We start from the raw sequence: 62,676 nt of genomic DNA on the forward strand, positions 1-62,676 counted from the left end.
AATTAATAGCTTAAGGTTAGTCAATGGCTCAAAAAAAAAAAAAAAATGTCCTTAGATAATTTTCTCATCATTTTCCCCGGTGGATTTTGTGTCTATAATATCACCAATAATATTTGGGGGTCCCTACAGTTATTCTGTCATTTTTATTATATTAATCATACAATTTCTCATATTTTGGTCCTTGGGAAAATTATTTTCTAAAAAAAAATTAAAATATGTGTCTGATGGTCCTTTGAAAGAATATTTTTTTTACATACTAAAACCAGGAGTGTATGTTCTAGGAATTTATAATTAATAGCTTAAGGTTAGTCAATGGCTCAAAAATAAAAATGTCCTTAGAAAATTTCCTCATCTTTTCCCCTGTTTTATTTTGTGTCTAAAATATCACCAATAATATTTGGGGGTCCCTACAGTTATCCAGGCACTTTTATTATATTAATCGACAATTTCTCATATTTTGGTTCTTGAGAAAATTATTTTCTATAAAAAAATAAAAATATGTGTCTGATGGTCCTTTGAAAGAATATATTTATCTTACATCCTAAAACTCTCCACAGTACCTTTTCAATAAGGAGCTTGTCTGTCTTGTAATCCCTGAATGCCCAGGAGTTTATGATATAAGATTTTATAATTAATAGCTTAAGGTTAGTCAATGGCTCAAAAATAAAAAAATGTCCTTAGAAAATTTCGTCATCATTTCCCCTGTTTTATTGTGTGTCTAAAATATTACCAATAATATTTAGGGGTCCCTATAGTTATCCTGGCACTTTTATGATATTAACCTACAATTTCTCATGTTTTGGTCCTTGGAAAAATTATTTTCCAAAAATTCAAAAATTATATGGCTGATGATCCTTTCAGAAAAAATAATATTTTATTAGGTCCTAAAACATATCCAGTACCTTTCTAATGAAGATCTTGTCTGGTTTTTGTAATCCCTGAATGACCAGGAGTATATGGTCTAAGAATTTAGAATTGATAGCTTAAGGTTATTCAATGGCCCAAGAATTAAAAAATGTCCCTAGAAAATTTTCTCATCATTTTCTCCGGTTGATTTCGTGTCCGAAATATCACCAATAATTTTCAGGTTTCCTACAGTTATCCTGTCACTTTTATTATTTTATTTTCATTACCTAAGGTATTACAAGACACCCCAACAATATTGAGTCCCTTGCTCAATATAAAATTCCAACGGTGGCAATTACCCTCCCCAAAAAGGTCTTGGGAAAATCGAAACAGTTTTCAGTTACAAATTTCGTTGTGGATATTTGTTGAGCTCTTTCATAAAATTCTGTCCCCTCAACTTGGCTCAACATCAGGTTAAGGGGTTGGAAATTCCAATTGAAAATAAAATACTGAACCATTTGCTGAATTGGTTTTCTGTTGAGAAATATTTTTTTCCCACAAGCTGATGGTTTGTTGAGCCATAGTCTTGTAGAGAAAGAAACGATTGGCAGACAGACACATATTAATTGATGTCTTCAACCTTTATCCTTAACGCCTCTCTGCATCATCAAATAATACGAAATGTAGCCAGCTCAACAAAATGTTGTTGGGGGTTGAATATCATCATTTGTTTTTATTTTCATCATCCTCTGAAGTGTGGGAATGTTGAGCAATGTTATCCCAGGATATGTTGCCTTGTTGAGCCCAAGTGCAGAAAGGGCAGATAGACAGACAGACAGAAAAATATCAATTGGTTGATGTGTTGCGTGGCCAGGGATCCTTAACGCCAGGGCTTAAATTTATTGACGTTTTCATTGTAGGTTTTGGTTCATGCTGAGTAATTATTGTCAAGGTTTTTTTTATTTTTATTGAGCCATTGTTGAGCCATACATTAACGTGTGTCCTCAAAGTGTGGGAATATATTTAGAAAACTAGACGTTACCATGTCTTTGTTATCTTTTCAGATGTCCTTTGGAAAAGAACAGGGAAATTTATTGGAAAGAAATTGATAATTTAAGGTCAGTGAACTTGGGGTTAGAGGACATCAGAAAATTGTCACTTATTTTAAAATATCCACAATTTACGGTTTGGTGATCCTTGGATGCAATATTTTTTAAAATCTGAGATTGAAGTCAGAGTTTAAAAAATATTTCTAAAAAAAATAGGTATTCTTGGACAAAATATTTTTCAGAAAAAAATTAAAAAATTTCTCCTTTGATTCGTGATAATCTTGGCATTTGAGAATATATCCTTTCAAGGATTACCCTTGATTTATTGAATAATTTTTTTTAGAAAAAATTAAAATTTTCCTTCAATAATTCGCGATAATCTTGGTATTTGAGAACTATCCTTTTGTGGATAAACCTAAATTAATTGAGTAATTTTTTTTAAGAAAAAAATCAGAATTTTTCTTCAACGGTTCGTGATAATCTTGGTGTTTGAGAACTATCCTTTCAAGGCTTACCCTTCATTCATTGAATATTTTTTTTTAGAAAAAATCAAAATTTTTCCTTCAACAATTCGTGATAATCTTGGTACTATCCTTTCAAGGATTAACCTTCATTTATTGAATAATTCTTCATCATTACAAGAGATATTTACAACAAGTTTTTTATTTCATTTATAGAACATATCCCACGAAGCTCCGGCCAGGCTTGTCTGTGGAAAATATTGATGATAAACATTATTTTATCATGATATAATATTTTTCAGATATGCTGTAGTCTTCCTTCATCGTACGTTCAAAATATTTATTCAAAAAAGCAACAACAATCACTGGCTTCTTAAAAATCAGGTCCTCATTTATTTGTGGATGCAAATCACAATTGAAAATTCAATTTTAAAATAAATCCATTTCAAATAAATATTTCTAACTTCCAACGTTTCCTATGGCTTTTTATCGAACTCTCCCCATCACCATCAGCTGCCAATTTGAATTTATGATGGCTCACAAAATATTTATTTGAAAAAAAAAATAATTTTCCCAGGCTCGTGAGCCTCTGTGTTTTTGTGGCTGCATCCATACGCCAGGAAGTGTGCATAACCACGTTCATAACCCGAGCTCAATGTTGAGCCTAAGAAAACAACACGGCACAACAAACAAAAGACAAGGTGTTTTGCTCGCTCTCTCTCTCTCTCTCTCTGGAGTGTGGGAAACTCCTTGGGAAAGACTGTTGCTTATTTTTAAATTTTTCGTTTGTGTGTCAGACAGTTGTTCGAAGGATAACAAAAAAGGATAACAGTAAGGAATATTGACATTTGTCCTCAATTTCAAAGTGTGGGAAATGTTGAGAAAATTTTCTCATCATAGTGTCTAGGTTTGTTGAGCTGCTTTGGCCAGGCACCTATCAGCAGCAGTGTGGCATGAATAGAGTTCGAGCCAAATGACTTGTTAGCCAGTTATGGCCATCATCATCGGATAAGGGATTTATGTGAAGGGCCATGAGTTGGGCGCCAGAATAATTGTGTGGATGAAAACAGAAGAAAGGATACATTATGAGTGTGTGCCTAGGGCCACAGTAGCCAAGTTCTCTAAGAAGGTAGGAAAAAATGGTGAGAAAATTGAGCTCCGTTTCAGTTACATTTCATCCTCAAGGTGATGGCTCAACAATGGTCTATGGGGGTAGAAAATTCCAACTGAAAATGTAATAATGAGCCAATTGATGAAGTGTGGGAATGTTGAGAAATATTTTCCCACAATTTGATGACATGTTGAGCCACACCAGGCAGGGGAACATAAAATTATGGAGCAGAGAAATAATAAATAGTTTTTCGGAACTATTAACCTTAACGCCAGTCGGCTCAACAGAATTATTGTTGGGGGTTGCATATCATCATTTGTTTTTATTTTCATCATGCCCTGAAGTGTGGGAATGTTGAGCAATATTTTCCTAGGATATATTGGCCTTTTGAGCCTAAGTGTAGGCAGGAAGACAGACAGAGAAATGTCAATTGTGTGAAGTATTATCTATTTTGAGACACTTAACGCCAGCATGAAATTTATTTTTGATTTTTGGTTCATGCGGAGTCATCACTGCTTCTACGCTTATTTATGTTGAGCTATTGTTGAGCCCAGCAGTGTACTTAAATTAAAAGAAAATATTTGAAAAGGTTGTGTGTCACTGACTTTTTAATATTTCCATGTAGGTTTCAGGCTGAGCACGCAAATTGATTAGAAAATAATGAAATTGATAATTGGTGGTCAATGACTTCGGGGGACAGTGGAAGTTAAAATTGGACACACATTTTTAAATTTTCTTAAAAAAAAGAAGTTTTTAGAACAAATATTTCTTAAAATTCTGTGCTTTGAGGTGTGATGGTCCTAGGAATGTGTTATTCGAAAAAATGTCATAATGACTCCAATTGATTGCTATGTTGATCCATGGATAAAATATTCATTAAAAAGTCTACATTTGATGTTGGATCTTGAATAAAAATTCATACAAAAATCCACGTTTGATGTTGATTCCTGAAAACAATTAAAAAAAATCACTTTTGTTGCGTCTTTGGAAAAAATATTCTTTAGAAATCTACGTTTGATGGGACCTTAGAAAAAATTATTTTCAAAAATATATAAGCTTTTTTGGTCCTCGGAAAAAATATTCTAAAAATATTCTTTAAATTTTTTTTGTGTCTTTGGAAAAAAATCCTCTGCTGATTCTAGAAAAAATTCCTCATATTTGTTGGCCTTTGGAAAAAATATTTTTTAAAAAAATCCTCATCCCGTTTGTTGATGTTTGGAAGAAACATTCTTTAAAATCCTAGTTTGATGGGACTTTAGAAAAAATATTCTTTATAAAATCTGTGTTGGTTCTTGGAAAAAATATTCCTCTGTTGTCCGCGAAAAAAATTAAAGAATTATCCTCTATTGGTCCATGAAAAAATATTCTTAAATAAATCCACGTTTATTTGTCCTTGAAAAAAATATATATTTTTTTTAAATCCTTGTTTATTGGCTTCTTGGAATTTTTTTTAAGAAGTCTGAGTTTGTCGATCCTTGAATATTTTTTTTTTCAAAACCCACAGTTGTTGGTCCTTGAGAAAATATTTTTTAGAAATCCACAGTTTATTGGCTCCTTAGAAAAAATATTCTTCAAACATCTACGTTGTAATAAGTCCTTGAAAAAGATATTCTTTAAAAAATCCACGTTTGTTGGTCTTTAAAAAAAATATTCTTTAAGATCCACCTTAGAAAAAATAAGATTTAAATTGGTCTTTGGAAAAAATATTCCTTAAAAAATATAAATTTGTTGCGTCCTTGGAAAAAAATATTCCATTGATGGTCCTGGAAAAAAATTCATTAAAGAATCCATCTCTGTAAGTCTTTGAAAAAAAAGTTCTTTCAAAAATCCAAGTTTGTCGGTCCTTGATTTTTTTTTTAAATTCTCGTTTTTTGGCTCTGTAAAGAAAACATTATTTAAGAAGACCAAGTGTGTTTATCCCTACAAAAAATATTTCTTATAAATCCACAGTTGTTGGTCCTTTAAAAAAATATTTTTTAAAAAATCTTCGTTTATTGGCTCCTTGGAAAAATATTCTTCAAAAAACCACGTTGTAATAAGTACTTGGAAAAAATATTCTTTAAAAAATCCACGTTGGTTGGTCTTTGGAAAAAATACTTTTTAGAAATCCACCTTGGGGAAAATATTCTTTAAAAAATAATCAAATTATCGAAAAAATTCAACAACTTGTAATTTTTTAGAAGAGATTTTGAATTTGATTTCAAATCTTGGGAAAAATACGAAATGGACCCGCCGTTTCATGAGGGTGAAAGAGTGTGAAGAAAATGTGAAGTAATTATGGAAATCTGTGGGATTTTCTAAAATGAATTTTAAAATATTAATTTTCAGGACTTTCAGCGAGAATCGTGGAATTATTTTTTTTTTCTTTCAAAGGACAAACAAACGTGGATTTTTTAAATATTATTTTTTCCAAGGACCAACAGACGTGGATTTTTTAAATATTATTTTTTCCAAGGACCAACAAACGTGGATTTTTTAAATATTATTTTTTCCAAGGACCAACAGACGTGGATTTTTTAAATATTTTTTTTCCAAGGACCAACAAACGTCGATTTTTTAAATATTATTTTTTCCAAGGACCGACAAACGTGGATTTTTTAAATATTATTTTTTCCACGTTGGTTGGTCTTTGGAAAAAATATTTTTTAGAAATCCACCTTAGAAAAAATATTCTTTAAAAAATAATCAAATTATCGAAAAAATATTCTAAAAATATTCTTTGAAAAATATAAGTTTGTTGCGTCTTTGGAAAAAATATTTCACTATTGGCCCTGGAAAATAATTCTTTAAAGAATTCTCCTCTGTAAGTCGTTGGAAAAGTATTCTTTCAAAAATCCACGTTTGTCCGTTCCTTGAATTTTTTTTTAATTCCCGATTTTTGACTCTGTGAAGAAAATATTATTTAAGTATCCAAGTGTGTTGATCTTTAAAAAAATATTTTTTATAAATCCATAGTTGTTGGTTCTTGAAAAAAAAAATAGTTTTTAAAAAAACTTTTGATTGGCCCATTGGAGATAATGTTCTTCAAAAATCCATCTTGAAATAAGTACTTGGAAAAAAATATTCTTTAAAAAAAATCCACCATAGAAAATATAAAATTTAAATTGGTCCTTGAAAAAATATTCTAAAAAGATTATTTAAAAAAATATATATACATTTGTTGCATCTTGGAAAAAAATAGTCCTTTGTTGGTCTTCGAAAAAAAAAAATATTTATAGAATCTTCCTCTGTTTTTTTAAAAATCCACGTTTCTTGGTCCTTGGAAAATATTTAAAATCCCCGTTTATTAGCTTCTTAAAAAATATTTTTTAAGTAATCCCAATTTGTTGATCTTTGAAAATATTCTTTAAAAATCCACGTTTGTTAGTCCTTGGAAAAAATATTCTTTAGAAATCCACATTTGTTGGGGCCTTAGAACAAATATTCTTTAAAAAATCTTAGTTAGTTCTTGGGAAAAATATTCTAAAAATATTCTTTAAAAAATCATCGTTTGATATGAGTTCTTGGAAAAAATAATGCTCTGTTGGCCCAAAAAAAATATTCTTTTAAGGAACTTGATTTCTTGGTCCTTGGAAAAATGGGCTTTCGAAAATTCCCATCTGTCGGATCCTTGAAAAAAAATATATATTTTTAAATCATTGTTTATTGCTATTTACAAAATCTCTACAGAACTGAAGTCTTAGTGCAGGCTTTAAAATTGCACTTAAGCCTTTAATTAACAATAGTATCCCCAAAAAAATTTTCCCACACTTTGAAAAACACGAAAGAAAAATACCTCCTAAGGAAATCTGTTTTCTAGCAACTTTTTACAGGCGAGGCAACATGTTTTCTCAAGCCTTTCGAATCTCCCTCCTAAATCAATTGCATTTGAAACAACATTTCACTACACAATATGCGCCCCAACAAATCGCCTCTCCCTCACCATTCGAACACACAAAAATAAACAGAATTATTTTCTCACTTGAAATTCCGTGACATCCATTTTGGAGCAGCCGTTGTGATTTGGATTTGGTTTAATGGAGTGCCATGGATATTTATGTTGGGTTAAGCCACACGAATATATCACTACCAAGGGGGGTGGTTCGGGGGGAGATTTTATTTACTCAGCCACTGTGTGACAAGTGGGTTGTTTATTCAACAACTTGTAATTTTTTAGAAGAAATCTTGAATGAGATTTTAAATCTGGGAAAAAATACCAATAATGGACACGCCGTTTCATGGGGGTGAAAGGGTGTGAAGGAAATGTGGAGTATTAATGGAATTTTGTGGGATTTTCTCCAGTGAATTTTTAAATAATTATTTTTGGGGATTAAGGGTGTGATAAAGGAGGATTTAAAAAAATGCAAAAACCCAAAAAACGTTGATTTTTTACAATACATATTTTCCCAAGAACTAACAAACGTGGATTTTCTAAAAATATTTTCCGAAGACCTAAATAAGGACCGAAAAATGAATTTTTGAGTGAAAAACTGTTCCAAGGACCCGACAAACGTGGATTTTTTAAATAATATTTTTTCCAAGGACCAACATCAAACGTGGATTTTTAAAGAATATTATTTCCAAGGACCAACATCAAACGTAGTTTTTTAAAGACTATTTTTTTGATAGACCTAAAAAGTGAATTTTTGAAAGACTATTTTTTTTAAGACCAAAAAAAGTGAATTTTTGAAAGAGTATTTTTTTAAAGACCAAAAAAGTGAATTTTTGAAAGAATATTTTTCCATGTACCCCGCAGACTTGGTTCTCTCAAAATTTTTTACAAACTTGAATTTCTTAAATAATTTTTTTCCATGGAGCCAATAAACGAGGATTTTTCAAAAAATATTTTTTAGGATCAACAAACCTGTATTGTTTAAAGGCAGTTTCTCCAAAGATCAACAAACTTGGATTTCTTAAATAATATTTTTTTCAAAGAACCGAAAAAAGAGAATTAAAAAAATGTTTCCAAGGATCAAAAAATGTGGATTATTAAAGAATATTTTTCCGATGACTCCACATACGTGGATTTGTGAAATATTTTTCTTCAAAGACCCGAAAAACGTGGATTTTTGAAAAAAAAAATTCCATTGATCAGCAAACTTGGATTTCTTAAATAATATTTTCCTCACAGAGCCAAAAACGAGAATTTAAAAAAAAAATCCAAGGATCGACTAAAGTGGATTTTTGAAAGAATTTTTTTTCCAAAGAATCACAGAGGAGGATTCTTTAAAGAATTTTTTTCCAGGACCAACAGTGGAATATTTTTTTCCAAGGAGGCAACAAACTTATAATTTGTAAAGAATATTTTTTCCAAGGACCAATTTAAATATTATTTTTTCTGAGGTGGATTTCTAAAAAATATTTTTTCCAAGACCAACCAACTTGGATTTTTTAAAGAATATTTTTTCCAAGGACTTATTACAAGGTGGATGTTTAAAAATTTATTTTCTCTAGGAAGCCAATAAACGAGGATTTTTTAAAAAACATTTTTAAGGAACAAGAACTGTGGATTTTTTAAAAAAAATATTTTTTCAAGGATCAACAAACTTGGACTTCTTAGATAATATTTTCTTTACAGAGCCAAAAAACGAGAATTAACAAAAATTCGAGGACCCGTTTGTCGGGGATTTTTGAAATAATACTTTTCCAATGACTTACAGAGGAGGATTCTTTAAAGATTTTTTTTGAGGACCAACAGAGGAAAATTTTTCCAAAGACGCAACAAACTTATATTTTTTAAGGAATATTTTTTCCAAGGACCAATTTAAATCTCATTTTTTAAGGTGGATTTCTAACAAATATTTTTTCCAAAGACCAACAAACGTGGATTTTTTAAAGAATATTTTTTCATGGACTTATTACAACGTGGATGTTTGAAAAATATTTTCTTTAAGGAGCCAATAAACGAGGATTTTTTAAAAAGAACCGTGGATTTAAAAAAAATATTTTCTCAAGGATCAACAAACTTGGATTTCTTAAATAATATTTTCTTCACAGAGCCAATAACGAGAATTTAAAAAAAAATCCAAGGACCGACTAAGGTGGATTTTTGAAAGATTTTTTTCAAAAGACTCACAGAGGAGGATTCTTTAAAGAATTTTTTTCCAGGACCAACAGCGGAATATTTTTTCCAAGGAGGCAACAAACTTATATTTTTTCCAAGGACCAATTTAAGTCTAAGGTGGATTTTTAAAAAATATTTTTTTCAAAGACCAACCATCGTGGATTTTTAAAGAATATTTTTTCCAAGGACTTACATTACAGCGTGGATGTTTAAAAAATATTTTCTCTAAGGAGCCAATAAATGAGGATTTTTTAAAAAATATTTTTTAAGGAACAAGAACTGTGGATTTTTATAAAAAATATTTTTTCAAGGACCAACACACATGGACTTCTTAAATAATTTTTGTTTCAAAAAGCCAATAAGCAAGGATTTAAAAATATATATTTTTTCCAGGACCAACAACTGTGTATTTGTTTAAAAATATTTTTCCAAGGACCAATAGAGGAAGATTCTTTAAATAAATTTTTTCGAGGACCAACAGAGGAATGTTTTTTTTTCAAGAACCAACATAGATTTTTTAAAGAATATTTTTTCTATGGTCCAATCAAACGAGGATTTTTAAAGAATATTTCTACCAAATACCAACAAACGAGACGAGTATTTAAAAAAAAAAAATATTTTTTTAAAGACCTACGAAAAATGAGGATTTGTTTTTTTTTTTTTCGAAAATCAACAGAGGAATATTTTTTCCAAAGACACATGAAACGTAGATCCTTAACAGAATATTTTTAGAATAATTTTTCCGAGGACCAACAAAGTTTATATTCTTTAGAAAAATATTTTTTTCGAAGGTCCCATCAATCGTAGATTTCTAAAGAATATTTTTTTTCAAGGACTTAATAAAAGTAGATTTTTTGAAGAATAGTTTTCAGAAGTCAACATCGATGGTGGGTTTTCGAATGAATATTTTAATCTAAGAACCAAAATCGAACGTAGACTCTTGAATGAATATTTTATGCATGGACCAACATAGGAAGCAAGTTGGATACGTTATGACATATTTTCCGAACAACACATTCCTGGGACCATCACACCTCAAAGCATGGAATTTTAAGAAATATTTGTTCAAAAAACTTCTTTTTTTTTAAGAAAATTTAAAGATGTGTGGCCAATTTTAACTTCCAATGTCCCCCGAGGTCATTGACCACCAATTATCAATTTCAATATTTTCTAATCAATTTCCTTGCTCAACCTGAAACGTACACGAAAATATTAAAAAAGTCAGAAAAATATCCCCTTTTTTGAATAATTTTTTTTTTCAATTTAAGTACACTGCTGGGCTCAACAATAGCTCAACATAAATAAACGAAGAAGCAGTGATGACTCCGCATGAACCAAAAATCAAAAATAAATGTAATGCTGGCGCTAAGTGTTTCAAAATCTATAATTCTTCAAGCAATTGATATTTTTCTGTCTGTCTGCCTGCCTGCCTGTCTATACTCAGGCTCAATAGGCCAACATATCCTGTGAAACTATTGCTCAACATTCCCACACTTCAGAGAATGATGAAAATATAAACAAATGATGATATCCAACCCCCACAACATTTTTGTTGAGCCGATTGGCGTTAAGGTTAATATTTCCAAAAATAATTTAATATTTCTGTGCTCCCTAATTTTATGTTCCTCTGTCTGGTGTGGCTCAACATATCATCAGATTGTGGGGAAATATTTCTCAACATTCCCACACTTCATCGGCTGGCTCATTATTACATTTACAATTGGAATTTTCTACCCCCATAGACCATTGTTGAGCCATCACCTTGAGGATGAAGTGTAACTGAAATGGAGCTCAATTTTCTCACCAATTTTTTCCTACCTTCCTAGAGAACTTGGCTACTGTGGCTCTAGGTACACACTCATAATGTATCCTTTCTTCTGTTGTCTTTTCAAATTCACACAATTATCCTGGCGCTGACGTCATTGCCTTTTACATAAATCACTTATCCGATGATGATGGCCATAACTGGCTAACAAGTCATTTGGTTCGCACTCTATTCATTCCACACTGCTGCTGATAGGTGTTTGGCGAAAGCAGCTCAACAAACCTAGACACTATGCTGAGAAAATTTTCTCAACATTTCCCACACTTTGAAATTGAGGACAAATGTGATAAGAAGTTGTCTCTAACATATTTTACAGTTATCCTTTTTTGTTATCCTTCGAACAACTGTCTGACACACACACAAAAAATTTGAAAATAAGCAACAGTCTTTGCCAAGGAGTTTCCCACACTCCAGAGAGAGAGCGAGCAAAACACCTTGTCTTTTGTTTGTTGTACCGTGTTATTGTTGCCTCAGGCTCAACATTGAGCTCGGGTTATGAACGTGGTTATGCACACTTCATGGCGCATGGATGCAGCCACAAAAACACAGCGGCTCACGAGCCTGGGAAAATATTTGTTTTTTTACAAATAAAAATTTTGTGAGCCATCATAAATTCAAATTGGCAGGTGATGGTGTTTGGGGGGAGTTCGATGAAAAGCCATAGGAGACGTTGGGAGTTAGAAATATTTATTTTAAAATTGATTTATTTTAAAATAGAATTTTTAAGTGTTATTTGAGTCTGCAAATAAATGACGGCTTGATTTTTAAGAAATGTCAGTGATTTTTTTCTTCATTTTTTAATAAATATTTTGAACGTACGATGAAGGAAGACTACAGCATATCTGAAAAATATTATATCATAATAAAATAATGTTAATCAACAATATTTCCCACAGACAAGCCTGGCCGGGGCTTCGTGGGATAGGTTCTATAAATGAAATAACAAACTTGTTGTAAATATCTCTTGTAATGATGAGGAATTATTTAATAAATGAAGGGTAAACCTTGAAAGGACAGTTCTCAAATACCAAGATTATCACGAATTATTGAAGGAAATATTTGATTTTTTCTAAATAAAATTATTCAATAAATGAAGGGTAAGCCTTTAAAGGAAAGTTCCAAATGCAAAGATTATCACGAATTATTGAAGAAAAATTTTGATTTTTTCTAAAAAAAAAAAAATATTCAATAAATAAAGGTTAGTCTTTAAAGAATAGTTCTCAAATACCAAGAAAAAATTTGATTTTTTTCTAAAAAAATATTCAATAAATTAAGGGTAATCCTTGAAAGGATAGGTTCCCAAATACCAATATTATCACGAATCAAAGGAGAATTTTTTTAATTTTTTTCTGTAAAATATTTTGTCCCAGAATACCTAATTTTTTTTAGAAATATTTTATAATCTCTGGCAACAATCGCAGATTTTAAAAAATATTTCATCCCAGGATCACCAAAGCGCAATTTGAAAATATTTTAATATAAGTCACAATTTTCTGATGTCCTACAACCCCAAGTTCACTGACCTTAAATTATCAATTTCTTTTCAATAAATTTCCCTGTTCTTTTCCAAAGAACACCTGAAAAGATTACAAAGACATGGTAACGTCTAGTTTTCTAAATATATTCCCACACTTTGAGGACACACGTTAATGTATGGCTCCACAATGGCTCAACAAAAATAAGAAAACCGAGACAATAATTGCTCAGCATGAACCAAAACCTACAATGAAAACGTCAATAAATTTAAGCCCTGGCGTTAAGGATGCCTAGCCACGCAACACATCAACCAATTGATATTTTTCTGTCCGTCTGTCTGTCTATCTGCCCTACACTCGGACTCAACAAGGCATTATATTCTGGGATAACATTGCTCAACATTCCCACACTTCAGAGGCTGATGAAAATAAAAACAAATGATGATATCCAACCCCCAAACAGCATTTTGTTGAGCTGGCTACATTTCGTATTATTTGATAATGAAGAGAGGCGTTAAGGATAAAGGTTGAAGACATCAATTAATATTTGTCTGTCTGCCTATCGTTTCATTCTCCACAAGACTATGGCTCAACAAACTATCAGCTTGTGGGAAAAAATATTTCTCAGAAGAAACTCACTTCAGCAAATGGCTCATTTTTTTATTTTCAATTGGAATTTCCAACCCCCTAACCTGATGTTGAGCCAAGTTGAGGGACAGACTGTTATGAAGGAGCTCAACAAATATCCACAACGTAATTTGTAACTGAAAACTGTTTCGATTTTCCCAAGACCTTTTTGGGGAGGGTAATTGCCACCGTTGGAATTTTATATTGAGCAAGGGACTCAATATTGTTGGGGTGTCTTGTAATACCTTAGGTAATGAAAATAAAATAATAAAAGTGACAGGATAACTGTAGGAAACCTGAAAATTATTGGTGATATTTCGGACACGAAATCAACCGGAGAAAATGATGAGAAAATTTTCTAGGGACATTTTTTAATTCTTGGGCCATTGAATAACCTTAAGCTATCAATTCTAAATTCTTAGACCATATACTCCTGGTCATTCAGGAAATACAAAACAGACAAGCTCCTTATTGTAAAGGTACTGTAAAGGGTTTCAGGATGTAAAATATATAAATTTTTTTCGAAGGACAATCGCACACATAATTTTTGAATTTTTAGAAAATAATTTTCACAAGGCCCAAAATATGAGAAATTGTAGATTAAAAAAGTGACAGGATAACTGTAGGGACCCCCAAATATTATTGGTGATATTTTAGACACAAAATCAAACTGGGAAAATGATGAGAACATTTTCTAAAGACATTTTTTTGATTTCTGAGCCATTGACTAACTTTTAGCTATTGATTATAAATTCTTAGACCATACACTCCTGGTCATTCAGAGATTACAAAAACCAGACAAGATCTTTATTGGAAAAAATATATTCTTTCAAAGGACCATCAGACACATATTTTTAATTTTTTTTAGAAAATAATTTTCACAAGGCCCAAAATATGAGAAATTGTAGATTAATATAATAAAAGAGCCAGGATAGCTGTAGGGACCCCCAAATATTATTGGTGATATTCTAGACACAAAATCAAACGGGGAAAATGTTGAGGAAATTTTCTAAGGCCATTTGTTATTTTTGAGCCATTGACTAACAATTCTAAATTCTTAGACCATATACTTCTAGTCATTCAGGTATTACAAAAACCAGACAAGATGTTTTTTGATGTTTTAGGATGTAAGAAAAATATATTCTTTCAAATGACCATCAGACACATAATTTTTGAATTTTTTAGAAAATAATTTTCCCAAGGACCAAAATATGAAAAATTGTAGATTAATATAATAAAAGTGATACGACAACTTTAGGGACCCTTGACATTATTGGGGATATTTTAGACACAAAATCAAACGGGGAAAATATTGAGGAAATTTTCTAAGGCCATTTTTTTGATTTCTGAGCCATTGACTAACTTTTAGCTATTGATTATAAATTCTGAGGTCAGGCATTCCTGGATTACAAAAACTAGGCAAGATCTTTATTGGAAGGATACTTTGATGTGTTTTGAGGATGTAAAAAATATATTTTCTCAAATGCCCATCAGACACATATTTTTAATTTTTTTTTAGAAAATATTTTCCCCAAGGACCAAAATATTAGAAATTGTAGATTAATATAATAAAAGAGCCAGGATAGCTGTAGGGACCCCCAAATATTATTGGTGATATTTCAGACACAAAATCAAACTGGGAAAATGATGAGAAAATCTTCTAAAAACATTTTTTTGATTTCCGAGCCATTGAAAACCTTAAACTATTAATTATTAATTCTTAGACCCCACTCTCCTGGTCATTCTGAGACTACAAAACAGACAAGATCTTTATTGGAAAAGTACTCTAATTTTTTTTTTTTTTTTTTTGGTTGTAAAAAATATATTCTTGCAAAATACCATCAGACACAAAATGTTTGAATTTTTTAGAAAATAATTTTTCCAAGGACCAAGATATGAGAAATTTGTAGATTTATATAATAAAAGTGACAGGATAACTGCAGGGACACCCAAATATTATTGGTGATATTTTAGACACAAAATCAACCGGGGAAAATGTTGAGAACATTTTCTAAAGACCTTTATTTATTGATTTTTTTTGAGCCATGGACTAACCTTAAACTATTAATTATTACTTCCTAGGATAACTGTAGGGACCCCGAATATTGTTGTTGATATTCTAGACACAAAATCAAATGGGGAAATTTTGAGAAATTTTTCTAATTAAGAAAATGATTTCTGAGCCATTGACTAACCTTAAACCGGTAACCATAAATTCTTAGACCATACACATCTTGCCATAAATGGACTACAATAAAAAAAGACAAAATCGTTATTGGAAAGGTATTGTGACCTGTTTTAGGATGTAACAAATATTTTGTTTTTATTTATTTATTTTTTTTTTTTTGAAGGACGATCTGGCTCATAGTCTTTGATTTTTTAGAAAATAATTTTCCCAAGGACCAATATATCGGAAATTGTAAATTAAAAAAAAAAAACATCAGTCTTGTATTGCCCATAAAAGCTAGATTTGAGTAGCTTAAAAATATTACATCAAGAACTATTCAGGATATAATTATGGGACTTTAAAACATATTTTGAACTGGACTTTCAGAGCTATAATCAAGACGAGTTACAGGTAACTGACTGGGATTATTACAGCCATAAAAATATACTTTTTTTTTAATTTTTTATTATTTCCAACTCGCAGCAAATTCTGCAGTTTTTATCAGTCGTCCCCGAAATTCTCTCCCCAACAATCATCTGCCAATTTGCATTTTGAATGCCTCACAAAATTTTTATTTTTAAAAAATATATTTTCCCAGGCTCGTGAGTCGCAGTTTTTTTGTGTGGCTGCATCCATGCGCCAGGAAGTGTGCATAACCACGTTCATAATCCGAGCTCAATGTTGAGCCTGAGGAAACGGCACGGCACAACAAACAAATGACAAGGTGTTTTGCTCGCTCTCTCTGGAGTGTGGGGAAACTCCTTGGCAAAGACTGTTGCTTATTTTCAAATTTTTTCGTGTGTGTGCCAGACAGTTGTTCGAAGGATAACAAAAAAGGATAACTGTAAGGTTCATTAGGTTATCACATTTGTCCTCAATTTCGTAGTGTGGGAAATGTTGAGAAAATTTTCTCAGCATAGTGTCTAGGTTTGTTGAGCTGCTTTGGCCCAGCATCTATCAGCAGCAGTGTGGAAAATATAGAGTTCGAGCCAAATGACTTGTTAGCCTGTTATGGTCATCATAATCAGATAAGTGATTTTTGTAAAGGGCAATGACTTGAGCGCCAGGATAATTGTGTGGCTGTAAAATGAAAACAGAGGAAAGGACACATTGTTTATACCTTGAACCACTGGCAACAGTAGCTAAGTTATCTAAGAAGGTAGGAAAAAATGGTGAGAAAATTGAGCTCCATTTCAGTTACATTTCATGCTCAAGGTGATGCCTCAACAATGGTCTATGGGGGTAGAAAATTCCAATTGTAAATGTAATAATGAGCCAGTCGATTAAGTGTGGAATGTGAGAAATATTTTCCCACAGTATGATCATATGTTGAGCCACACCAGACAGAGGAACATAACATTATAGAGCAATGAAATATTAAATTGTTTTTGGAAATATTCACCTTAACGCCAGTCGGCTCAACAAAAATATTGTGGGGGATGGATATCATCATTTGTTTTTATTTTCATCATACCTTGAAGTGTGGGAATGTTGAGCAGTAGATTCACCGGATATGTTAGCCTATTGAGCCTGAGTATAGACAGGCAGGCAGACAGACAGAAAAATGTCAATTGCTTGAAGAATTATAGATTTTGAAACACTTAGCGCCAGCATGAAATTTATTTTTGATTTTTGGTCCATGAGGAGTCATCACAGCTTCTACGTATATTTATGCTGAGCTATTGTTGAGCTCACCAGTGCACTTAAATTGAGAGAAAATATTTCAATATTGGATATTTTTCTGACTTTTTTATGTTTTATATGTGTTTCAAGGTGAGCACGGGAATTGATTAGAAAATAATGAATTGATAATTGGTGGTCAATGACCAGGGGGTGGGGGGGTTTGGTGTACGATGGAAGTTAAAATTTTCCCCTTATTTTTAAATTTCCTTTAAAAAGATTTTTGGGAACAAATGCGTCTCTAAATTCCATTCTTTGGGGTCGAATGGTCCCAGGAAAATGTTCTTCAAAAATAAGTCATAGCGTATCCAACTTGATTGCTATGTTGGTCCATGGATAAAATATTCATTCAAAAACATACGTTCGTTTTTAGTATTTGGATTAAAATATTCATTCGAAAACCCCACAACGATGTTCCTGAAAACTATTCTTGAAAACCTACTTTTGTTGTGTCCTTGAAAAATATATTCTTTAAAAATCTACGTTTAATGGCACCATAAAAAAAATGTTTTTCAAAAAAAGTTTAGCTTCGCTGGTCCATGGATAAAATATTCATTCAAAAGCCCACATTCGATTTTGGTCTTTGGATTAAAATATTCATTCGAAAACCTCACATCGATGTTCCTGAAAAGTATTCTTTAAAACTCTATTTTTGTTGTGTCCTTGGAAAATATATTCGTTGAACATCTACGTTTGATGGGGCCATAAAAAAATGTTTTTAAAAAAAAATTTTAGCTTCGCTGGTACCCGGAAAAATATTCTTTAAAAGATTTTTTGTGTCTTTGGAAAACAATTCCTCTGCTGGTTCTCGAAAAAATCCTCATTTTTGTTGGTCTCTGGAAAAATATTTTTTTAAAATCCTCGTCTCGTTTGTTGATATTTGGAAGAAATATTCTTTACAAATCCTCGTTTGATGGGACCTTAGAAAAAATTTTCTTTAAAAAATATGTGTTGATTTTTGAAAAAGTATTCCTCCGTTGGTCCTCGGAAATAATTAATTAAATTAAATAAATTAATTAATTAATTAAAATTAATCTAAGTTTGTTGTGTCTTTGGATAAATACTCTTCTGTTGCTGCTCGAGAAACAGTTTCTCACATATGTTGATCCTTGGAAAAAATATTCTTTAAAGAATCCACATTTGTTGAGTCCTTGGAAAAATATTCTTTAGAAATACACATTTGATAAAAAGAAGTTGAAGTTGGCCTTAGAACAATTTTTTCTAAAAGTATTCTTTAAAAAATCTATGTTTGGTCCTGGAAAAAATATTCTTTAAAGTATCTTCTTGGATTTTCTTTAAATTCTCGTTTATTTACTCCATGGAAAAATATTATTTAAGAAATCCACGTTTGTTGATTCTTGGAAAAATATTCTTTCAAAAATCCACGTTTGTTGGTCCTTGGAAAAATATCCTTTAACAAATCCACTTTTATTAGGTCCTCGGACAAAATATTCTTTAAAAATCCATATTTGTTAATCCTTGGAAAAAAAATAACTTATTTCGGCCCCTTGGAAAAAATATTTTTTTAAAATATCTTCCTTTATTGGTTCCATGAAAAAAATGTTTGACAAAACCTCGTTTGTTGGTCCTGGCAAAAAATATTCTTTAGCAAATCCATGTTTGTTGGGTCCTTGGACAAAATATTCTTCAAAAATGCACATTTGTTGGTCCTTGGAAAAAATATTTTTTTAAACTACCTTATTTCGGCCCCTTTGAAAAATGTTTTTTTTTTAAACTTCGTTTATTGGTTCCTTGAAAAAATTTTTTTTGACAAATCGTCGATTTTGGGTTCTTGGACAAAATTTTACTTTCAAAAATAATTTTTCATTTGAAAAAATGTTCTTTAAAAAATCCACGTTTGTTGGTCCTAGGAAAAAATCCAAGTTAGTGGATCCTTAGAAAAGTTTTCTTTAAAAATCCAAATTTTTTGACCCTTGGAATTCTATTTTAAATTCTCTCTTTTTCGATCCGTTAGAAAAAAATATTATTTAAGGAATCCAAGTTCTTTGATCCTTGGAATAATATTCTTTCAAAAATCCACGTTTGTCGTGTCCTTAGAACAATTTTTTTCGACAAATTCTCAGTTTTGGGGTCCTCGGAAAAATATTCTTTCAAAAATCCACATTTGTTGGTCCTGGGAAAAATACCCTTTAACAAATCCTCGTTTTTGGGTCCTTTGACAAAATTTTACTTTCAAAAATTCGTTTTTTGGTCCTTTGAAAAAATGCTCTTTAAAAAATCTATGTTTATTGGTCCCGGGAAAAAAATCCAAATTACTGGATCTTTGGAAGAGTGTTCTTTAAAAATCCACATTTATTGACCCTTGGCAAATTGTTTTTTAATTGTCTTTTTTTCGGTTCCTTGGAAAAATATTATTTAATAAATCCAAGTTCTTTGATCTTTGGAAAAAAATTATTTTAGGTCCCTCAATTGTTGGTCCTTGGAAAAAATATTTTTTAAAGAAAATTTCCTTTTTTCGGCCCCTTGGAAAAATATTCTTTTACAAAAATCTTCGTTTATTGGCTCCTTTAAAAAAATATTTGACAAATCTACGTTTGTGGATTCCTTGGCAAAAATATTCTTTAAAAAATTCACTATAAAAAATTATCTTCAGCTCCCCTGGTGAGGGGTTTTTTCGTATAGAAAAAAATTTCCTCAGGTCCCCCCAGGAGGGTTTTATCCCGTATAGAAAAAAAATCTTCTCAGCTTTCCTAAGGATGGGAGTTTTTTGTATAGAAAAAAATTCTTCTCAGCTTCCCTGAGGATGGGGGTTTTCGTATAGAAAAAATTCTCCTCAAGTCAACTGAGCAGGGTATTTTTTCGTATAGAAAAAATTCTCCTCAGCTTACCTGAGGGTTGTTTTTTTCCCTGTAGAAAAAATCTCAGGTCCTCTGAGGATGATTTTGAGGAGAGTTTTTCTCGTAAAAAAAAATCTCTCAGGTCCCCTGAGAAGGGTTTTTTCCTATATAGAAAAAAATATTCACAGCTTTCCTAAGGATGGGGTTTTTTGTATAGATTCTCCTCAAGTCAACTGAGCAGGGTTTTTTTCGTATAGAAAAAATCTCCTCAGTTTATCTGAGGGTTTTTTTCCTTGTAGCAAAAATCTCCTCAGGTCCCCTAAAGATGATTTTGAGGAGGGTTTTTTCCCATAAAGAAAAAAATTTCTCAGGTCCCCTGAGGAGGGTTTTTCCCGTATAGAAAAAAAAAATCTCTCAGATCCCCTGAGGATGGTTTTTCCTCGAATAGAAAAAATTCTTCTTAGCTTCCTTAAGGATGGGGTTGGGGCTGTTTTTTCCTTATAGAAAAAATCTCCTCAAGTCCTCTGAGGATGATTTTGAGGAGAGTTTTTCTCGTAAAAAAAAATCTCTCAGGTCCCTTGAGGAGGCTTTTTTCCCGTATAGAAAAAAAATCTCCTCAGGTCCCCCGAGGAGGGTTTTTCCCGCCATTTATTATTTGAAGTCGTTAATTTCAATTTTTGTAACGGTCAAAAATCCCAAATCCTTAACAAAATCTAAATTTGTGGTCAAATCACGTCCCAGTCAAACCCAGAAAAAAATCGTTACATTTCTACCATTGTTTTAATTTCGGTTACGTGTTTTGTTTGCTCCTTGGCATTTCGTCTAGGCTATCCAGTTCTTGGAAGCAATTTCATTTTGAAACCATAACTAATTTAGAAATTCTTTTGTCTATTGTGTTACCCGTAAAAAAAAACAAGAAGGAGGAAAGATAACGAACTGCCTGTTTCTAATCATGGCCGTTACTACCGGTACTACCACTCTGGCTTTGTCTCAAACTACCAAAGGCTAGGCCAAGCATCCCTTTTGGCCTTCAAGAAAACAAAATGATTTTTTTTCTTTCAAAACAATAGAAATTATAAATCGTCTACACTTGTTCTGACAACCCCCGAGGATATTCTAATGTCCTACAAAGAATAGAAAAGGAACCTTCCTGCACTGCACACGTGTTCAAAACGAAAATCTTTCGTTTGTCACGTCCAGTGCTACACTCTATGACGTCTAGGTCGATGCTCTATTGGCTTGACTAAGATTTGTTGTTGGTTATGATTTTGACGCTGTTGTTGTTTGTTTTTTTTTTTTTTTTTTTTTGTTTTTGCTTTCCCTCGCTAGCCAACAAGTTGTGCTCCCTACCCTCCCTCATTCCCAGTTTGATGCACTTGTCCAAATTCATTTCTTTGTTTTTTTTTTTCATTTGCTCGGAGATTTGTGAAATCTCACAGCATGAAAATCAAAGACCATCGCATGTTGTTGTGATTTCCAATTATGAGTTTCCCTACCATTTTCCAATGGGGGATTCTTAGATGTTTTTTTTTCTTTTGCTTCGCTTGCTGCTGAGTTTGGGACATTTTCTTTCGGCTTCGCTTCGCTTCATTTCGTTTCGGTATTTGTTTTAGTTTCTAAAAACGTGATTTTTTCCCGTACTCATTTATTTGCTTAGTTTGTTGGTTCGACCTGGGCTATGTTTATTTTGGGTTCTGGGGGAAATTCGAAAACCAAAGAAACAGAGAAGAAAATTATTGTAACTTATGTCAACATTTCGTTTCACTTGTTTGCCCAACCAAGAAGCATAGAATTTCAATTTTTCCCAAAATGTTGTCGGTTTTGAGAGAGGATTTTTTTTTTTGAATTTCGTTAAATGTTTGTTTTAAACGTTTCAGCATCACAGAATAAACAGAGATTTTTCTTTGAGATTTTGTGTTTGTCATTTTAGTTGGCATTTAAATATGATATCTACCATGGATGTTGTTTACATTGGAATTGTTATTCGAATATTGAAAATTTAATAAATGGTGGTATTTCATAGAGTCTCGAAACACCAAGAATAACAATGGTAGAGTAATGTGTCACCTAAAGATATTCCCAAAAAAAATTATTAAATATAAGTATTTTTCTCAGGCCATAAGAACATTTTTCCCACCGATGTAAATATCCCCTAGTTGTTGAGGAAATTTTCTCTTTGGTAAATTTTTGAAAATTTCTGACCTGAACAAGTTTGTCCTCTTCAAAAACCTCTCCTCAGGCAACTCTGTCTTTCAATACGAAAAAAACCCGTCCTCAGGGACCAGAGGAGATTTTTTCTATACCAAAAAAACCCTCCTCGAAGACCTCTTCAGTAGAATACGGATTTTATTCTATAAGAAAAAATCGTAATCGAAGGCCTGAGGGATTTTTTATATACGAGGGATTTCTTTCTATAAAAAAAACTCTCCTCAGTGGCCTTAGGAAATTTTTTCTCTGAGAAAAGGTCTCATCTGTGGCCTAGGGAGAATTTTTTCTATACAGAACAAAAACCATGCTCAGGGGACCTAAGGAGATTTTTTCTATAAAAAAATCATCCTCAATGGCCTCAGGAAATATTTTCTATGCAGAAAAAACTCCTCCTCAGGGGACCTGAGAAGATTTTTTCCATGCAGAAAAAACCCATCCTCAGGGGACCTGAGGAGATTTTTTCTATACAAAAAAAAACCATCCTCAGGGGACCTGAGGAGATTTTTTCTATACAGAAAAAACCATCCTCAGGGGACCTGAGGAGATTTTTTCTATACAGAAAAAACCATCCTCAGGGGACCTGAGGAGATTTTTTCTATACAGAAAAAAACCATCCTCAGGGGACCTGAGGAGATTTTTTCTATACCGAAAAAACCATCCTCAGGGGACCTGAGGAGATTTTTTCTATACCGAAAAAACCATCCACAGGGGACCTGAGGAGATTTTTTCTTTACAGAAAAAACCATCCTCAGGGGACCTGAGGAGATTTTTTCTATACCGAAAAAACCCATCCTCAGGGGACCTGAGGAGAATTTTTTCTATACGAAAAAACCCATCCTCAGGGGACCTGAGGAGAATTTTTTCTATACGAAAAAACCCATCCTCAGGGGACCTGAGGAGAATTTTTTCTATACGAAAAAACCCATACTCAGGGGACCTGAGGAGAATTTTTTCTATACGAAAAAACCCATACTCAGGGGACCTGCGGAGAATTTTTTCTATACGAAAAAACCCATCCTCAGGGGACCTGAGGAGAATTTTTTCTATACGAAAAAACCCATCCTCAGGGGACCTGAGGAGAATTTTTTCTATACGAAAAAACCCATCCTCAGGGGACCTGAGGAGAATTTTTTCTATACGAAAAAACCCATCCTCAGGGGTCCTGAGGAGAATTTTTCTATACGAAAAAATCCATCCTCAGGGGTCCTGAGGAGAATTTTTTCTATACGAAAAAATCCATCCTCAGGGGTCCTGAGGAGAATTTTTTCTATACGAAAAAATCCATCCTCAGGGGTCCTGAGGAGAATTTTTTCTATACGAAAAAATCCATCCTCAGGGGTCCTGAGGAGAATTTTTTCTATACGAAAAAATCCATCCTCAGGGGTCCTGAGGAGAATTTTTCTATACGAAAAAATCCATCCTCAGGGGTCCTGAGGAGAATTTTTTCTATACGAAAAAATCCATCCTCAGGGGTCCTGAGGAGAATTTTTTCTATACGAAAAAATCCATCCTCAGGGGTCCTGAGGAGAATTTTTTCTATACGAAAAAATCCATCCTCAGGGGTCCTGAGGAGAATTTTTTCTATACGAAAAAATCCATCCTCAGGGGTCCTGAGGAGAATTTTTTCTATACGAAAAAATCCATCCTCAGGGGTCCTGAGGAGAATTTTTTCTATACGAAAAAATCCATCCTCAGGGTCCTGAGGAGAATTTTTTCTATACGAAAAAATCCATCCTCAGGGGTCCTGAGGAGAATTTTTTCTATACGAAAAAATCCATCCTCAGGGGTCCTGAGGAGAATTTTTTCTATACGAAAAAATCCATCCTCAGGGGTCCTGAGGAGAATTTTTTCTATACGAAAAAATCCATCCTCAGGGGTCCTGAGGAGAATTTTTTCTATACGAAAAAATCCATCCTCAGGGGTCCTGAGGAGAATTTTTTCTATACGAAAAAATCCATCCTCAGGGGTCCTGAGGAGAATTTTTTCTATACGAAAAAATCCATCCTCAGGGGTCCTGAGGAGAATTTTTTCTATACGAAAAAATCCATCCTCAGGGGTCCTGAGGAGAATTTTTTCTATACGAAAAAATCCATCCTCAGGGGTCCTGAGGAGAATTTTTTCTATACGAAAAAATCCATCCTCAGGGGTCCTGAGGAGAATTTTTTCTATACGAAAAAATCCATCCTCAGGGGTCCTGAGGAGAATTTTTTCTATACGAAAAAATCCATCCTCAGGGGTCCTGAGGAGAATTTTTTCTATACGAAAAAATCCATCCTCAGGGGTCCTGAGGAGAATTTTTTCTATACGAAAAAATCCATCCTCAGGGGTCCTGAGGAGAATTTTTTCTATACGAAAAAATCCATCCTCAGGGGTCCTGAGGAGAATTTTTTCTATACGAAAAAATCCATCCTCAGGGGTCCTGAGGAGAATTTTTTCTATACGAAAAAATCCATCCTCAGGGGTCCTGAGGAGAATTTTTTCTATACGAAAAAATCCATCCTCAGGGGTCCTGAGGAGAATTTTTCTATACGAAAAAATCCATCCTCAGGGGTCCTGAGGAGAATTTTTTCTATACGAAAAAATCCATCCTCAGGGGTCCTGAGGAGAATTTTTTCTATACGAAAAAATCCATCCTCAGGGGTCCTGAGGAGAATTTTTTCTATACGAAAAAATCCATCCTCAGGGGTCCTGAGGAGAATTTTTTCTATACGAAAAAGTCCATCCTCAGGGGTCCTGAGGAGAATTTTTTCTATACGAAAAAGTCCATCCTCAGGGGTCCTGAGGAGAATTTTTTCTATACGAAAAAATCCATCCTCAGGGGTCCTGAGGAGAATTTTTTCTATACGAAAAAATCCATCCTCAGTGGTCCTGAGGAGAATTTTTTCTATACGAAAAAATCCATCCTCAGGGGTCCTGAGGAGAATTTTTTCTATACGAAAAAATCCATCCTCAGGGGTCCTGAGGAGAATTTTTTCTATACGAAAAAATCCATCCTCAGGGGTCCTGAGGAGAATTTTTTCTATACGAAAAAATCCATCCTCATGGGTCCTGAGGAGAATTTTTTCTGTACGAAAAAATCCATCCTCATGGGTCCTGAGGAGAATTTTTTCTGTACGAAAAAATACTGAGGAGAATTTTTTCTATGCAGAAAAGCCCCGTCCTCAGGAGATCTGCGGAGATTTTTTTCTATACGAAAAAATCTTGAGGTCCTGAGGAGAATTTTTTCTATACAGAAAAAAACACCGTCCTCAGGAGACCTGAGGAGATTTTTTCTATACAGAAAAAACCCGTCCTCAGGGGACCTGACTTTTTCTATACGAAAATGTCTCCTAGTGGTCTTTTTTCATGGGACCTGATAAAAAAAAAACACACTTGCTCTGAGAATCATTGAAAAATATGTTTTAAATGGTCCAAGTTTGTGGCTCTGAAGATCCTTTGAAAATATATCTTAAACGATCAACGTTCAGGACTTATATGATCCGTAAAAAATATTCTCTGAACCGAATCAACTCAAACGGACAAGTGGTTTGCTGCACTGTATAAAAGAGTAGTGAAGTAGTGCTGGATATTATGAATGGTACGTGAATCAATCTTGAAAAGAAAGTTTTTTTTTTATATAAAAGTGGTTTTCGGAATGTGTACTAAATGTGCGAACTGTTTTAAATGACACTTTATTTAGTACAATTCCATTTTGTGATGGGGATTTGGTCTTGGAAATGTACTACAACTACATGAAAAGTACTAAACAGTAGTATTTTTTGGTACAATTTTGTATAGGGTGATAGTGCTTGGTGTCTGTGGTTAATATAAGTCCGAATGACCTGAATTTTGGTACATCCCACTGAAGTCAGTCTTGAAGAAAGTAAGTCAAATTTGGTGTAAATCGGTTCTGATATAGCTTCCATAAATATGTTTTATCCGATTTTAAAAGTTAAAAAAGAATCGGGTTAAAAGACCCTCACAAGCGTAATATGTATTCTAGAACAATAATCTTTGGTACCTGATATCAGATACAGCTCAGAAATACCTATGCCAAATTTTATCGAGAACGGCTAAGATTTGGATATAGCTCTCTTACATATCTTTAATCCGATTTCAGATTTTTTGTGCAAATAATGGCTAATATCAGCCCAAATGGAGTGAATTCCATTTGGTGGACCTCGGCTCCGATATATATTTTTTATACCTTCCACCGTAGTATGGAGGGTATATTAAGTTTGTCATTCCGTATGTAACACCTCGAAATATACATTTAAGACCCCACAATGTATATATACTCTTGATCAGCATAAAAAGCTATGTCGATTTTGCGATGTCCGTATGTCTGTGGAAATCACTCTAACTTCCGAACGAAGTGAAGTAAATCGATAAAATTTTACTGAAATGTATATAATGCCGGCAGGACTTTTGGTATTGAAAATGGGCCATGTCTACGTTTTGGTATAGCCCCAATGTAACGGTACCTCCCGATATTTGGTATTTTCATAATTTTAGCGACATTATTTACCGGAATTATTTCAAATTTCGTATTTGAAGTTCGTTATGGGAACTACAGTCTGTGGCAGAAAATTGTCTATGCAGGCCCAGGTCTTCGTACAGCAACACCCTATATTCGGTATTTTGATGATATTAGCGACTTTATTTACCGGAATTGTTTCAAATTTGGTATTTGAAGCTCGTAATGAATACTACAGCTTATGGCAGAAATTTTACCGTGTAGGTCCACTCTTCGTATAGCCCCATTTAATGCACCTTTCCATATTCGGTATTTTGATGATTTTAGCAACATTACTCACCGGAATTGTTTCAAATTTGGTATTTGAAGTTCGTAAAGGGCACTACAGTCTATGACAAAATATTGCGAATGCGGGTTCACGTCTTCGTTTAACCCCCCTATAACGGCACCTTCCTAAATTCGTTTCTTTATGATTTTAGCGGCATTATTCATAGGTATTATTTCAAATTTCGTAATAGCTACTACAATCTGTGACAGAAATTGTCTATGCAGGCCTAGTTCTTCGTATAGGCCCCATATATCAGTACCTCCTATATTCGGTATTTCGACGATTTTAGGTACAATACTTACCGAAATTTTTTGAGATATCGCATTTGAAATTCCTAATGGATACTACAGCCTATGACAGAAAATTGTCTACGCAGGTCCAGGTCTTCGTATAAGCCCCCCTGTAACGGTACCTTCCGATATTGGGTCAGAATAGAACCCCATTGTTGAAAATACATTCCTTTCATATTCTAAGTAAATTGGAATTTTTATAAAAAATAAGTTTTTAAAAATTGATTCTTGTTGGTTTTATGAAAAATATTATTTAAGGATTTCACATTTTTTGGATTTTTGGAAAAAAAAATTAATTAAAAATTCCTAATTTGTGGTTTATTAGAAAAAAATTTGTATTAAAACTTGTATTAGGAAAAAATATTTTTTAAAATAGAACAGTGTTGGCTTGTTTGTGCGGTATACCATAGTATTTTGTTGTTGCAAAATCATCAGGCTTAATCCCTTTATTGTTGGTTTCATTTTTTTTTTGTAAATGTTCACCCTTGTTGGTATTTCGAAAGAAAAATTCTTCAAAGAATTCACATTTTTTTGGATTTTGAAAAGAAAATATTTTAAATTAAAATTCCATGTTTGTTGTTCATAAAAAAATATTATTTCGAAATTTCACGCTCCAGATTCTTGAAAAAAAAATTTTTTCGGAAAAAAAGAATATATATTTTTCCCCATATTTAACTCCATTCTATGTATGTTGGGATTTTGGAAAAAAATATATTTAAAAAAAAATTGATCTTTGTTGGTATTAAGAGAAAAAAAGCACTTTTTTGGGATCTTGAAAAAATATTTAAAATAAATCTATATTTTTTGATTATCAAAAAAAATATTATTTGAAAACTCCTCCCTTTTGATCCTCGAACAAAAAATTTTTTGAAAATTTCTCACTCTTCGTCATTGAAAAAACATTTTTTCCATATTTAGCTCCATATTCTCTCACTCGTTTTCTAAGAGGCACAAGTCAAACCACATAATTTTTAAACTCCTTCCAAAAAAAAAAAAAAAAATCTCACTCTGCCCCCAAAAATTCCTAGAATCCAATATTGCACTTGTTTACATCGTTCGGTGTTGAAATCACTGGCCATGAAATCCATAACACATTGCAACAAGTGTGACAACACAGCTAACACACATCGCAATACCCATAACCATTAACACCTCACTGCCTCGATGGCTCTCCTCCTGTACCACCACAACACGTTCCCCACTTTAGAGCATCCGTAGAGCCCAGAGCCCTCTGTTTTAATTGTGGAGCCAAGGTCCTTAAGATTTGTTTGTTTTGATTTTCCAAAAACAAAAAAAAAAAAATGCAATTTATCAGAATTCTTCCAGGGGGTTATGTTGAGGACAGGTTCCAACTGTTGTTGCTGGCATCCAGAGAAACCCTAGCAAAGTTACAAAAATAAATTAAGTTTTCAAAACGAAATTGATAAACAACAACATATGGCATGAAATCGATATCAATTTTCATAAACAAAAATCTGCTATTACGGCCCTGCAAGGCTTCAAGGATAATCGTACCAAACAACCACAACATCATCATCATCATCATCATTGCCATAATTATGTTGGCAGATTGTAAAGGAGGTGATGTTTTGCTACGAACAAATTTTGCTGAAAAATATCCAAACGTTCCCACGCTTCGTTGCCAGGTTTGGTGCCTTACAAATTCCTGCGAACAAGGATCCTAAGGATAATAAGAAGAAGATGGAACAATAACAACAACATCTCGATGTATTGGGATTCTGGGGGATGGTTCAGACAACAACAACAACAAACAACGATGATGATGATGATAATGATTTAAATCCCTTGAGCAGAGTTCCAAGGCAGGATCCTTTGAAAGGACCTACAAATAAGAAGAAATAACGAAGTTTCTCACGCTCACAGGTTTGTCTGTCCGTCTGCCTTAAAAATCTAAATACCTGCTGTTGTTTGTTTGTCTCTACACACACACACACACACACACACATGTATGCACACAAGTGATCTGGAGCCCTTCAAGATTTATTTCTTAAAGGGAGTATCTGTGTGTGTGAGTGTGTGTGCGTGGATGCTGAACGTGAGAAATTTTGAAACTGAACACCTGCCTTTTTTCCGCTCTTGCGATTGGCTGAGACACTCTGAGAGCCAGCCAGCCGCGCATTCTTCCAAAGAGAGAGTATAAATAGCCGGGTAACCCCAGAGCATAGCATCATTCGCTCACAAGCATTCAAAGTAAAAACATCTTCAAATTTCAACATTTTTCGTTTTGGATTTAAAAACCCAGCAACACCACCATGAACGCCAACATGATGCAGCTCAGCAAGAACGCCAACAACTCGTACTACAACAACACCAACCAATCCTATACCATTTACAAATCCAAAGTTTCACCCTCACGCCGTTTGAAGAATATGCTGAAGCCCGTCTTGGGTCGCATTTTCAAATCCAAGGCCACCAAGCCGAAACGCAGCTCCTACATTGCCTCCGAGGAAAAGGAGTGCGAGTTCGACTGGCTCAACAATGACATGGACAACATGGCCAATGAACATTTGGAACATCGTCTCATGGAGGAGTTGCAGCACAGCGAGAGCGGTGAGGCCATTGTGGTCATCAATGAGGATGGTAGCCGCCAACTGCAGTTCGTTGACAAGGATAATCTCTATGTGCCGGTGCATTTTGCCCGCACCAATGCCGGTACCTTTTTCTGGACCTCGGTGCAAAAGCAAAACATTGAACCCTATCACATTGAGTGGAATTTCTTGGATCGTTGGGCCCAGGCCTAGGCGGCAGCAGCCAGCAATATCAAGTCTCCTGATTATCATCAATGGAATCTATTTGGAAAAATAGATTTTCTGGAATTGGAAATTTAACAGAAAACCACAACCATAGCAGCTTCATTAGCTTTTCACCTCGAAAAGGATTTCGAAAGAGGGGTATTCCATTACAGACACTGTTTGGTCACATCGACTTTGTCTAGGAATCCACAAGGATCCTGAAAAGCTTTCCAATGCAAGCAGCCACAACAAACGAAGCAGATGGAAGAAAAGAGAAGAAAAAATCAGTCTTTATTTTTTAATTGAAAAAAATTAAAAAAAAGAAGAAGACATTAAATCTTTAATTTTTTAATTAAAAAAATTTAAATGATTTGGAAAAAGTTAAAAGAAAATTATATTTTTTTGTCATTAAAAAAAAATTGTAAATTTTCTAAAATTAACAAAAAAATAACTATAAACTGTTTTTACGTAATTTTTTGCATTGAAAAAATATTGTTAAAAACATTTCAATATTTTCTACAAAAAAAAAAAAATAATAATAATAATAATAATAATAATAAATAAATCAAAAAACTAAATAAATATATACAAATTAAACAAAATCTAAAAATATTTTTTTACTCATTTTGGGAAGGGGTTAAAAATATAACAAATTTTGTTTTTGCGTAATTTTTTGCATTGACAAAAATATTGTTAAAAACAGTTTAATATTATCTACAAAAAAAAAAAAAAAAAGAAAATAATAATAATAAATAAATAAAAATTTAAAAAAAATCTAAAAATATTTTTGGTACTCATTTTGGGAAGGGATCAAAAGTTTTTCAATGGGAAGTAGTTGCAAGAGATGACAAGCAGCATAAAGTCTTTATTTTTAAATTAAAAAAAAATTATGATTTGGAAAAAAAAATTAAAAAGAAAATTATATTTTTTGTTATTAAAAATTTTTTCAGAAATTATCGAAAAAATACAAAAACAATATACCCTCCACAATTTGCAACGAATTTGGCAATTTCAAAAAAAAAAAAAATATAAGTTTAAAATTCTGTTAAATCCTTAAAAATACCGAATGTAGCCTATAGCCTTAGGGTCTATACGACGACGTGGACCTGCATAGGCAACTTTTGTCACAAGCTATTACAATATTCAAATGCGAAACTTAAAAAAAAATCTGTTTATAATCATCAAATTACCAAATATAGGGAGGTACCTTGGGGGTTATAAAACGTGGACCTGACAGACAATTTTCTGTCTTAAGCTGTAGTTCCCATTACCAACTCTAAATACGTAATTTGCAACCACTCCGGTGAATAAAGTCGCCAAAATCATCAAAATACCGAAAATAGGGAGGTACCGTTATATGGTGGCTATACGAAGATATCGACCTGCACAGACAATTTTCTGTCATAAGCTGTGGTATCCATTTCGAACTTCAAATACCAAATTTGAAACAATTCCGGTGAATACTACCGCTTAAATCATCAAAATACCGAATATCGGAAGGTTCCGTTATATGGGGGCTATCTGAAGACGTGAACCCTCAGAGACAATTTTCTGCCTTAGGCTTGACTATACATTAAGAACTTCAAATACCAAATATGAAACAATTCTGGTGAATAAATTCGCTAAAATCATCAAAATACCGAATATCGGGGGGAACTGTTATATGGGGGCTATACGAAGATGTGGACCTACATTTTCTGACTTATGCTGTAGTATCCATTTCAAACTTCGAGTACCAAAGTTGAAACAATTCCGGGAAATAATTTCGCTAAAATCATCAAAATACCGAATATCGGGGGGTACCGTTATATGGGGGCTATACGAAGACGTGGAGCTGCACACACAATTTTTTGTCTTGGGCTGTAGTATCCATTGGGAAAATCAAATACCAAATTTGAAACTATTCCGGTGAATAATGTCGCTAAAATCATCAAAATACCGATTATCGGGAGGTACCGTTATATGGGGGCTTTACGAAGAGGTGGACCTGCATAGACAATTTTCTGTTATAGGCTGTGGTATCCATTTCGAACTTCAAATACCAAATTTGAAACAATTCCGGTGAATAGTGTCGCTTAAATCACCAAAATACCGAATATCGGGGGGGTACCATTATATGGGGGCTATACCAAAACGTGGACCTACATAGCTTATTTTCAATACCAAAAGTCCTGCAGACATAATATACATTTGAGTACAATTTTATCAACCTTCACTTCGTTGTGAAGCTAGAGTGATTTCCACAGATGGAAAGACAACCAGACAGAGAGAAGGACGGACATCGCTAAATTGACATGGAATTTTAGGCTGATCAAGGCTCTGACAGTTCTTAAAAATATTTTTTTTTTTTTAAATCCATATTTGCAGCTCTGAAGTCATTTGAAAAATTAATTAAAAAATCCTTCTTTGATCTTCTTAAAAAAATAAAATTATTATAAAACCACGTTTGATGCTCGGATCGTCTTCAAAAAATTAATTTTTAAAATCCACTTCAAATTCTCGAATCTAAAAAAAATCTTTTTTTATAACCTCCACCATAATATGGAGGATATATTAAGATTTATTGTCATTCCGTTTGTAACACCTCGAAATATACATTTTAGACCTCACAAAGTCTATATAAATTCTTGATCAGCATAAAATTCTATGTCGATTTAGCCATGTCCGTCCGTCTGTGGAAATCAATCTAGCTTCCGAACGAAACGACGTAAGTTGATAAAAATTTACTCAACTGCGAATTATGTGTGCAGGACTTTTGGTATTGAAAATGGGCCATGTAGCTCCCATATAACGGTACACCCCGATATTCGGTATTTTGATGATTTTAGTGACGTTAAAAACAGCGTTTTTGAAGTTTCGCATTTGAATACTGCAATAGCTTGTGACTATGCAGGTCCACGTCGTCGTATAGACCCTAATATACGGCTACATTCGGTAGTTTTAAGAATTTAACAGATTTAATTTTTATTTATTTAACGGATTTTATTTTTTTGAAAATAGCCAAATTTGTACCAAATGGTGGAGGGTATTCAAAGTTCGGCCCGGCCAAACTTACAGCTTTTTTACATGTTTTTTTTTTGTTTTGTTTTTTTTTTTTTTGACATTCTCAGTAATTTTTTGGAAATTCTCGAAGTTATTTAAATTCCTTCTCTTAAAATCATCGTTTGAAGCTCCAATAGTGCTTTGATAAAAATTCTTTAAAAGTCCCCAATGGTTCTTTAGTGATCAAAAAAGTCATTTCAAAATTACTTAAAAAATCAACGAGTTTCGCCATTTCAGAGATCTTCCAAAATTGTATTTTAAAAATCTGAGTTTTTCGTCCTTTCACAGATCTCCCAAAGTTATTAAAAAACCAAGTTTATCGACCTTTCAGAATTCTCTCAAAATTGATTTAAAAATCCACATTCAACGTCCCCTTAGGAAACTCAAAAATTATTTTAAAAATCCATGTTTATAGACCTCTTAGAGATTTCCCGAAAAAGTTTTAAAAATCCACGCTTAATGTCTTTTCTGAGAACCTTAAATTCATTTTAAGAATCCGTGCTTATCGCCCTTCCAGAGATCTCGTAAAATTGTTTTAAAAATCCACGCTTAACTTCTTTTGTGAGACCCTTAAATTTTATTTTAAAAATATGTGCTTATCACCCTTTCAGAGATCTCGTAAAATTGTTTTCAAAATCCACTCATATCGAAATTTCAGATATCTCAACAGATGATGTAAAAAATCCAAGTTTTTCGCCCTTTTTGAGTTCTTCTAAAATTATTTTAAGAATCTCCGTTTAACGTATTTTATATACCCCAAAAATTATTTTAAAAATCCGTGCTTATCGCCCTTTCAGAGATCTCGTAAAATTGTTTTCAAAATCCACTTTTATCGCCATTTCAGATATCTCAAAAGGTGATTTAAAAAATCCAAGTTTTTCACTAGTTTTTAATTTTCTTCTAAAGAATCCCCATTTAACGTATTTTAGATACCCCAAAAATTATTTTAAAAATCCATGTTTATCGCCCTTCCAGAGATTTCAAAAATCCACATTTAACTTCATTTCAAAGACCACACAAAATATTTAAAAAATCCATGAGATCTCAAAAAAATGTTCTGAAATCCACGTTTATCACCCTTCCGGATGTCTCAAAAATTATTTAAAATTTCGCATTGATTGTACCTTCAGACGACTCTAAAAACTATTTTATACGTCCACATTTGATGTCCTTCCAGGGTCCCTTAAAAATTTATTTCATGTGGCCTCCTAAAATTATGTACAAATCCACCTTTTTATTCATCTATAGAATCCAAAAATAATTAAATTTATTATTTAATTTATTTATATATTTTTTTCTATGCCGTCAAACACTCCTGTAATGTAATACACCCTTTTAAAAAAAACGAAAGCGAAAAATCATTGAAATTGTTTTTGCCAAATTTTCTTCAGCTCATCGTGTCTCGTTGTAGACAGCTACTTAAGGGCGTCAAAATGATTTTTCCTGATTTCTTGTGAAAAAAGCAAGGCTCTGGCGTTAAAAGGGATTAATTTTTGCCAGGTCGTTCATTCATGACAAGTTATATTTAGTATTTGCGGATTTTTAAGTAGACGAAGTCATTGGAAAAAATATCAAATAAATCCATGGTGTCAGCTCTGGCGTCAAAAGGGATTAATTTTTGCCAGGTCCGTTCATTGATGACGAGTTATATTTAGTATTTGTGGATTTTTAAGTAGACGGAGTCATTGGAAAAAATATCAATAAAATTCTTGGGGTACTCAAGATTTTTGTGATTTTTTTCAGTTTTAAAAAAAATTAAAAAATATCTAAGGGCCAAAAGAGCCATTAACGTGGATTTTAAGAAAAAAAAAAATTGTAGGACTCTGAGACCGATAAACATAAATTTTAAATATTTGAAAGACTTTCAGTCCAACAAACGTAGATTCGCTAGGAATATTGATGAAGGATAAACATTAAAAGTATATATTTTATGAGGGACCCTTACCAAATTAATGTGGATTTTGAATGAAATTTTCTTAAAAGGCCCGAAAAAACCAATAAGGAAAGGTCAAAAGTCGGGCGGAGTCCACACCACTATGCATATTTAGTAGAGGTCCCGTAACAAAATAATTTATTTGAAGTAGATCATATCACTTATCAACATTTGGCTTTAGAGCACTTATAGTTTGGGTTCAGATGGAACTAATGCCTGGGAGGCAAATGCAATTCTGATTCGATTTTCACCCAATTTGGTGGAGACATTTTAATCTCTTATATCAAATAATATTGCTATAGATATCACTTCGAGAAGGATTATAATAAAAATATGTATCGGAGCCGAGTTCCACAAAATGGAAACGTACGTACACCGAAATTCACTCCATTTTGGCTCATATTAGCCATTATTTGCACAATAAACCTGAAATCGGATTAAGAATATATGGGAGCTATATCCAAATCTAAGTCGTTCTCGATAAAATTTGGCAAAGGCATTTCCAAGCTCTATAAGATATATGGTACCAAAGATCATTGTTTTGGAGTGCATATTACGAAAATGAGGGACTTTCAAACCACAACAATATCTGAACCGATTTTTATTTGGTGTACTTGCTTCTAGACTGAATTCGGTTGGATGGCCTAAAATTTAGGTCATTTGGATTGATATTGGCTATTTGGCGCACAATTAACCCGAAATCGGTTGAAGATATATGTGAGAGATATATTTAAATCTGGACCGATCATGATAAAAATTGGAAGAGGTATTTCTGGGATATGTCGGACATTTGGTACCAAATATCATTGTTGTGGAGTGCATTTTACGAATGTGAGGGACTTAAAACCCGAAATCGGATGAAACATATATATGGGAGCTATAGCTATAACTGAACCGATTTTCACCAAATTTGATGTATTTGCTTTTAGGCTGAATTCAGTTGGATGTACCAAAATGCAGGTCATTAGGACTTATATTGGCCATTTGGAGCACAATTATCCCGAAATCGGTTAAAGATATTTGTGGGAGCTATATCTAAATCTGATCCGATTATCACCAATTTCAATAGGGTTCGTCCTTGGGCCAAACAAATATTGTTTGGAAAATTTAATCTCAATCGGATAATAAATGCGATCTGCATTTCGTTGAACGAGAATACACGAACGAATGTATAAATCGACTCAGAAAGCGATTCTATGAATATCCTCAGAAGTAACTATGGGTCTGTCTCGCATCCATCTCGATGTTAAAAAAAAATACACAAATACATAATATCCTTACCACAATGTAGTGTAGGATATAAAAAGTGGATTTTTAAAAATATTATTCATGGACTAACATACTCCCAAAATTGGATATTCTATCTATATATTTTTTTGAGAACCAACAGACCATTAAACGTGGATTTTTAAAGAATTTTTTTTCAGTAACCTTAGGAACAATAAACGAGGATTTTTTTAAAGAATTTTTTTCAGTAACCTTGGGCACAATAAACATGGATTGTTTTAAGGAATATTTTTCCAAGCACTCTCTGACCAATAAACTTGGATTTTTTTGAACTACTCTAATGACCAAAAAACTTAGATTTTTAAAGATTCTTAGAGATATTTTTTCAAATTATTCATATGCAGATTTTGTCCATTTTGTCTCATTGTGAAGTTGTGGGTTTTTCTTAGCAAAATCTTTTCACAAAATTTATTTTGGTAATGATCTCTACAAGTTGTTATCTTCATCATTTACATTTTTTTTACATCCTACAGCGTTTTACTTTCTCTTTTAAATTCATTTTCTTTTATAATGTACATTCCGATTTGATTGAATACCATTATTAATCTCTGCATATTTGAAATAAATTGAAATTGCCTTATCAACATTTCTATAAGTCATTTGTAACATCTACAAAAAAAAAAACAAGTAAGCAAAGGCTACAGTCGAGCGGGGCCGACCGTTGAATACCCTACAACACTATAATAAACGATACAGTTTATATAGGCGAGATACTCGGAAGAATTCCACAAAATATTGTGACAAATAATAAAAGAAAACCATCAGGTTTCGTTCTCTAATTTTCGAATAATAGCAACTTAAACTAATTTGCTCATTTCCAATTTATTGGTAGATGTTGCACGTAAATGGTCTTCCTAGATCTGGAACCAATATTTCCCAAAGACCTATAATCTCTCAGAAGTGGCAAAAGATTAACATTTATTATTGGTTTTTGACTGAAACGCATCTATATGAGATACAGAAATTTCACTACATTCTTCAACGAAATCAGCGTTAAAAAAATAGTCAGAAGTGCGTCTTTCCTGTATTTCTGAATTCTCCAAAACGTCACTAGAATGGACATTTTCGTATTTTGTCTACAAAAGTTGGCAAACTATTTCACACATTGAATATTTTTGGATGGCCATCCAAAACTATTTGGCTTTTGCAATTTCCGGTAACCTCCATTCAAATGCGCGTGAGGATCGGGCGATTATTACGACTTGCTGACAATTTTGCAGTTTTTTTGTCCATTTCAACCCCTAAATATATGGCGATTATCTCCAAAAAGAGTAGGCTTCTATTCTGACCCTCATCTTATCCCCATGTAAAATTTCATAAGGATCGGGCCATAAATGCGATCTGTATATGATATCCTGATATCCTAACTACTTAGTTTTGTTAGCTGTAGAAATATTACCAAATGTTTAAATCAAAATGAAAATATGCCAAAAATATGACAAAATTGAAAAAATATGAGAAAATTTTACAAAATCAATATTTTCATCTTTAGAGAGATATTTTTATGCGATTTTGTTAGACGTTTTTTCTTTCCTGCCAAGAGGCCATTTTGAATTAATGAGAACGGTCGAAATCAGTTCAGCCGTTCTCGACATATAAGATATCTTTCAAGCATATCTTCTTTGATAGACATATATATCGCACATATTTTGCTATATATCCGATTTGATGGATGTTAACATCAATGTAAAGATCAGAAGTAACCTTGTCATGGCTTTGTGATTTCGCCGGGATTTAAAATATTCGCGGTTTAATGAAAAATTTTGAATTTTTTGGACAAAAAAGATATGGCCTATTTTACCCGCTAAATATTATCCGATGACCACCCAAATTGGTAGGCTTCTTCCCCGTCCTAAACTCTAGCTACATGCGAAATTCCGTGTCGATTGGTCTATAATTGCGACCTGTATAGCTACTGCAAAATCCGACATTTTTTCAGTATTTGGTCCATTTCAACCCCTAAACATTTGGCGATCATCTCAAAAAGAAATAGGGTTCTATTCTGGCCCAACCCCGACCTCCATTCCAAATTTCGTGAAGATCAGGCCATAATTGCGACCTGTAGAGTGATTACAAATTAACATGGACAGACGGACAGACGGACGGACGGACATACATAGCTAGATCGACTCAGCTCGGCGAGCTAGGAAGATCCATATATACTTTCCTATGTGGGAAATCAATATTTCGTGGTGTTACATAATTTTTGGCCCAATCAAACTTATAATACCCCCAACACATAGTGTTGTAGGGTATAATTAAACGATCGTGATGCTCACAAAAAAATGTTATCTCCACAAATTTATGGGGAAATTGTTGTGTTGAAAAAACTATATGTTTTTGGATTTCTTGTTTCCATGAAAATGCATTTTTCAGTGGAGATGAGGCCATATTTAAAAAAAAAAACACTGATAACATTTGTCAGGGAAAACGCAACTCGTTTTAAGAATTCAGTGAATGATATTAGATTGAAGTTAAGTAACACAATATATTTTAAAGAATATTTTTTCCAAGGACCAATAAACGTGGATTTTTAAAGAATATTTTTCAAAGAACCAACAGACCAATAAATGTGGATTTTTAAAGAATATTTTTCCAAGGACCAACAGATCAATAGACGTGGATTTTTAAAGAATATTTTTCCAAGGACCAACAGATCAATAGACGTGGATTTTTAAAGAATATTTTTCCAAGGACCAACAGATCAATAGACGTGGATTTTTAAGGAATATTTTTCCAAGGACAACCAATAAACGTGGATTTTTAAGGAATATTTTTCCATGGACTAATATACGTGGATTTTTAAAGAATATTTTTCCAAGGACCAACAAACGTGGATTTTTAAAGAATATTTTTCCAAGGACCAACAAACGTGGATTTTTTAAGAATATTTTTCCAAGGACCAACAAACGTGGATTTTTTAAGAATATTTTTCCAAGGACCAACAAACGTGGATTTTTTACGAATAATTTTCCAAGGAAAGAATATTATTTTAAGGACTCCTTGGAGCAATAAATGTGAATTTTTAAAAAATATTTTTTAAGGAACAAAAGACCATTTAATTCTGATCTTTTTAAAGAATATTTTTCTAAGGACCAAGAGACCACTTTATTTTGATTTTTTAAAGAATATTTTTAAAGAATATTTTTCCAAGGACCCTTTCATCAATAAACGTGGGATTTTAAAGAATATTTTTCCAAGGACCAAGAGACCTCTTTATTCTGAATTTTTTACTTACTATTTTGCGAAGGATCCCCAAACCAATAAAAGTGCATTTTTAAAGAACTCCTGGTAAAATTATTGTTGACATTTGGACAATATTTTTGAAGGCAAATAAAGTGTATTTTTAAGAAATATTTTCAAGGAATATTAATTGAAGGGCTCTTGGAGCAATAAAGGTGTAATTTTGAAGCAATTTTATAAAGGACTCTCGGAACAAATAAAAGCCACTGAACATGGCTCTCAAAGAATACTTTATCCAGGACTATTAGACCAATGAAGGTAGACTTTTGGAGAATATTTTATGAAGGACTCTCAGTTTATTAAGCAATGGATTTTTAAAATATGTTTTCTAAAGGACTCTCAGATTACTAGTCCAGAATTTTCAAGGAATTTTGGTGGTGGACTCCTCTACCAATAATTGAGGATTTTTAAAATATTTTTGGAAGGAATCTCTGATACTCGCGGATAATTAAATAATACTTTCCACAGAATTTTACGACAACTAATCATTGATTTTTAATGGCTCTCCTGGACTCATCCCTAGCCCCTAAATCCTAAATTCTTAATCCTGCGAAAATTAGCCCAAATCTGTCTCCATAATTTTCATAATTCCCATTTCATCACCAAGAAGCCACAATTTGTGTAGTAAACATTTCCAGTCACCATTAGTTACTGTCGCATTACAGCGGCTAGACATATCCTTCCACAAAAACAGACCTAATTATGTCAATTGACTTCTGCGACATTTGTTTCCGTTTTCAAGTGGTTTTCCCGGCGTGGGTGGTTTTCGGTAGCCAAATGTAATTGGCTTCCTCAAAATATGAATTAGTTGTTGTTCATGGCGTCGTCAATGGGTTTTCGGGGGTCAGTCAATGATCTAAATAGCGGATCGGTAATGTTGTCCTGTCTGTGGTGTCGGTGACGGGGCAGCTGTGGTCGCCAGTGATGGGCTAATTTGAAATGGTTGTTCTGATTATGTCTGTGTGTAGAGGGGCTGGCAGATTATTGTGTTGTCTAACATTTGTAATTTGCCAAATGGCGCCCAAGTGTCAATGGGTAATGGAGTTTTTATGTCTAAAATTAGGCACTTTTGGATTACGGCAGAGAAAAATTTGAACAGAAATTGAAAAAAATGCAGGAAAATGCCTCTGGCTTTTATAATTTTTTATCGTGGGCTCCCTTGAATGCTGAACGTTAGAGTGAGCATTAGTTGCCCCACCATAAAAGGATGATGGTATTTTGGGTATATATATCACATTCGAGAAGATTTCTTTGGCATTTTTTTCATGTCCTTCAAGGATATGTCTCGCCCAGACAAAGCCATATTTTACATCATATTTCAATATTTTCCATGTGTTTCCTTAGTCTTTCTCATATCAAATGGCCATATTTTGCCAGTCTAGGTGAGGATTATACCAATCTCTAGTCTAGGCATGCCATGGCGTCAAAAGGGATTAAATTTTGTCACATTTTTTCCCGTTAGGAGACAGATAAGTAGATAACTGCAGGATTTACTTTTTAAGAGCCTAGGTATGGTGAAATGGGACAGGTGGCAATAAGCTATGGCATACTATTCATATGGGGATCTTGGTTCTAATTTTGGGATTATTTGAAAAGGTGGCTTACAAAAGTATTGGCATGAGATAATTTAGATGCCTTCATTTGGAAATTTGTTTAAAAGTCATAATTTGGAAGAGATGTAGTCTCATTGCAGCCTGGTGCCTTTATGGAGAATATTGTGTGGTTATGTCAAAATTTAACACAAAATTTTGGTTTCATTGAGGTTTACATAAAAGACTGCCCAAGATTTCCTTGAGAAGTAAGGGGCAACTTGATTCCCATAATCCATGGAGGCTATTTTCAGAACATTTATGAGACACTTTAACAAAAATCTAAAATTTTGAAATAATTAATGCGAGGCTTTCTAAAGAGCTAACATGATTTTCCCACCATCCAAAGCAAGCAACGCAACAATGAAGGATCTCCTTTATAATTTCACACAAAACAGGATATTTAGGGTATAACACTTGTTTCGAAATTTGGGAACAACAGAACAATGGAGGATCTCCGGAAAATTGTAGAAAAAAACATAAATTGCCTGCCTGTCATATCTTAACAAATATCCCTTGATTGTGACCAATAAAAAGGCTCATCTAGTCTCTTTATCCCACTCCCTCTCTCGATCCTTGGCCAGCATTTAAAATCAACTCAATCCACATCACTTTCAAAAACTATTGACCAAACATTTATAAAATACTTAAACAATAATCCCAAAATGATTACAACGACTTTTGGGTTTATTGACAACATGATTTTCCCACCATCAAACCAAGAAAACGTTGAACAATAAAGGATCCTTTTTTATATCCTACGTAACAAAATGGGATAATTTGTGGATGTCACTTGTCACAATGCCACTGCTTACAAAGTGACAACAAAAGATTACCAAAAAATTGTTTTAACTTTTAAAAAATGTCCTTTTGTTGTGTTAAGAAAGTAAAATGTTCTTTTATCCTATCACAGATTAACTATTTCTGACCATGTTATTAAGGGGTTACTCAGAGAGATGTAGCCATTGTTAGAATTCGATAAATAAATGTCTTAAGTCTTGAAAATTAAACAAAGGCTGTTTGGAAAAAAGGGGAGGGTTCTGTGACAGCTTTCAGAAACCATAATGGGGATGCTGAAAAGATTCGAGGTTGTTTTCAAATATTAAATATTAGTCGAGCAATAATTGAGATTTTCTAAAAAAGTTACTTTTGAAGGACTCTAAAATTAGGAATTGTGGATTTCTTAAGAAATAATTTTTGTAGGATCCTGGAACCAACTTTCGTTAAGTTTAATTGATTGTTTTTTGAAGAACTCTTAAAATGGATTTTCTAAGAATAGGATTTCAAGGACTTTCTGAGCGATAATAGCGAATAGTTTTGAAGAATATTTTTTGAAAGATATTCAGACTAATAATTGGAATTTTTGAAAGAAAATGTTTGAAGGACTTTTCGATTTTCTACTATTTTAAATTTTGTAATAAAAATTTTTAACGTCTCTTAGTCCAGCAGTGCAGGATATTTAAAGGAAGATTTGCTATGGAATTTCAGGCCTATAATCGAGGCTTTTAAAAAAACTATTTTTGAAGTATCCTCAGACCAATAATCACGGAAGTCGATGGGAAGGAAGATTTGGGGTGAAAAAGTTAAGAATTAAAAAAATATTATTTGGAGGATACTCAGGCCAATAATTGTGGATATCGATTTTTTGAAGATCTCTAATACAAAAGTCATTGGTTTTTCTTATAGATTAAAAAAAATATTAATTGTAGATTTATAAAAATATATTATTTTTTTGAAAGAAAATTTTTGAAGGTCTCATCGATCAAAAGTAGTCAATTTTTGAAAAAGATGCTTCAATGTCTCTCAGGAAGGAAGTTTTGTGAGAGACTTTGAGATCAATAATTGAGGTTTTTAAAAAAATATATATTTTTGATTTATCCTCACACCAATCATAGCGGATATTGATAGGGAATATTTTTGAAGATCTCTTACATCAATAGTCTTGGATTTTTATAAAATATTTTTGGAAGGATCTACAGATCAATAATATCGTTTATTTTTTAAATAATAACTTTTTAAGAACTCAAAAATTAGAAATTGTGGATTTTTGTAAAATAATATATATATATATATATATATATATATATATATATATATATATATATTTTTTTTTTTTTTTTGTAGGATTTTAATACCAACTTTCGTGGAGTTTTTTTATGAATTTTCGAATTACTTTCAGACCAATAATGGATTTTCAAAAAATAAAATTTCAAGGAATCTCAGAGCGACAAGCGAGTAGTTTCAATGAATATTTGTCAAAGATACTCAGCCTAATAACCGTGAATTTTGAAAGAAAATTTTTGAAGGTCTCTCCAATCAACGGTATTGAATTTTTTATTAAGAATTTTTAATGTCTCGCAGGCCAGTAATGGAGTATATTTTTAGGAACATTTGTAATATTTTTCCAGACCAATAATTGAAGATTTTTAAAAAATATTTTTGAAGGATCCTCAGACCAATAATCGTGGATATCGATGAGAGTTTTTTAAATATCTCATACACCAATAATCATTGATTTTTATAGAATATATTTTTGGAAGGATCCTCAGATCAATAACAGTTGGTTTTTTAAAGAATAACTTTTGGAGCACTCTAAAATTAGTAGCGGTAGATTTTTTTTTAAAATATTTTGGCAGGATTCCAGGACCAACATTCGTGGAGTTTTTATATTTTTTGAAGGACTCTCAGACCAATAATGGGTTCTCAAAAAATGTCTTTTCAAAGACTCTTAGAGAGTGTATTTTTAAAAAATATTTTTCAAAGACACCCAGCTTTATTCTGAAAGAAACCTTATGGAGGTCTCCCCTATCAACAGTAGTAAATTTTTTATTAAGAATTTTTAATGTTTCTCAGACCAGTAATGAAGGATATCTTAAGAAAGATTTGTGATGGAATTTCAGACCAATATTTGAGGCTTCTTAGAAAATATTTTTAAAGGTTCCTCAAAACAATATTCACGGAAATCGATAGGATATTTTTTGAAGACCAATAGTTATTGATTTTATACCATATTTGTGGAAGGATCTTCAGATCAAAATTAGAATTATGAATTAACATAAAATTTATGATTACAGCATTTAGAATCTTCAGTTTTTTCCGGCTTTCTCAGGGCTGTTATTAAATGAGTTGTGTCTCATCCATCACCACTAAAGTATCACAAACAAATTCCTCTACAAATAATATGTACTTTACACTTGTCATCTAATTTGCAATTGCTCATATTTCATCTGACCTTATTCATTTCGTAGCACAGGTAGGACCAAATTTAAATATTCAACATTTAAATCGAGCAAAGTGGCAAAAATTAATCCCTTTTGACGCCAGGGTTCGTCAAGGACTGCGATTAACACAACTTGAACTAATGTAAATTGACATTAAAAATTAATGGGGAGGGGATTAAGGGAAAAGGACACATAGACTGTAGACAGAAATGCCATTGAAAGCGACAAGAGCTCGGCTAGACGATTTCTCTCCTTAGGTAATGAAATGTAGATGCAAGTATCTTGGCGATACTCATTATTCAAATAAGTAGTGATTTAGATTTTTGAGATAACAAGTGAAGAGGATCAATTGACTGGGACTGAAAAATTCGTGAAGAAATCAAGGACTATCTTTGGTCTTTTCTAAGTGTTTTTCCAAGGACGAAAAGGATCACAATTGTGACATTGCTATTTTAATCTGTTGAAGGATTTCGTAGAGGGCCAATCATGTCGATTTCCGATACAATTTGAAAAAAAATATATGAAATTTTAGAAGGGCTTAGAGGCTCATCAAATTATACAACAATTGTTTCATGATGTTCCTAGAGAGTCCTTAAAAAACAGTATCGGACAGAGAGAGCATCAATGTTTTTTTTTTTTAATTCCAGACTTCTTAAAATATTAATGCTAATTTTTTCTGAGTTATCTTATTTGACATTTGAGGATTATTCGACGGAGTTTTCTTCAATTTTTGAAAATATATTCTTCAAAAGTCACCATTATTGATCTTAAAGTCATTCAAAAAAATATTCTATAAAAATCCAAGACTATTGGTCTAAGAGATCTTCAAAAATATATATCCCACCGATATCCACGATTATTGGTCCGAGGATCCTTCAAAAATATTCTTCAAAACTTCACGATTATCGCTCTAAGAGTCCTTGAAACTTTATTTTTCGAAAATGCATTATTGATCAGAGAGTCCTTCAAAAAAGATCTATAAAGATCCAAGAAAGTTGGTCTGAGAATCCTTCAAAAATATTTTTTCAAAAACCTTTTATTATTGGTCTGGAAAAATATTACAAATGTTTCTAAAAATATCCTCCATTACTGGCCTAAGAGATATTAAAAATTTTTAATAAAAAAATTCAATACCGTTGATCGAAGAGACCTTCAAAAATTTCTTTCAAAATTCACGACTATTAGCCTGAGTGTCTTTCAAAAATATTCTTTAAAACTACTCGCTTATCGCTCTGAGAGTCCTTGAAATGATATTCTTTGAAAATCCATTATTGGTCTGAGAGTCGTTCAAAAAATCATAAAAATTCCACAAAAGTTTGTCTGAGAATACTACAAAAAATAGTTTTTTTTTTTAAATCCACAATTACTTATTTTAGAGTCCTTCGAAAGTTATTCTTCTTTTTTTAAAAAAAAACAATATTATTGATCTGAAGATCCTTGCAAAGTATTCTATAAAAATCAATGACTATTGGTATAACAGATCTTCAAAAAAAAAAAAAAAAAATCCCATCGATATCCACGATTATTGGCCTGAGGATCTTTCAAAAATAGTTTTTTTTAAAGCCTCGATTATTGGTCTGAAATTTCATCACAAATTTTCCTTCAAATATGCTGCGTTATTGGCCTGACAGACATTAAAAAAATTGGTTATTTCATTGGCTGCTGTTGATCGTGGAGATCTTCAAAAGTTTTCTTTCAAAATTCACGACTATTAACCTGAGTGTCCTTGAAAAATATTCTTTAAAACTACTCGCTTGTCGCTCTGAGAGTCCTTGAAATGATATTGTTTGAAAATCCATCATTGGTCTTAGAGTGCCTCAAAAAATCATAAAAACCTCCACGCAAGTTGATCTGAGAATACTACAAAATTATATATTTCTTTAAATCTACAATTAATAATTTTAGAGTCCTTCAAAGATATTTTTTTAACAAGCCTCAATTATTGGTCTGAAATTTCATTACAAATTTTCCTTCAAATATCTTGCGTTATTGGCCTGACAGATATTAAAAAATCTTTTTTTTAATGGCTACTGTTGATCGAAGAGACTTTCATAAATTTTCTTTCAAAATTCACGATTATTAGACTGAATGTCTTTGAAAAATATTCTTTAAAACCACTCGCTTCTCGCTCTGAGAAACCTTGAAATGCTATTCTTTGAAAATCCCTTATTGGTCTGAGAGTCGTTCAAAAAATCATAAAAATTCCACAAAAGTTTGTCTGAGAATCCTACAAAAAATATTTTTTATTCCACAATTACTATCTTTAGAGTCCTTCAAAAGTTATTTAAAAAAAACAATATTACTGATCTGGAGTTCCTTGCAAAAATATTCTATAAAAATCAATTACTATTGGTGTAAGACATCTTCAAAAAAAAAAAAAAAAAAAAAAAAAAAAAAAATCCCATCGATATCCACGATTATTGGCCTGAGGATTCTGTTGATCAATGAGATCTTCAAAAGTTTTCTTTCAAAATTCACGACTATTAGCCTGAGTGTTTTTTAAAAATGATTTTTTAAACTACTCCATTATCACTCAGAGAGTCCCTGATATGATATTCTTTGTTTAATTCATTATTAGTCTGAGAGTCCTTCAAAAATGCATAACAACTCCACGATATTTGATCTGAGAGTCCCTCAAAATTATATTTTTTTAATCCATAATTAAAAAAGTCAAAACCCCAATATTATTGAACTGAAGATCCTTCCAAAAATATTTTATAAAAATCAATGACTATTGGTGTAGGAGATTTAAAAAAAATATTCCCCATCGATATTCACGATTATTGACCTGAGAATCTTTCAAAAATATTTTTTTTAAGAAGCTTTAATTATTGGTCTGAAATTTCTTCACAAATTTTCTTTCAAATATTCTGCATTATTGGCCTAATTTTTTTAAAGGCTACTGCTGATCGAAGAGACCTTAAAAAGTTTTCTTTCAAAATTTAGGATTATTAGGCTGAGTGTCTTTCAAAAATATTCTTTAAAATTACTCGCTTATCGCTCTAAGAGTCCTTGAATCTATACTTTTCGAAAAGTCATTATTAGTCTGAAACCCCTTCTAAAAATCATAAAAACTCCATGAAAGTTGAACTGAAAATCCTACAAAGTTATTATTTTTAATCCACAATTAATAAATTTAGAGTCCCTCAAACGACATTCTTTAAAAAAACAACTATTATTGATTTAAAGATCCTTCCAAAAATATTCTATAAAAATTAATGACTGTTTGTGTAAGAGATCTTCAAAAAAATATACCATCGATATACACGTTTATTGGTCTGAGGATCCTTAAAAAACTTTTTTTTTAAATCTTTAATTATTGGTCTGAAAGTGCATTACAAATCTTCCTTAAATATCCTCCATTACTGGCCTGGGAGACATTAAAAAATTCTAATAAAAAAATTAAATGCTGTTGATCGAAGAGACCTTCAAAAATTTTCTTTCAAAATTCACGATTGTTAGGCTGAGTTTCTTTGAAAAATATTCATTTAAACTACTCGCTTGTCGCTCTGAAAGTTCTTGAAATTATATTCTTATTCAGTAGTCTGAGAGTCCTTCAAGAAATCATAAAAACTCCACGAGTTGATCTGAGAATCCTACAAAATTATATATTTTTTTTAATCCACAATTAATAATTTTAGAGTCCTTCAAATATTATTCTTTAAAAATCCAATATTATTGGTCTGAAGATTCTTGCAAAAATATTCTATAAAAATCAATGAAAAAAAAATATTCCCCATCGATATCCACGATTATTGGCCTGAGAATTCTTCAAAAATATTTTTTTTAAGTGCTTTAATTATTGGTCTGGAAAAACATTACCAATGTCCATAAAAATATCCTCCAATTCTGACCTGCGAGACATTAAAAATTCTTAATAAAAAATTCAATGCTGTTGATCGTAGAGACCTTCAAAAATGTTCTTTAAAAATTCACGATTATTAGGCTGAGTGTCTTTGAAAAATATTTGTTAAAACTACTCGCTCCAAGAGTCCTTGAAATGATATTTTTGAAAATTCCTTATTGGTCCGAAAGTCCTTCAAAAAATTATAAAAACTCCACGAAAGTTAATCTGAGAATCCTACAAAAAAATTTTTTTTAAAAAATCCACAGTTACTAGTTTTAGAGTCCTTCAAAATTTATTCTTTAAAAACTCAAAATTATTGATCTGAAGATGCTTCCAAAAATATTGTATAAAAATCAATGACTATAGGTGTAGGAGATCTTCATAGAAATATCCCATCGATTCTATTATTGGTCTGAAATTCCATCACAAATCTTCCATAAAATACCCTCGGTTGAAGGTCTGAGAGACATTAAAACATCTTTTTTAAAACTTGACGACCGTTGATCGAAGTGGCCTTCAAAAGTTTTCTTTCAAATTTCATGAATCTTAGGCTGAGTGTCTTTGAAAAATATTCTTTAGAACTACTCGCTTATCGATATGAGAATCCTTGAAATTATATTTTTTTCGAAAATTCGTTATTAGTCTGAAAATCCCTCCCTTTCTTAATTTTAGAGTCCTTCAAAAGCAATGTTTTTTAGAAAATCCCAATTATTGCTCGATTATTATTTAGTATTTGAAAACAACCCCGAATCTTTCCAGTATCCCCATTATGGTTTCTGAAAACTGTCACAGAACCCTCCCATTTTTTTTCCCAAACAGCCTTTGTTTAATTTTCAAGACTTAAGACATATATTTATCGAATTTTAACAATGGCTACATCTCTCTGAATAACCCCCCTAATAACATGGTCAGCCATAGTTAATTTTTCATAGGATAAAATGACCTTTTTCTTTCTTAACACAATAAAAGGACATTTTCTAAAAGTTAAAACAATTTTTTTTGGTAATCTTTTGTTGTCACTTTGTAAGCAGTGGCATTGTGACAAGTGACATCCACAAATTATCCCATTTTGTTACATAGGACATAAAAAAGGATCCTTTATTGTTCGAAGGTTTACTTGGTTTGATGGTGGGAAAATCATGTCGATGTTGTTGTCAATAAACCCAAAAGTCGTTGTAATCATTTTGGGATTATTGTTTAAGTATTTTATAAATGTTTGGTCAATAGTTTTTGAAAGTGATGAGGATGAAGTTGATTTTAAATGCTGACCAAGGATTGAGAGAGGGAGGGAGGGAGAGAAAGATACTAGATGAGAATTTTTATTGGTTACAATCAAAGGATATTTGTTAAGATATGATAGGGAGACAATTTATGATTTTTCTACAATTTTCCGGAGATCTAACATTGTTCTGTTGTTCCCAAATTTCGAAACAAGTGTTGTACCCTAAATATCCTATTTTGTGTGAAATTATAAAGGAGATCCTTCATTGTTGAGTTGCTACTTGGGATGATGGGAAAATCATGTTAGCTCTTTAGAAAGCCTCGCATTAATTATTTCAAAATTTTAGATTTTTGTTAAAGTGTCTCATAAATGTTCTGAAGATAGCCTCCATGGATTATGGGAAACAAGTTGCCCCTGACTTCTCAAGGAAATCTTGGGCAGACTTTTATGTAAGCCTCAAATAAATTAATTTTTTTGTTAAATTTTTACAATAACAGACAATATTTTGATATCTGCACATTATCCTACTCCTATTTTCTTAAGAGCTTGCCTTAAATCCAGTTAGGCACCAGGCTGCAATGAGACTACATCCCTTCCAAATTATGACTTTTAAACTAATTTCCAAATGAAGGCATCTAAATTACACCATCCCAATCCTTATAAAATTTCACATTTTCAAATAATCCCAAAATCAAAACCCAGATTCCCATATGGATAGAATGCCATAGCCTATCGCCACTTGTCCAATTTCACTATATCTAGACTCTTAAAAAGTAAATCCTGCTGTTATCTACTTATCTGTCTCCTAACTGGAAAAAATGTGACAAAATTAAATCCCTTTTGACGCCATGACATGCCTAGACTAGAGATTGATATAATCCTCACCTAGACTGGCAAAATATGTCAATTTGATATGAGAAGGAAAAGAGAAAAACCATGGACAATATTGAAATATGATAGGAAATGGCTTTGCTTAGGCGAGACATATTCTTGAAGGACAATAAAAAAAAATGCCAAAGAAATCTTCTCGAATATTGTAAATATACCAAATACTAATGCTCATTCTAACCTTCAGCATTCAATGGAGCTCACGATAAAAATTTATAAAAAGCAGAGGTATTTTCCAGCATTTTTTTTTTCCAATTCCTGTTTAAATTCTTCTCTGTCGTAATCCAAAAGTGTTTAATTTTAGACATAGAAACTCCATTACCCATTGACACTTGGGCGCCATTTGGCATATTAGCAATGTTCGACAACACAATAATCTGCCAGCCCCTCCAAACGCAGACATAATCAGAATAACCATTTCAAATTAGTTCATTGCTGGCGACCTCAGTAACCTCGTCTCTGTCACCACAGACAGGACAACATTACCAATCCGCCATTTAGATCATTGACTGGCCCCTAAAAACCCATTGACGACGCCATGAACAACAACTAATTCATATTTTTAGGAAACCAATTACAATTGGCTACCGAAAACCACCCACGCCGGGAAAACCACTTGAAAACGGAAACAAATGTCGCAGAAGTCAATTGACATAATTAGGCCTGTTTTTGTTGGGAGGATATGTCTAGCCGTTGTAATGCGACAGTAACTAATGTTGACTGGCAATGTTGAATTCACAAATTGTGGCTCCTTGGTGATGAAATTGGAATTATGAACATTATGGAGACAAATTTGAGCTAATTTTTGCAGGATAAAAAATTTGTGAATTAGGGAACAGATATGAGTCCAGGAGAGTCATTAAAAATCAATGATTAGTTGTCGTATTTTTTTTTTTTTTTTGGAAATTAACATTTTATTATCCGCGAGTATCAGGGATTCCTTCAAAAATATTTTTTAAGAATCCTCAATTATTGGTAGAGGAGTCCATCACCAAAATTCCTTGAAAATTCAGGATTAGTAATCTGAGAGTCCTTTAGAAAACAAATCTTAAAAAATCCATGCTTATTGGACCGCGAGTTCTTCACAAAATATTCTCGAAAAGTCCAAGGTTACTGGTCTAATAGTCCTCGATAAAATATTGCTTGAAAATCATGTTTTGTGGATTTTATTTGTTCCGAAAGTCCTTTATAAAATTACGTCAAAAATATACCTTTATTGCTCCAAGAGCCCTTTAAATAATATTCCTTACCAATTCACGTTTATCGGGGATGGGAGTCCCTCAAAAATGTTTCTCATCAAGGCATTTTATTTGTCTTCAAAAATATTGTCCAAATGTCAACAATAATTCTTCCAGGAGTTCTTTAAAAATTCAATTTTAATGGTTTGAGGATCCTTCGCAAAATTTTAATTAAAAAATTCAGAATAAAGTGGACTGTTGGTCTTTGGAAAAATATTCTTTAAAAATCCACGTTTATTGGTCCTTTGAAAAATATTCTTTAAAAATCCACGTTTATTGGTCCTTTGAAAAATATTCTTTAAAAATCCACGTTTATTGGTCCTTTGAAAAATATTCTTTAAAAATCCACGTTTATTGGTCCTTTGAAAAATATTCTTTAAAAATCCACGTTTATTGGTCCTTTGAAAAATATTCTTTAAAAATACACGTTTATTGGTCCTTTGAAAAATATTCTTTAAAAATCCACGTTTATTGGTCCTTGGAAAAATATTCTTTAAAAATCCACGTGTATTGGTCCTTGGAAAAATATTCTTTAAAAATCCACGTTTATTGGTCCTTGGAAAAATATTCTTTAAATATCCACGTTTATTGGTCCTTGGAAAAATATTCTTTAAAAATCCACGTTTATTGGTACTTGGAAATATATTCTTTAAAAATCCACGTTTATTGGTCCTTGGAAAAATATTCTTTAAAAATCCACGTGTATTGGTCCTTGGAAAAATATTCTTTAAAAATCCACGTGTATTGGTCCTTGGAAAAATATTCTTTAAAAATCCACGTGTATTGGTCCTTGGAAAAATATTCTTTAAAAATCCACGTTTATTGGTCCTTGGAAAAATATTCTTTAAAAATCCACGTTTTTTGGTCCTTGGAAAAATATTCTTTAAAAATCCACGTTTATTGGTCCTTGGAAAAATATTCTTTAAAAATCCACGTTTATTGGTCCTTGGAAAAATATTCTTTAAAAATCCACGTTTATTAGTCATTGGAAAAATATTTTTTAAAAATCCATGTTTATTGGTCCTTGGAAAAATATTCTTTAAAAATCCACGTTTATTGGTCCTTGGAAAAATATTTTTTAAAAATCCACGTTTACTGGTCCTTGGAAAAATATTCTTTAAAAATCCACGTTTTTTGGTCCTTGGAAAAATATTCTTTAAAAATCCACGTTTATTGGTCCTTGGAAAAATATTCTTTAAAAATCCACGTTTATTGGTCCTTGGAAAAATATTCTTTAAAAATCCACGTTTATTGGTCCTTGGAAAAATATTCTTTAAAAATCCACGTTTATTTGGTCCTTGGAAAAATATTCTTTAAAAATCCACGTTTATTGGTCCTTGGGAAAATATTCTTTAAAAATCCACGTTTATTGGTCCTTGGAAAAATATTCTTTAAAAATCCACGTCTATTGCTCCCAGGGTCATTGGAAGAATATTCTTTAAAAATCCACGTCTATTGCTCCCAGGGTCCTTGGAAAAATATTCTTTTAAAAATCCACGTTTATTGGTCCTTGGAAAAATATTCTTTTAAAAATCCACGTTTATTGGTCCTTGGAAAAATATTCTTTAAAAATCCACGTTTATTGGTCTGAGAGTCCTTGGAAAAATATTCTTTAAAAATTCACGTTTATTGGTCCTTGGAAAAATATTCTTTAAAAATCCACGTTTACTGCTCCTTGAAGATATATTCATTAAAAATCCACGTTTATTGGTCCTTGGAAAAATATTCTTTAACAATCCACGATTATTGATCTGTTGGTCCTTGGAAAAATATTCTTTGCCAGACCACATATTGATGTCTCTTATCTATGTAGGCCTATTAGTCCCGCTTCTACTTTTCTTCCTTTTTTTCGTTTTTGTAACGTATTTTTTCGCACTTGTAAACATCCCTACAAAACGCCCTGACAAATTCCAAGAATACCCCTAAGGAGCTACCACAGTGTGGTTGGTTCATTGTTGACAAAACAATCAACAGCAAAAAATCTCTTTGATTGCTTTTTTTTCTTTTCAAAACCAAGAAATTAAAATAAAAAAATCAAGAAAAAGGATCATTACAACAGGTATCTAGAAACCTGTTACGACCCTTTTTTCATTGTTATTTATTTTTTAAATCATTTTTTTTTTGGAATCATTTCAACAAACCAGTTTATCAAACATCAACAATCAAGAAAATAAAACTAAATGACATGGCTGATTTTCTATACAAAACTCGTTAAGGCAAAACTCACACACATGCACACGTAATAAAACCAGAAAAAAGGAGCAATCAAATCCCAAAAAAAAAAAAAATACCGAACATTCATAATCATAAAATACAAAAACAGAAGAGTCCCCTTAGCAATCAAAACCCCATGCCATAAAAATTGGTTTGGGATTCCTTTGACAGGTTTCTTGGGTTTACGTTTTTTTTTCGTGGGCTCTTCTTGTGTTCCCCTTCAGATTTTTTTTTCATTACTTGTCTTTTTTTTAATGATAGTCTTTTGTTGCTCTTGACGAGTAAAAAAAGAAATAAAAACAAGAACTCATTAAAATTTTGAAATTTAATATTATGTTAGAGATGTTCGACAACGACTAAAAACGGGGCAGCGTAATGGAACACTGCTATTATCAGCAGCAATAATAAATTAACAACAAAAACCAGTACTACAACAACAACAAAAAGTGGTCATAAACTACAGAAAAGGGCTAACCTCTGAGTCTATCTTATAAATAGAGGGCTCCCTTTCGTAAAAAAGAAATTACTCAAAATTTTAAACCTCTTTTTTCATTGTGGCCACGGCAAAACGCCTTTGAGGGTTTCCTGAGGGCCTGCCTTTTTTAACGCTTTGCAGATGATTGATTGTCATGACTAGAAGAAAAGAAATGATTCTTTTTTTGTGAACTAGGCTGCACAAGTGTTAAACGGGTTTTCAAAAAAATTAATTATTTATGAAGCCATATATGTGGATTTTTTAAGAAATTTTTTCAAGGACCAATAAACGTGGATTTGTAAATAATATTTTTCCAAGGACCAAAAGCCCAATAAACGTGGATTTTTAAAGAATATTTTTCCAAGGACCACAAAATGTGGATTTTTAAAGAATATTTTTCCAAGGACCAATAAACGTGGATTTTTAAAAGAATATTTTTCCAAGGACCAATAAACGTGGATTTTTAAAAGAATATTTTTCCAAGGACCAACAGTCCAATAAACATGGATTTTTAAAATAATATTTTTCCAAGGACCAATAAACGTGGATTTTTAAAGAACGTGTTTTCCAAAGATACTTAAAACAACAAAAGTGATTTTTTACAAAATTTGATGGAATATTTTTTTCCAAAGTTCCTCAAAACAAAAAAAAAAAAAATGATTTTTAAAAATTTTAACCGAATATTTTTCGATGGATATTTATGGCAGTGAATCTAATTTCTTAGTGACTATTTTTCAAGGATATTTCGAACATTAGTCGTGGATTCTTAGAGAATTATCTTTTAAGGACCAACGAACCAAAAAAAATATTTATATTTTAAAAAATATTTTCAAAGGACTTTTAGAGCACTAAAATTGGATTGAATAATACAACGTTTTGGAGACTTCTTGGAACAAAAATGTAATATTGAGGAATATTTTTTTTAAAGTCTCTAAGATCAATGAACGCTGATATTAAAAAAAAAAAAAAAAACAATTTTGAAGGGCTTTTAGACCAACAATTTAAGACCAATTAAATAATATTTTTTCTAATGACCTACAGACCAGTAAATGTGAATTTTTCGATATCTCATTCCAAGGACTATCGGAGCAAATAACGTGGAGTTTGAAATTTGTAATTTGAAGATTTTTCAGAGCAATAAACGTGGTTATTTAAGGAATATTTTTTTCAAGGATACTTTGAGCAATAAATGTGGAGTTTCTAAAAATATTTTTTTCAAGGACCCTCGGAGGGTGAATTTTTAAAGAATATTTCTTGACGGACATTGGACTGATAAATGCAGGCTTTTTAAAAAATGTATAAAAATATTTGTTTAAAGGACCCTTGGAGCAATAAACGTCATCCTAAAAATAATATTTGTCCCAAGGATCTTGGGAGCAATAAATGTGAGTTTTTAATGAACAATTTTTAAAGGGTTCATATTCAACTGAAATTGGATTTTTAAAGAATGTTTTGTGAAAGACTCTAGGCCAAAAATCGTGGATTTTACAAAATTTTTTCCAAAGACTCTCAGCCAAACAAGCGTTCATTTTTAAAGATTTTTTTTGCATGAACTGTTAGCCGAACATTTTTTAAAGATTTTTTCAGCTATACATGCGTGGATTTTTAAAGAGCGATTTTTCCCAAGGACTCCCACGAATAAATGTGATTTTTTAAGAAGTATTTTTTCCAAGGACTATCAGCGTGGATTTTTAAAGAATATTTTTTGAAGGACCCTTGTAGAAATAATCGAGGATTTTTAAAGAATATTTTTTGACGGGGATTTTAAAATAAGTATTTTCTTCCCAGCCAAATAAGCGTGAGTTTTTTTTAATAGCCCATGGAGCAAAAAGCAAATTTCAAAGAATATCGATAGAAGAACAAGAAATTGTATTTTTAAGGAATATTCTTTTCGAGGATGTTAGAAAGACAAAAGTGGATTTTAAGGAATATTTTTGGAAGAACCTTGGAGCAATAAAGGTTTTTTTTTTAAAGAAGTATTTTTTTCAAGGACCCTCTGGTAAACAATCGTGGATTTTTAAAGAAGGACTTTCCCCAAGGACTTTCAGGAAAACAAGTGTTAATTAAAAAAAACTTTTTTCAAGGACTCTCAGCCAAACAAGTATGGTTCTCAAAATAATATTTTAAAGAACTCTAGGGCCAGTAAAGATCGTCGAAAGAAGCCTCAAATTTTTCAAGAATTTGTAAAGGACTCTCAGCCCAATAAGGTTTTTTTAAATATTTTTTGAGGGACACCCAGATAATCAAAAGTGTTGTTTGGAAAATATTTTTGAAGAAAATCCAAGTCCCAGAAACGTAAAGGTTTAAATAATATTTTTCGGAGACCTTCCGACCATCATATGAGGATTCTGAAGGAATTGCTTTCAAGGACTCTCTTAACAAGGACTCTCAGATCACCAAATGTGGATATCTAAAAAAATATTGTTAGAGGCGTTTTTGTAGCAATAAACGCGGATTTTTTTTTAAATATTTCATAAATGGTCCTTGGAGATAAAGGGTGGATTTTAAAATAACGTTCTTTCAAGGATCATTAGAATAAAAAAAGTGGATTTTAGAAAATATTATTGAGGACCCTTGAAGCAATAAACGTGGATTTTTAAAGAAGTAATTTTTCCATGGTCTCTCTGAAAAACAAGTTTAGATTTTTAAATGATATTTTGAAGGACTCTAGGGCCAATTTAGATTATTATTTATCAATGTGGTTTCAATAATCCTCAGGGTTTTCAAGAATTTTTAAAGGATTCCCAGTCTAGTTACTTTGATTTTTAAAGAATATTTTTTGAAGTACTCTCAGATTATCAAAAGTGGGTATTATTTATGAAAGCCAATAATCGTGGAGAGTTAGAAAATATTTTTCCGAAAATCTTCGGGCCAGTATATGTGGATTTTAAAGAAATATTTTTGAAGGACTCTCTTACCTATCTCCATAAGTCTCAGGACACTTAATGCTTATTATTACAGAATACTTTTTTCCAGCACTCTCTTAAACACTTAATGTGGATTTTTAAAGTATAATTTTTCCCAGAACTCTTAGACCACAAAACGTGGATTTTAAGCAAATATTTTTCGGATGATTCTCAGACTAAGATTTTGTGGATTAAAAATAATAGTAATATTCTTTAAGGATTCTCAGTGCAATGAACGCGGATTTTCAAGAATATTTTTAAGGACTCTCGGACAAATAGACGTGGTTTTTTGAGCAATTGGTTGAAGGGCCTAACCGACACATGAAAGTCTATTTTTAAAGAACATTTTTAAGCACCCTCCAACTTGTAAATGAGGACTTTTAAGGAATGCTTTTCCAAAGGCCAGAATAACAATTAACCTTAAAATTAAAGAAAAAAATTCTACGATTTTTTACGACTTTTAAAAAATATTTCTTAAAGGGCTCTCATGCCAACAAATGTGCATTTTTAGAGAATATTCATAGAGCACCAATAGACCCCTCCTCTTCTCCTTCCTCCCATGTTCTCTTCTCTGAATCATGGATTTTTATGTGAGATGAATCATCCTCTCTCCTTTATGTCTTGCATGTTAAAAATTGAACATCCATTTTCGTTCAGACATTCATTTCGTTTTTCAGTTTCTTTTGAACGTCAAGGATATTAAGGATAATTATAGTGGTATTTCGCTCAGTCCATAACATGAATGAGTCATAGCAATGTTGTGTTTTTCCTGAGGCTTAAGATCATCGTGAAGGTACTACTTATAAGTGACTCATCAAAGGGATATTTTAATATCCTTAATTATTATGTTGGCAACTGTAAAGGATTTTTTGATTGGTATAAAGGAAAGGAGGGGTGATATGTGTGTTTTCAGAAGACATCAAAAACATGTAATATTTGAAATGAAAATGCCTCAAAGGATTAAAAAAATAAATAATAAATCCCTTAAAATTATTAAATTAAATGAAAAAATAAATAAAATCAAAATTAGCCTTTTTCAAGCAGGACAATTAGTTTGCTAAAAATTTGCTGATATTTTGAGGCGGTCTAGAGAAAAATTAAAACGAAATTATCAATGCCATCTTGCGGCGTAAAATGATATTACAGCCACACAGCATCCTTTCCAATTAGATGCGAATTTTAAAATCTTATTGGTTACTAATTAGAAAAAAGGATGCTGAATGTAAAACCGCAGTAGATTCCTTTTGGAATTCTTGTATATCCTTGCAGGAGTCTATTTGAAATTATAATTTCATTCAAAATATTTAATGGAATATGAAATTCTCTGATTTTCTAACTTATTTGACCATTTAATTTTTATCGGATTTTATGAATTTCCAAAAAATTCAAATCAGGGCTAATTTACAAAATGTTGAGGTTTTAATTTGGCCTCCACATACACTACATACCAAATTAAGTTTTTCTGGAGTTTTAAGTCTCAGTTTTGGGTTTTTAAGGTTCCGCTGGGGATATTAATTCTTAAGTCAATAGACAGTCTGAAATCTGTACGAAAACTCCAAGGTTTTTATCGCCTTCAGGTTGTTTTCTTTTTTTTTTCATTAAAAAAAGTAAAAAAAAAACTGTAAGTTCGGCTGGGCCGATTTTTTAAAATTTTCACCATTTGGAACGAAATTAAAAAAAATATAATCCGTTAAAAATTCTGTTAAAATCTTGTCATAAGCCATTAGAATATTTAAATGCGAAACTTGAAAAAAAAAATCGGTGAAAAATGTAGCTGAAATCATAAAAAAGCCGAATATTAGGAGGTACCGTTATATTGGGGCTATACGAAGACGAGGACCTGCAGAGACAATTTGCAGTCACAGGCTGTAGTATCTATTACGAACTTCAAATGCCAAATTTGAAACAATTCCGGTGAATAATGCCGCTTAAACCACCAAAATACCGAATATCGGAAGGTACCGTTATATGAGGGCTATACGAAAACCTGCACAGACAATTTTCTGCCTCAGGCTGCAGTGTCCCCTACGAACTTCAAATACCCAATTTGAAACAATTGCGATGAATAACGTAGCAAAAATCACCAAAATACCGAATATCGGGTGGTATCGATATATGGGGGCTATATGAAGACGTAGACCAGCACAGACAATTTTCTGTCTTAGGCTGTACTATCCATTACGAACCTCAAATACCAATTTTGAAACAATTCCGGACAATAATGTCGCCAAAATAATCAAAATACCGAATATGGGGAGGTACCATTATATGGGGGTTATACGAAGACGTGGACCTGCACCGACAATCTCCTGTCATAGACTGTAGCATCCATTATTATCTTCAAATACCAAATTGGAAATTGTTCCGGTGAATAATGTCGCTTAAATCACCAAAATACCGAAAAAAGGGAGGAACCGTTATATGGGGCCTATACGAAGATGTAGACCTGCACAGACAATTTTCTGCCTTAGGCTGTAATATCCATTACGAACTTCAAATACCAAATTTGATAGAATTCCGGTGAATAATGTCGCTAAAATCATCAAAATACCGAATATACGGAGTTACCGTCATATGGGGGCTATACGAAGTCGTGGACCTGCACACATAATTTTCTATCTTAGGCTGTAGTATCCATTACGAACTTCAAGTACCAAATTTGAAACAATTCCGGGGAATAATGTCACTTAAATCGCCAAAATACGGAAAAAGGGAGATACTATTATATGGGGGCTATACCAAAACGTGGTCCTATATGACCCATTTTCAATACCAAAAGTCCTGCAGATATAATACACATTTGAGTGAAATTTTATCAACCTACTTCATTTCGTTCGGAAACTAGAGTGATTTCCACAGACGGACAAACAGACTGACATCGCTAAATCGATGCGGATCAAGAATATTCAGGGTGAGATAAAAAAAAACTACAATAAAGTTAAACGCCATAATTTTTACATCTCTTTTTTAATTTTATTGAATTAAAGCATCAAATTTTAGAATTAGTTTAGATATGTTCGTATAACTCGCCTTTGGCACGAATTATGGCCTTCAAACCGCCAATGAAACCCTCACACACGCTGCCCCAATGTTGTTCTGCGGTATTTTGACCCATTCCCGGCGAAGTGCTTGTTTGAGATGATCGACACTTTGGTATTTTTTAGTGCCAACCTTGCTTTCCAAAATACTCCAGACACAATGCTACGACGGATTGGTATCCGCAGATTTTGGTGGTCATTGTGCGCTGGAAATGAAGCGAGGAATCTCATTTTGCAACCATTTGTGGGTGGCGCGTGCTGAGTGTGATGGTGCTGAGTCCTCTTGGAATGTCCAAGGTTTGCGGCTTGCCCCTTACTTGGAAGATCACACCACTCAAACAGTAGTGCTATCATATATTAAACAGTGTACTATTTGAATTTTCGGTAAATATTTTTAAGCCAACTTCTGTTTTCCTTAAATTCTGAAAATTATTCACATCACGTTTCCGCACTTCACTAAAATTTTCAAACTCAACGAACCCCGAAAGTATTTCTGTGGGAACGAAATTTAAGGAAACTCTAACCGTTATGAAGATCGTGGGCATAGGTAATTAGAATTTATTTCGACGAAGATTCTGATTAGAATATTTGTGGTAAGGGGGCCAATGTATAAATGTCAAATCAGAGGGTAGGCCCATTGTTATTCTTGAATCGACAGTTGCTGCAAACGGTGGAAATTTGGTGGGAAATGAAACAATTGAAAAAAAAATTAAAAAAATTGGAAAATGTGAAAGGAATTTCTAAGTAGTTAAGGAAAAAAGGTTATGGCAGTGTTGTGAGGTCTTATGGAACTGATGGAGTCAACGAGGATTCTTGAAATTTTTTATAAGGAAAAATATTCATTTTTTTTTTTGGAATTTTCAAATATTTTCCAGTGTTCTTTGGAAAAATAAAAGATATGATAAATGTATTTTTTTTCACAAAATCAATGATAAGTGTCAGTTTCTCTCTGGCATTGCCAAGGAAAAGCATGATTCCAAATATATTTTTATACCCTCCACCATACGGAAATGGCAAACTTAAAATACCCTCCATACGGTAAATGAAGTTTGTCATTCCGTTTGTAACACCTCGAAATATACATTTTAGACCCCACACGGTATATATATTCTTGATCACCATAAAATTCTATGTCGATTTACAGATGACCGTCCGTCTGTCCATCTGTCTGTCTGTGGAAATCAATCTAGCTTCCGAACGAAATGAAGTAGATTGATAAAATTTTACTCAAATGTATATAACGTCTGCAGGACTTTTGGTATTGAAAATTGGCCATGTAGTCCCACGTCTTCGTATAGCCTCCATATAACGGCACCTCCCGATGTTCGGTATTTTGATGATTTTAGCAACATTATTTACCGGAATTGTTTCAAATTTGGTATTTGAAGTTCGTAATGTATACTGCAGCCTATGACAGAAGATTGTCAGTGCAGGTCCACGTCTTCGTATAGCCCCCGTATAACGGTACCTCCCTTTTTTCGGTATTTTGATGATTTTAGCGACATTATTCACCCGAATTGTTTCAAATTGGGTATTTGAAGTTCGTAACGAATACTTCAGCCTATGACAAGAGATGGCCTGTGCAGGTCCAGGTCTTCCTATAGCTACCATATAATCGTACCTCCCGATATTCGGTACTTTGATGATTTTAGCGACATTATTAACACGAATTGTTTCAAATTTGGTATTTGAAGTTCGTCCTGGATAATACAGCCTATGAGAGGAGATTGCCTGTGCAGGTCCACGTCTTCGTATAGCTCCCGTATAACGGTACCTCCCTTTTTTCTTTGTTTTGATGATTTTAGCGACATTATTCACCCGAATTGTTTCAAATTGGGTATTTGAAGTTCGTAATGAATACTACAGCTTAAGACAGAAGATTGTCTGTGCAGGTCCACGTCTTCATATAGCCCCCATATAAGGGTATCTCCTAATATTCGGTATTTTGATGATTTTAGCAACATTATTCTCCGGAATAGTTTCAAAACTGGTATTTGAAGTTCGTTATAGATACTACAGCCTAAGACAGAAAATTGTCTGTACAGGTCCATGTTTTCCTATATCCCCCATATAATCGTACCTTCCGATATTCGGTATTTTGATGATTTTAGCGACATTATTTACTGGAATTGTTTCAAATTTAGTATTTGAAGTTCGAAATGGATACTACAGCCTAAAACAGAAAATTGTTTGTGGATATCCACGTCTTCGTATAGCCCCTATACCTTCCTATATTGAGGATTTTAGCTACATTATTCACCGAATTTATTTTTAAGATTTTAACAGAATTTTCAACGGATTTTATTTTTTTGAAAATTGCCAAATTCGTTCCTAATGGTGGAGGGTATTCAAAGTTCGGCCGAACTTACAGCTTTTTTTACTGGTTTGCATTCACCTTCCTATTGTCATTTGCTGC

The 62,676-nt window shown here is 32.6% G+C and overlaps 1 protein-coding gene across 1 annotated transcript; it reads left to right on the forward strand.

Moving 5' to 3' along the window:
- The first annotated feature begins 29,542 nt into the window (after nucleotides 1–29,542).
- Nucleotides 29,543–30,277, forward strand: LOC101887350 (enhancer of split malpha protein). Its single transcript, XM_005186960.4, has one exon. The coding sequence runs from the start codon at nucleotides 29,638–29,640 to the stop codon at nucleotides 30,124–30,126; it is 489 nt and encodes a 162-aa protein (XP_005187017.2). The 5' UTR covers nucleotides 29,543–29,637; the 3' UTR covers nucleotides 30,127–30,277.
- Nucleotides 30,278–62,676: the final 32,399 nt, after the last annotated feature.

The sequence above is a fragment of the Musca domestica genome, unplaced genomic scaffold, assembly GCF_030504385.1.
Source record: "Musca domestica strain aabys unplaced genomic scaffold, Musca_domestica.polishedcontigs.V.1.1 107, whole genome shotgun sequence".
Lineage (NCBI taxonomy): Eukaryota > Metazoa > Arthropoda > Insecta > Diptera > Muscidae > Musca > Musca domestica.

Bases quoted from the DNA above. Each gene is read 5' to 3' on its own strand.
- LOC101887350 (XM_005186960.4), top strand. From the start codon at position 29,638: ATGAACGCCAACATGATGCAGCTCAGCAAGAACGCCAACAACTCGTAC.